General features: G+C 36.0%; 4 protein-coding genes across 6 annotated transcripts; 1 reads left to right on the top strand and 3 right to left on the bottom strand.

Moving 5' to 3' along the window:
- Nucleotides 1–27743: 27743 nt before the first annotated feature.
- LOC137809112 (uncharacterized) lies at nt 27744–28331 on the bottom strand. The gene has a single exon (XM_068610253.1). The coding sequence runs from the start codon at nt 28329–28331 to the stop codon at nt 27744–27746; it is 588 nt and encodes a 195-aa protein (XP_068466354.1).
- A 4681-nt stretch (nt 28332–33012) lies between these two features.
- LOC137810816 (putative 1-phosphatidylinositol-3-phosphate 5-kinase FAB1C) lies at nt 33013–41002 on the top strand. 2 transcript variants are annotated; one of them, XM_068612272.1, is made up of 11 exons: nt 33013–34620; nt 34936–35730; nt 35843–35996; nt 36082–36426; nt 36535–37290; nt 37364–37695; nt 37794–37917; nt 38131–38301; nt 38486–39955; nt 40051–40317; nt 40556–41002. In XM_068612272.1, exons 1-11 carry the CDS (start codon nt 34031–34033, stop codon nt 40805–40807), a joined length of 5256 nt encoding a protein of 1751 aa, XP_068468373.1. In that variant the 5' UTR covers nt 33013–34030; the 3' UTR covers nt 40808–41002. The 2 variants fall into 2 exon arrangements, with proteins under 2 accessions (XP_068468373.1, XP_068468374.1); XM_068612273.1 differs by having other exon boundaries at nt 33127–34620; nt 38498–39955.
- A 15037-nt stretch (nt 41003–56039) lies between these two features.
- LOC137810817 (uncharacterized protein At1g66480-like) lies at nt 56040–58156 on the bottom strand. The gene is made up of 2 exons (XM_068612274.1): nt 57388–58156; nt 56040–56419 (listed from the first exon to the last, which is right to left on the bottom strand). The coding sequence occupies exons 1-2, from the start codon at nt 57979–57981 to the stop codon at nt 56360–56362; spliced, it is 654 nt and encodes a 217-aa protein (XP_068468375.1). The 5' UTR covers nt 57982–58156; the 3' UTR covers nt 56040–56359.
- Nucleotides 58157–60258: 2102 nt separating this feature from the next.
- LOC137810815 (pentatricopeptide repeat-containing protein At3g12770-like) lies at nt 60259–63122 on the bottom strand. 2 transcript variants are annotated; one of them, XM_068612270.1, is made up of 2 exons: nt 62222–63116; nt 60259–62086 (listed from the first exon to the last, which is right to left on the bottom strand). In XM_068612270.1, the coding sequence occupies exons 1-2, from the start codon at nt 63042–63044 to the stop codon at nt 60582–60584; spliced, it is 2328 nt and encodes a 775-aa protein (XP_068468371.1). In that variant the 5' UTR covers nt 63045–63116; the 3' UTR covers nt 60259–60581. The 2 variants fall into 2 exon arrangements, with proteins under 2 accessions (XP_068468371.1, XP_068468372.1); XM_068612271.1 differs by having other exon boundaries at nt 60259–63122.
- Nucleotides 63123–72089: the final 8967 nt, after the last annotated feature.

Genomic DNA, 72089 nt, shown 5'->3' with positions numbered 1-72089 from the left:
TCCTCATCATGTCAGAAAGCTCAAACACAAATGTGAATGGGATCATATTTAATCGAACTAAATGTTCTCGCCGGTTGACCTCAGTTGACTTGAGTGGAGAGCTCTGCTTCTAATTTTTCTCCTCTTGCTGCTCTGAAACGTGGCTCCGTTAGGATAGAGGGGGTTTTACCTATTGATCACACTCCGACGATCAAATCAATGAGAGCATTCAAATATAGTAATTAGTTTCAGTCTAAGTCTCAAAAACAGACCTTTACCGGGGGTCTCAAGCCTCTTTTATAGTTATTCCTCTAACAACTTTCACTCACAATAATATAATCTCTACTAAAAGCATAAATAATAACAGAAAACCACTTGCTCACGTGCACCTTTCATGTTTAGATGCTAACAACAAGAAAATATTTTGTCCACGGGCACCTTTACTCGCGATGCTAACAACAGAAGAGAATCTCGTGCACCTTTATTTTTGAGTGTTCTCCACTTATTTAATAGCTTTATATATTAAACTAATAACTTTATGCATATATTTAAATAACTAACAACTCTGTGTATATTCACATAAATTATATTCTAACAACTTAATATATATCGACATATATATTTAACTAACGACTTTATATCCAAACTTAATATTTTCTGCTCTTTTATCGAGCTTACCATTAAAACTAGGTCGAGCCCATGACCTGCTTTTAGGCCCAAAGTTGAACTGACCACATCCAAATGCTTGGACCGAGGTCCCGAGCATTCCCGTCAATACAGTATTCAACAAAACTTAGAGACTGCTAGTTTGTCTGATATTGATGGGCTTCTCTATCAAGAAAAGATTGTTAAGGAGGAGCTTGATCATGCTCTTCACTGTCAATATTTGTTTTTGAAAGAAAGGGCTAAGATGTTATGGTTTAAAGATGAGGATCAAAATACTACTTTTTTCCATGCTATGGTCAAGAGGAGAAATAATTCTAGTGGAATTCATCGTCTACGGATTTATAATGAGGTTATTGAGGATCCTAAACTTATTGAGGATCATATTTTAGACTTTTATAAAAAAAATTATGTTGAGTCTATTTCTAATGTTTCAGATACAAGTAATATGGAAGATTTTATTGGTACTTATATTCCTGAGCTAGTTTCCTCTAAGGAGAATATGATGTTGATTAACTGTCCTAATTTTTTGGAAATAAAGAATGTTGTTTTTAATCTTAATGGTAATAGTGCTCCAGGTCCTGATGATTTTGGTGGTATTTTCTATCATTCTTGTTGGGAAACTATTAGGACAGATGTTTGCAATTTGTTCAACAATTTTTTAAACAAAATTGGGTTCTCCCTAGAATGAACAGTAATGTGGTATCTCTTATTCCTAAGATTCAAGGTGCTGACTCCATTCAAGATTATAGGCCAATTGTTGTTGTTAATTTCAAATTTAAGATTATTTCCAAGATACTAGCGGATAGGCTTGCACTTGTGGCTGTTAGAATCATTTCTCCTAATCAATATGGGTTTGTGCAAGGTAGACAGATTCAGGATTGCATTGGTATTGCTTTTGAAGCTATTAACATGCTTTCTAAAAAGGTTAGAGGAGATAATGTGGCTTACAAAGTTGATATTCATAAAGCCTTTGACACTCTGAGTTGTAAGTTCTTACTATTAATTTTGACACGTTTTGGTTTTCACCCCTTGTTTGTCGGTTGGATTAGTAATTCTCCGTTCAGTTATGCTTTCTATCAGAATAAATGGTAGTTTGGTGGGTTTTTTCCTTGCAGTAAATGTGTCATACAAGGTGATCCTTTGTCTCATTTACTTTTCTGTCTTTTAGAGGAAGTTCTTAGTAGAGGTATCTCTAAGCTTGTGAATGACAAGAAAATTCTACATATGGCTAGTCCGCAAGATTATCTCACCCTCTCTCATATTTTATACGTTGATGACATATTTGTTTTCTATAGGGGGATAATAAGTCTCTTAGAAATTTGAGTATTTTTCTTAAAACATATGGTGATTTTTCTGGTCAATATGTTAATAATTCTAAGATTAGTTTTTTCACCATGGATAATTTTGCAATATTTCTCGCCAAAATTCAACATATTCTTTCTTGTAGACATGGTTGTTTGCCTTTCAATTATTTAGGAGTGCCTATCTTTGTTGGTGCTCCTAGGTGTCGGTTTTTTCAACCTTTGGCTGATAAAGTCAAATTGAAGCTAGCATCTTGGAAAGGTAAATCTCTTATCATGATGGGTCGGATTCAGTTGGTCAATACGGTGATTACTAGATTTTAGCTTATAGCTTTAATATGTATAAATGGCCTGTTTCACTTCTTAAGCGAGTTGAGCAGTGGTGTCGAAAATTTATTTGGACTGGTGATATTCTGAAAAAAGGCATAGTTACCGTGAATTGGGATACGATTTTTTCTCCTCTTGATAATGGAGGTTTAAAGATTATTAATCTTTGTCGTGAAAATAATGCATATCTTCTTAAGCTTGCTTGGAACTTTGCTTATAGCAACAAGGCTTGGTATTTTCTCTTGAAAGTCAGGGTTCTTAAATCAAAATACGAGTTTAGAATGGTTTATAGATCCTCATTTCTGTGGCCTAAAATTAAGTAGTTTTATTCTACTATACTTGATTATACTTCTTGAACTGTTGGTACATGTACTTTTATTAATTTCTGGAATGATAAATGGTGGTTTTACTACTTCTTTAGAAAATATTGCAGGGTTATTTGATGGTGCTAGCATTTTGGATACAATTTCTCAGTTTTGGACAGGTTGTGATTGGAATATTCCCTTGTCTTTACAACAGATGCCTTCTTTTTTTAATCATATCATGGTTAGGGAGGAACAGGATATTCCTAATTGGATTCTAGATGAATCTGGTCGTTTCACTCTTAAATCGACTAGGATATTCCTAATTGGATTCCCTGTGGTTGGGGTAAATTCATTTGGTCTTTATCTATTCTTCCTTCCAAAACTCTAGTACTCTGGAAAGTTTTTCATGGGCGGCTTCCTAAAGGTTTGCATATATGTTCTATGTGTACGCTTTGTGCAAAGCACGAGGAATATATTCAACATTTATTTTTTGAATGTTTTAATGTTTTGCATATTTGGAGTTAGGTTCGACAGATTTTTCTTACTTCTCATTTCTCTAATAAGGATCATCTTCTTTCTTTTATTAAGAGTTATGGTAGTCCTTTGGTTAAATTGATTAAGCTTGTTATGATAACTTTTTCTATTTGGATGATATGGTGTATGAGGAATTATGCTAGATTTCAGGATAAGATTGATGTTTCTAGGATTATTTCGGTAATTAAAGATTTAACTTGTTTAGTGGGAAATTTTTCTAAAGCTTCAATGAAGAATGATATGTTAGATTTCAACGTGATTAACTTTTTTGGTATTAATACTCGTATTGGTAAAGTTCTTCGTCCTCTTCCTATTAGATGGGAGTTCCCTTCACCAGGCTGGGTTAAAATTAACACAGATGCCGCTTCTAGGGGATATCCTAATCTTGCTACTTGTGGAGGTATTTTCCATGGGAGTATGAGGAAGTTTATTGGTGTTTTCTCTATGTTTCTTGAAGTTCAAACGGCTATGGTTGCTGAGTTTTATGGAGTTATACATGCTATGGAGGAAGCTCAAAGGTTAGGGCTTACTAATGTATGGCTTGAATGTGATTCTGCCTTGGTTTGTGCTGCATTTACTTCTAAAGTTAATGTTCCATGGATGCTTCGTAATCAATGGAATTCTTATCTTAATTACTGTGAGAAAATTAGGTTTAGGGTTACTCATATTTTTCGTAAAGGGAATGTGTATGCTGATAACTTGGCTAATTTAGGATTTATTCATAGAGAATCATTTTATTGGTATAATAGGCTTCCATCTAGTCTGTTCTTATAATTCTTTATGAATAAGTATAGTCTACCTATGTATTGTTTGTGTGTTAACATATGAGTTTTGGTCTAGTCCACCCATATTTTTTTTGGTAATTTCTTTCTTTTTTATTTTTTTAATAATACTTTTTTCATGTGATGACAGATGATTGTTGTTACTTGAGGTGTCAACCTAGCTGAGATGTCAAGTTGCATAGTGATGCCTAACATGAAAGCTTTTATAAAAAAAAAGTGAGTGTGTCCTAGTGTTGGTGTGGAGTTCAACTTCAAGCGCAGCGATTGTAGCACCTTCCTTCAACGAGGATCCCAACAAAATTCAATTTCCTCTTTTCAAATTTGACTCCAAACCTTCGACACCACCATTGAAGCATTATTGTTTCAGGTTCGAGGAACTCGGGGAGGTAGTCATTGAACGATATGAAATAGTCAAAGGAAGAAGATTGAGAAGAGCAAGGGTTTCAATGGAAGAATGGAATAAAGAAAGAGGGGTGTTACACATGTGGAGATATGTGTAAATAAAACTACCACTCTATGTACCACGTAATATGTCACATAATTACCGATTAATAATAGAGACCAGATTACATACTTTTTAAATAAATTTAGGATGAAATTGATTTTTTTTAAATTATTAGATCAAATTGACTATTATACTAAATATTTATTAGAATCGTCTAATAAACTAGTTAATAAATATAAAATTGTATACAAGTTGTTCTTGCCGGTTGACCTGGTCGTCGGTTGACTTCAAAGGCAAGTGGTGGCTCCTCCTATTTTTGGTTAATTTTGTGCTTCTCTTGGATGTTGAAAAGCGGCTTCGTTGAAACAGATGGGGCCTTACCTTTACCAGGAATCTCAACTCCCTTTTATAGACTGCTTTTAGGTTACCTCATTATAACAACTCCTCTCTAACGAGAACCCTATCTCGAGTGAAAGTGGGCTTGATGGGAAAGCATTTTGTTACATTGTTAAACAATCTTAAAGTAACAACCGCAAAGAATCTTCCTTCTTGGAGTGCACCATCTTAACAGCATGGCCGCCAGGGTACCAACCCATGTACCAGCATTATGGGGCCCATCTGTCACTGTAGACGCTCTGGTCCTTTACGTATTGTGCATGCAGTTCCCCTGAAACCCTAGCGCTCTTGGGTCTTGGCGTCTTCAGGGGATATTTGTTTGTGTTAGACCCAAATGTACTATACACACCACATGCACTTTCTTGCTGACTAGACCTTTCATATATACGGGTTTCAACACACGCATCTTAGGAAACCCATTTACGTGATCCATTATCTCGATCAGACCATCGAGCCGACCTGCTCCACACAGATATCGATGTCAATGTCTGGTCCAGTACACAAGCATATAACAATATCAATTGTATTATATAAATAAATTTTTTGTTCTAATAAATGTCTTGTAGTGCTTCTATTTTTTTCTTAAATTGTATATACTTTTTTATTTCTTCAAGTTATTTTATTTAAATTAATTGATCAAATAAATATTAATTAATAATATTTATTTATCTTCAAAATTTTAATTTTAAATTTTTTCTATTGAAATTATTGTTACATTGAGATTTTTTTTATAATTTTTATTATGTATAATTTTAGTATATCATCATGTAATAAAATATTAATTAGTTCAATTTTTAATGTTAGTCAATTTATAGTATGTAAAAATTAAAATAATTCAACAAATATTAAAATAATATAATATTTAAAATAAATATTTAATATTCAATAATCTTAATTGTTGAAACGGCTTACAACCTCTAATTAGAAAGTCCAAAACAATGTATATACTAAATATAATAAAAATATGTATTAAATATAAAAGATACTCCGGTGAGAAAATTAAATAAATTATAAAAAATAATTAAAATAACTTCTAACTTTTTTTTAAAAAAAAATTACTTTTAGGTATATTATAAAACCCTTTTAAATTATTTGAATTATTATATAAATTAATCAAATAAATTTCTAACTTATCTGAATCCCATATAGATTAGAAATTAGAACAAATCGCATTTATAGGTGATTTTATGAGATTGAGATAGACTTGAAGTCTACTTTCTAATACTTATTAATATTTAAAATAAAATTAAGCTTTATAATTAAGATTTATATTTTTTATAAAAAATTAGATGATATATATATATATATATATATATATATAAATGAAGAGTACTGTTTATTATTCGTAATAATATACAAAGAGTAAAATTTAAAAAAATCAAAAATAGGATATCTATTTTCTTATTTATAGATTATAACATTAGGATTGTAATGGGTGGTTAACAAAAATAAACATAGCTTTTTAGAAAACCTTTTTTCTATTTTAATTTATGTTCTCTATAATTATTAGTTTTTTAATTTTGAAAAAACAAACGTGAACATATATAGTGAAGAGCGTGGCTTATTTATCTGAAAACATAATACTAGAATATATAAATAAAAATGGAAAAAATATTTTTTACAACTATGTATTAGGTCGTTTAAACAAAAATGGTATAAATAGAAATGTGATGATATTTTTGTAAATATTTAGTACACATTACACTGGTTGGAGTCCAACCGGTGTAATATACCATGTTCACACTTAAATTTTTTAAAAACTTTTTTTTTGTTGTGAACATGGTATATTACACTGATTGGGATATCCAACCTCAATCGATGTAATATATGCTGCCTAGACTTAAATATTTAAAATTATTTTTTTCTACGTAATGTATATTGCATTGGTTGTCATGCTCACACTTAAATCTATTTTTTAAAAAAATGTTGTGAGCATGGTATATTACAGTAGTTAAACCCAACCGGTGTAATATACACAGACTTAAATCTATTTAAAAAAAAATTGTTGTGAGCATGGTATATTACAGTAGTTGAACCCAACCGGTGTAATATACACAGACTATAACAATAAAAAAAAAATTAAATGTAACACCGATGTAATATGGGATTACATATAACATTAGTTGTTTAACCTGTGTTATATGTAATTGACATTTTACAACGTCCACATCTACATCAGATGTAAAATGTTTTTTTTTTCATAAATGTGAGTATAATTTATATTTAATTTACACCCTCTCTCTCTTCCTTTAATTTCTTCATTAGAGTTATATATATATATATATATATATATAATAAAAGAGCGGGTAAAAACATCCTATTTCAATAACATTTTTCATTCTCAAAATCATGAAAATTTGTTTAAGAGATTTTCTATAGAAAAAAAAAATTGTTTAAGAGATTTCAATAGCTTCTTATTTTTCACTACTTCGCACTTGGTGTAAAAAACACAGTAAAGATTATAGCCACTAATTTAAAAAATGTCTTTATTATTTTTATATAGTATTTGGTTTTGCTATTGTAAATATTAAAAAGTGATAAAAAGAGTTAAACTTGATGCTGACGAATAAACAGTAAACAATGAAACTGCGAGCGAGCAAAGTTTACAAAACAAACAAAAACAAACAAACCAATTAATCAACTAAAGGTAGTATGATTGAAGATGATGCAATTATAAGTATTATAGTTATAATTATAATTATAGTAACTAGACCTAGCTAACGCAATAAGCATGCCCACATAGGGCCAATAGCAAGAGAGAGAGAGGAATAAAAATAAACAACTAGACTGTTATATTTTAGGCTTTAGTAACATCTGAAAAGGAATCATAACTTATTTATTTATTTTGAATAAACTACCATTTAATGATTGAATATCTGACCTGTTATTAATTTAATACATAGAAGAATCAACAAGAATTTTTTTTCCTAATTATGTCTTATTATTAAATTTTGTGAAACTATTTTATTATTGAAATATATTTTAAGGACAATAGAGATTATTTTATTATTAAGCTATGGAATTAATTTGATTTTTTTTCATATTTTGAGACTAAAATGAAATTATCATTTTTTATTTTTTTAATATAGAGAGTTTCTTTCAAGCTAAAGTAATAATATCTTCATATATTAAATTTTATTTCAAGAGTTCTCCCAGTCCAATATATTATTATTTTAATATGCATATCCTAATCAAATATGAAATTGTTTATTTTAAAAATAAAATATTTTTTGAATAAATAAATATATTTTTTAAATATGAAAAAAAACTATATTATTATATTTAATTAGGTTGATGAAATGGATATTTAGAAGTGATTGTAACACATGGATTGATGAAATGGAGATTTGGAAGTGATTGTATTGTAACATTTGAGATAATAAGGAGGATTTCGTTTTGAATAGATGTTTTTAATGACAAATGATGACAAGGTAGAATTTATATAATCATGTTCTACCATTGTAGTGTTGTATATGTATGGAAATTATATAAAATTATGTATTTATATTGTTGAATAAAATGAATGTTTTTTTTCAATTGAATTGACACAAAAATATTTTAAGATGTATTTTGTTTTAAGATGTAATAATATCGTTTAGTGATATACAAGTAGTGATTTATAATATTTTAACAAAATATTATTGTTCGAATGTTTATTTGATTGTTCAAACGATAGAGTTTCTCGATCAAACCATCAAACCATGATTGATAGGTTGAGTGAGGAAAATGGCACATTGATGTTTTTATCTTCGAAGAGTGTGAATGTTCAAACACATGTCTAGACATTTGAGTGAGAAAAAGAAAAAAAATAAATTCTCTTTCCTTTATTGTTATATTGCTCAAACAAGATAATAACGCTCAATTAACATATCATATGTGATAGTAAACTTAAATATGTGTTAGTATTACTTTCTGGTAGGATTTGCTTAATACGTGTATTCTAGAATATGTTATAGTCCTTTTATGCTTGGATTAGGCAAATGATGAGTGTGGAAATGTTTCCATTTTTTAATGAATATATGTAGAATTATACATGTTTCATTATATACATTATGTGTATATGTATTTATATTTGTAAATTTTGGTTTATTGAATTTAAGTTAGCTTACCTTCTGTGTTATGTATTTATGACAATTATTATAATTGTACTATTAAGATATAAACGAAACTCTTTGTGAATAAAAACCAATTTAATTTTAAGAGTTTTTATATAATTCATAATTATGATCATAAAAAATAATATCATGTTTTTGTTCATCTAATCAAGCTACTTTGTGAATAAGGAAACATGAGTCTGGATGACTAAATCAAGACGAACATAAAAGAAAGATTATTAAACCATAAAGGCAATCAACTAGACATATACAAAATATAGAAGTGTTAAATGAAAAACAAGTCTAAAAGAAGATTATACTTTACAAAGATCAAATGTTGCTTAAGCTTAGAAAAAACCTACACCAAATCATAAAATAAATCTTGTTATTCAATGAGTAAACAAAGTAAACAACATGAAAATCATATGACAAGAACAAATGAAGTAAACAAAGTGTATATGTGGCTTTCACAAGACATAATTTGAATTGTGAGATCATTTATTCTTCATGAATATTAACTAATGCATTCTAAAGATAATATTGACACAATGAACCAACTTTTTTGAGTTTTCATGTTGCATTGTCAATCCTATAAAGAAACTTATAGAGAGAAATTTGTCCTTTTCCTAACATGTTTCGTGCCACATAATAAGGTGTTAAAGTAAAGATACACCTACTCTAAAAAGTACTAACATAAGAACAAAAGAACTAGCATGCAAGCTCTGATCCTTAAGTGGTTGTCTATAAATAAAAGTATTTTATGTAGAAAAAAACTAACGTCACACACACAAATATGAATTGAATTTGCTATATGAAAAATAATTTAGTGCTAAAATATAAGGTCATATATTAGAAGACATTTAAGAGAAAAATAAAATTATAAAATTATTTTCTTGTACAAGAAGTGCTTATATGCATATAATCTTTTTAAGAATTTTGAGTTACATTATGTACTAAAGTAGGAACGAGGTAGGATACTCATACTTTACATAAAGTAGATAAAATGATAATAAAATAATTTTATATACTTTAATAAATCAGAAGTGACAATATAAATAAACTTATAATAAATTTGATTATGGAACCTTCAATATTTAATATTTATAAGTGTTCTCGCTGGTTGATCTTGGACTAATTGAATGGGCAAGTTCCTATTCTGATTTGTCTCCAATTGGTGCTCTGAGATGCTGCTCCACTGAGACAGATGGGCTCTACCTGTTGATCACACTCCAAAGATCAAGTCAATGAGAGCATTCAAAAATATCAAATAAACTTTAGTCTCAAGTATTCAGAAACAGTGTACCTTTACTAGGGGTCTCAAACCCCTTTTGTAGATATATGTACAGGACAGGAATGCTCGGGACCTCGGTCCAAGCATTTGACTATGGTCAGCTCAGCTTTGGACCCAAAAGCGAGTCATGGGTTTGACCCAATTTTAATGGTAAAAGAGCAAAAAATATTAAGTTTGGTTATAAGGCATGTGTTAGTTAAGTATATATGTGAATATAAAGTTGTTAGTTAAATATATATGTGAATATAAAAGTTGTTAGTTGAATATATATTAATAAATATATAAATTATTAATTAAATGTAAGTCAAAGGTGTTGGGAATAAAATAGTTAGCACCCGAGACAGATGGTGCACATGTAAAACAAAATGTTTTCCTATTATTAACACCCTAAGATAAGAGGTGCACGTGGTTTTCCTATTATGATTAAATGCTTTCTATTTGAGATTATATTCTCGCAAGTGAAAGTTGTTGAAGGGATATATGTAAAAGGGGTTTGAGTCCCCCAGTAAAGGTATGTTGTTTCTGAGTACTAGAGACTGAAACTGATTATTATTTTGTATGCTCTCACTGACTTGATCGTCGGAGTTTGATCAACAAGTAGAGCCCCCTATGTCTCAATAGAGCGTTGTTCCAGTGCACCAAGAGGAGGCAGATTAGAAGCGGAGCTTGCCCATCCAGTCAACCTGAAAGTCAACCAGCAAGAACAATATCCCTTCAACGGTTTTCTCTAATCTCAAGAGAGCAAAATTTCAACGGGGAGAAAATAATCTCAACAGAAAAACATATTGCTTACGTGCACCTTTATTCTCGGGTGCTTAACAACAATAAAATATTTTGTTCACATGCACCTTTATTCTCGGATGCTAGCTACTTTATTCTCAACAACTTTTATTGTTATTTAATTAACGTATGTATCACAAGCAATCATAATATTCTTTCTATTTTAATTATCTTTTCTAAGTTATCTTTCAGCATCTGGGTCGAGTTCATGGCCCACCCTTTGGGCTCATACTTGCCCAAAAACTGAGTTGACCTAAACGCTTAGAACAAGGTCCCGAGCACTCCTAGCCAATACAGAAGCCCCCTGGCTCGAGCCAAGCTTAGCTAGGCGAAGAGTCTTTCCAGCATTGGCAACTGAGGTGACGTTTTCCCTAGTGGGTAGGAGAGGCGCAGTTACCGAAGCATTTCCTGAAGAGACATCTCACCACACTAAATCTGAGACATCCATGTGGCACACGCATCAACAGTCAGGAAGCACTGCTGCTTCATCTCCTTCTTTCAAACAATTAAAAACCTATTTCTTCCTCACTTACTTGTTACGCAATCTCTCTTCTCTCCAGAACTTTCGTGCTCTCAAAACCTCTATTACACCATAACTTCTTTTGTACTTCTTCTCTTATCAAACTATTACCCTCCATCATCATACTGGTATTTTCCTCCACTAATCTTTATTGCTAGATATTTATTCATCTTACCGATTACATTGCCTGAATTGTGATTTCGTCTTCTTTGCTTGTCCCGAGTTGTGTTTGTATCTTGTTTGTGTTTATGCTTTCGTTCTATCTATTTTTGCAATGGATTACGATTCAATGTATCCCTAGGCCAAAAAAGAGCTTATAAAAGAGGTCTCTTATTACACCACCTACTTATGTCTTAGAGAGTTAGGAGAAAACGAGTGTTCCATGAGTAAAAGATACGAGGGTAATGTCAAAATCGTAGAGTGTAGGGAGGGTGAGCCCATTTGCTGCGATGAGTCATCAGACTCTAGTGGTCCATATGGGCGTCCTTAAACGGTGCCCCTAGAAGAGGTTTGCTTACCCTCTTTCAATCTTCATATAAAAAATTTAAAGGAAAATTTTGTTAAAGTTCGAGCTTCAATAGGAGATCAGACCCTACTAAACAAATTTCCCCTTTACTAGAACCCTGAACCTAAATTCCAGAGTGCTCGGCGCCTGGAAGATTTTTCGCCAAAAGATCAAGGAATCTGTGAGTTCCTGACGAACTTGGAGTTTTTTTAGACACCTTCTACTTGTTGACCAAAGAGTACATCCCCGATGCTCTGAAAGCTTACACTCCACATTTCCTACCCTTGGTGAAAATAACTCTGCTACCGTTATTAACCATTTACTTGTTTTCTTTGTAAAAAGGATGTTACCTAACATTAGCATGGCAAAGCTAGTCGAGCTAGCTAAGAAGATGAGGGTGGCTGCTAGCATGCCCAAGGAATCTTTGAAGAAGAAAAGGAAAGCCCCAACTTTGATCACTCAAACCCCCACCGGAAAGGATGAGGAGACCACCTTTGGGCTCGTCTTCAAGAGGAAGAGGAAAAAAACTATTCCCCTCATTGAGCACTCTCGCTCAAGACATCGCTCACTTAGATGGCCATGCTCCATCCCAAGACGTAATCGTCATCCAAGAATGTGCAGTTGAGAGCTCTAAGGGGAAGAGTTTGTAGGATTCGGACTTCGACATCCCAACATATGGTGAAACGACCTTACTACCCAGCGAGAACAAAGATAGGCTCATGGCTCGCGACGAAAATCATCTGCTTTGTGACGCCATGAAGCAATTTGGCTAAGCCTTTGCCGTGGGTTGCTTGGTCATTCCTATGGAGGACCAGAGAATCCAAGAGACTGTGGAGCTTCACAAAGAGATAAAATGCCTTCAATCTGAGCTCAAACATTCAAATGATTTACATCAAGAACCTGAATGACTTCGAGCTAAGAAAACTAAAGAGGCAACAGACCGAGCTCAAGAGGAAGCAAGCCTAGCCGAAGAAAGGAACAAACTCTTGGTTGAAGTTGACAAGCTAAAGGGGGAAATGACCTACAAAGATGAGAACCTTACCAGGGCAACAAATTCTTTGAACATGCATTAGAACTCCATCCTACTCTCGACTTCTCAGAACTCGGCCCGGGTAAAACTGTGGTCGATGGCCAATTAAGGGATGATTAATTTAAACTTTCTATGCCCATGTTAAATTCTCTTAACATCTTGACAATTTGAACACTGTTCATATTTATTAGCTCTAGTGATCTTTCTTTTGTATATTGATTTTGGGATCTTTAGAAACGCATGCCTCACTACTTAGCTTCATTCTTTTTATCTTAACACAAATCATATAACGAGTTTTTGTTAGCTTAAGCGTAAAAGTAAAAACTTACTTACCTTGATAAAACAAAGTCTACCTTTAAGTAAGTGACACTTTCACAGGTAGGGCAAACTTTTGTTTCAACTTGATTTCACAAACAACCTCCATATTGGGATATTTTTTGTATGGTTATTGCATTGATTTCATGATGCCTCACCTCGTAGAGTGCCTACTCAAGTAGCTGCCTCTATCTCAGGCTCGACCATCATCTCCATACATATCAAGCATGGGTCACCATTACAAGGCGTCCATACTCGCACGACCCTTTTCATTCTACGCAAAGTCACTTCAACGTGTGCCAAACCAAATAACTTAACAAATAAATTTATCTCACAGGGCGCCTATGCTTGGGTAGTCGTATTTACACTGAGCTAAGTTGTCTTACCATGTTCTTCATAAAAAAAAATCATCTTCACAGAGCGCCTATACTCGGACGAATATATTCATTCCGAGCTAGGTCAACTTACCATGTACCAAATGTTAGAATTATAGGGCTAAAACAATAAGGGGTTATGAAAGATTTTCGCAAACGTTGAAGGTAGAGTGAAAGACAATAGAGAATTAATCAATTAGAAAACTGTTAGCTAATTAGAAAACTATTTTTAATATGTTACAGTAGTTTATAAAAAAAGAGTTAAAGTAGTTTAAAGAGTGTAAGGATAGAGAGATTCACACAAAATGTTTATACTAGTTCACTCTTAACCAATAGCTACATCCAGTCCTCAAAAACCATTGAGAATTCACTATGCAATCAACCCTAGATTACAAGCTACACACACCAAGAGTGATGATCTTAAACCCCTCACGAACACACTGTTGAAAATGAAGCTTTGATGCCTCCAAATTGAAGAAAGCTTGATGTCTGTGCTGCTGTGTTTGGTGCTTAGTTCTAGGTAGTTTAGAATTTGTAAAATTCATTCTTAATCCAAATCACAGCTGAATCAATCTGGTTTTGAAAATGAAAAGTGTTTTTCTAAGCTAAGTGAAAAACAATCGATTAATTCTCGGTTTAGTCGGTTGTTTTACACCATGCTTGTTTGGAGGGTTTTCAAACTGCTTTTGACTTGTTTGACTAACTGACAAAACCAATTCAACCGGTCAAAATGACATTTCAACCGGTTGATTTTTGAATTTCTTAACAGTTTTTCAAAAACCTATTAAATATGTTTTTATTTGATTTGAAACTGTTTTGGCTTGTGTTTAACTGCCTAAAACGGCTAGTTTGAAAAGCTATAAAGTTGGGTTACCCTCCATATTTGAAAATACAGAAAGAGAGATTAAGAAACTATTTTGAGAGAGATTTGATTCCAGCTTTGCAAGATTGCCTAAGGTTGTGCTATTGGTTCAAGAAGTGAATTAGGAGCTCTATGATTTCCTGTACACTAGGTGTAATCTCTTCCTTCTATTCTCTTAACTATTTTTCATTTTGTATACTTGTAAAACAGTAAATTTGTAAGGTAAGAGGTTGTTCTGATTGTGTTTGTGTGAAAAGGCAAAGAGGGTGTGTGTTCTTGTGTGGTCAAGATCACCTCTTTGTGGTGTTCTGTGGTTGTAATTCGTTGTTGATTGCTTAGTGAAATACCCAATGGTTTTCTAGGGACTGGATGTAGCTCTGGTAAGGAGTGAACCAGTATAAATTGATTGTGTGATCTTCTCTCTCTCTCACTCATTACAAACTGTTTGATGTGGTTTTTGTCTCTACTGCTATAAACAACCGGTTAAATCGAAATTTCAACCGATTGTTTTTCTGCAAACAGTTTTAACAACTTTGATTTCTTGGCTTCCCTAATTGCTCTTTCTGTAATTCTTCATAAATCTTCATTCTTAGCTAGCATTTGCGAAAATATTTTGTTAAACAATTCACCTCCTCTTATTTAGGCCATTAATTCTTACACACACACACCACTCATTTGCAAAAACCACACCAAGAATGTTGATCTTGATCCTGTCAAGAACACACAACACTTCTTGGCAACACAAGTACATAAATACAATTATCAAGGAAGAAGGGAATAAAATACACTTGGGTAAATCACTATCAAAGTTCAGAATACAAGACCTAATCTTATTCCACACTTGAGATGATCCAAAAGCTCTTTGAAAACTTGAAAATCGTTTTTGATTGATCTCTCTTACTTAGTTAATGCATAGGAGCGTAAAACAACCTTTTTATCTTTCAATAAAATGGTTAAAACAATTAAAACAAAAACAACAAAAGTTGTTGGAATCATTTCAAACAAAAAAACCACTGAACAAAATTTTGTTAAGGTTTTCAGAAAAACAATCGATTGATTTATTGAAACAATCGATTGATTTTTGTTTGACAACAAAGGCAAAGGCAAAGCTTTTCCAAATCATTTTAAAATCCACTAAGTGTCAAACAACCTGTTGAATCAAAATTTCAACCTGTTGAAATTTGTTTGACGACAAAGGCAAAGATAAAACTTTTTGAAATCATTTTAAAATCCACTAAGTGTCAAACAACCTGTTGATTCGAAATTTCAACCTGTTAAATTTCACTTCCTTTTAGAAAACCCATCTTTTCAAAATGTTAAAGATTCAAATGAACTTGGATCATCTTAAGGAGTGAATTAACAAGTTTCAAACAACTAGACACACACAACAACAAGGTCTTCAAGCTTTCCACTTAGATTTAGAGTCATCAAAGCATCATGTTCAACACCAAATCTAACAAACTCACCACTACAGGGCTCCTGCACTCAGATGACCTGACTCACTCAGGGCTAGGACATCTTACCATGTGCGGATGACTCTATTCATAACAAACCAATTCCCAGAGTGTCTATACTTGGGTAGTTGCTCTTACACTGAGTTAGGTCATCTTACCTCGCATCAAATCAAACAATTTATGCATAACACATCAATTTGCAGAGCGCCTATACTCGAGTAGTCGTTCTTACGCCGAGTTAGGTCGTCTTACCTTACCAAATAACTCATCTATACTAATTTATGCGCATGACACCTATACTCGGGTTGTCGTACTTACACTAAGCTAGGTCGTCTTACCTGTCACTAAATCAAGTGAACAATTGGACAAACTAATCTCACAGGACGCTTATGCTCGAGTAAACGTACTTACGTCGAGCTAGGTCGACTTACCGTGTTCTACCTCAAGTAAATGAACGGACAAATTAATCTCATAGGGCGCCTATGCTCGGGTAAATGTACTTACGCCGAGCTAGGTCGACTTGTTGTGTGCTACATCAAGTAAATCAACAAACAAACTAATGCACCAACAAATTTATCACCAGATGACCTCATTAAAAAACCCCTTCGAGGGAAAAAAAACATCATCATATTGCTCAAAAGGAAAACATCAAAACGAAATATCTTAACTGAAATAAAACTTAAGATTTGCCACGTTCCACGTTCGTGGGATGGCTCCCCCCTCCAAGGTTTCCAGCTTATACGCTCCATTCTCGAGCACCTCGACTATGCAAAACAGGCAGTCCACTTTGGAGATAACTTATTTTCCAACTGGTAGAGGTGGGCCTTTCACATCACTAAGTCGACAACCTTGAATTGCCCAGGTTTCGTCTTGGTCTTTTGCTTTAACTCCACCCTTCTCTTTAAAGCTTTCAAGTTAATACGGGCATGTTCACGCACTTCGTCCAACAAATCCAGGTTTACCTTCCTTCCTTTGTTGAATTCCTCAAAAACAAAGCTTTGGAACCTAGGAGAATTCTCTTGTATCTCCACTGGTATCATGGCATCTGACCCATATACCAAACTGAAAGGCGTCTCTTTGGTTGTTGATTGCGGAGTGGTATGATAGGCCCACAGAATTATGGGAACTTCTTCTGACCAAGTTTCCTTTGGCTTTTCTAGCCTTCTCTTCAACCCTCTCAATAAGATTCTGTTAGCTGACTCAGCCTGACCATTCGTCTTAGGGTGTTCTACCGAAGGCGAACATCTGCTTTATTTCAAGCTCCAAGCACAACTTACCCAACTGCTGGCTGGAAAATTGGGTTTCGTTTTCGGGCACTGGGCGTCTCAGAATCCCAAAATGACACATATTGTTCTTCCACACAAAATGTTGTACCTTGTGAGCAGTTATTTGTGCAACTAGCTCAGTGATGAGCATATATTTATTCACACTTAATAGCCTTAATCATAGATTATTGGACTATAATAATTAATAAATCCATTGTTTTAATTAATATTCTTATAATTGGGTTTATTTAGGCCTTAACTATTATTATTGTTAATTTTGTGTTTTTAGGGTAAATGATCTGAAGCATCTACCTTTGTGAATGGGCCAAATATGCAAAAGTCCAAGTTGCTTCTTTGAATCAAAACAGAAAACAAATTCTGTTGGAGAAGAAAGAGAAAATAAAAGCTACAAGATTCCAGAAACAGAATTGGAAGCAAATCTTCTGCAAAATAAAAAGAATTATGGAAAGTGAAAACTGTTTACAAAATCTAAACTGCAATATTTTCCCAAGATCCTTGGAGCAGAAAAGCCTTATAAAAGGACACAAGCATCAAGTAGAAAGGGGGAGAGCTTCATAGGGTTTTCTTAGTTTCTTTTCTTATTTGTAATTCTTTTGCCTCCGCATGGAAAGCTAAACCTTTTGGTTGATTCCTTTGTGATTCCCCATTGAGTTCTGAGGTTTTGATCAATAAAAGTTTCTATTTTTAATTCTCTATAGCAGTTGTTTTTATTGTCTAATCTCCTGGAAAACTAGTTTTTGTGAGAGGTTGTACTTGAACGCATGATTGAGAGTTTTCCTTATCTTAAACTTTGGTTTCTTAGTTAGTTCGTATTGTTCTAATTAATTTCTTGGGCGCATGATTCAAGAGAGAGGAGATAAGCATTCCCATGGAGTATACGCATGGAACAAAGTGGGTATTGATTAAATCGGTAGACGCATGCTTTACTGGTGAGCTTCAGTTGAATTAGGTTTGGCGCATGTTCAATCTAGTTTAGCTCTGCTGAGGATTGAGAAAAGAATAATCTTTAGAGAGCTCGTGAAGAATTCATTGGTGGAAGAACTTGGGAGTCAATCTGCATTCTTTACTGATTCAAATCATCATTTATATTTTCTTGCTAAACGATCGTAACCCCTGTTTCTTTACCATTATTGCTAATTTTCATTGTTTGCAGATAGGTTTTGAATTCTATTCACTGAAATTACTATTGGATTCGTTGGGAGACGACTTGGGGACATTTGTCCACAATTATACTATCATCTCTCTAGTGTTAGACAAGTCTACGCTAGAATCATATTAATTTGATAGCAAAACGACAACTATCAAATTTGGCGCCGTTGCCGGGGATTCCAATTTGATTTTGGTTATCAGGTTTTTCTTCTTATCTATATATATATATATATATATATATATTTTATTTTATTTTTCCTAATTTTATGTTTTTGCATATTTAAATTTTGTTTTCTTCTTATTAGTTTTTATTTATTTAGTATACCCTAAAAAAAAATTAAAACTAAAAAATCTAATATTCAACTTTTTATTCTTATTTTTTTTTATAAACGAAAAAATAAAAAAAAAACGAAAAATTAAAAATATATAATATTCAGAACATTTTTTTTTATTTTATTTTATCTCTTATATCTCCTATCTTTATTTTGTTTTGATTTGTTTTATATTTTCTTTCTTTATATCTTGTATCTTTATTTTGTTTTGATTTGTTTTTATTTTATTTCCTTATATCTTTTATCTTTATTTTGTTTGTTTTTATTTGATTTGATTTTTATCTCCTATATCTTTTATCTTTATTTTGTTTGTTTTTATTTTCTTTATCTATGTATCTTCTGTTTTTAGTTACTTTTTTTGTCATTCTTTATTTATTTATGTTTCTGTTTTATTTTTATTATTGATCTTTTTATTTTCCCTATTTATTCATTTTTACATCTTTTTTCCCTTGTCATTTTTTTTAAGCATTGTGTAGCAATTACATTAGTTTTTTTTAGAATCTTGCATTTAGGGTAGACACTTCAGTTGCTACTCCTTGTTTTTTTTTAAAAAAAAAAAATTGAAAGCAATTCAGGGAAGACTCTGGCTAGGAAAGACTTGGTATTTAAGTTTGTCTATTTGTGACTCACCTCTCTTTCCTGGGAGTTGACTTGGGTTGTTTCCTTTTTTTTTTTTTAAAAAAAAAAAGAGATTTTGCTCTGAGAGGTCTAATAGAATATTCAATTAAAATACATGTCTAGTACAACCTCGTCTTCTAGTTCATCACCAACTACTGTCGGAAGCCCTAACTCTGGAATTATGGACGAACGGACCCTCAGAGAACTTGCTGCTCCAGATGTTTCCTTCCAAACTATGTGTATCCAATACCCAGATGAGCAATGTGAGCTTAAATCTGGTTTGATACACTTGCTGCCTAAATTTCATGGCCTTGCAGGTGAAGACCCGCATAAACATCTTAAGGAGTTTCACACAGTGTGCACCACCATGAGGCCAGCTGAGGTCACAGAGGAGCACATCAAGCTTAAAGCATTCCCTTTTTCACTCCAAGATGCAGCTAAAGATTGGCTATATTATTTGCCGGCAGGATCAGTGACTAATTGGGAAGGGTTGAAAAGAGTGTTCCTTGAAAAATTCTTTCCAGCATCCAGAGTCACATCAATAAGGAAGGAAATATGCGGGATCAGGCAACAAGATAGAGAAAGTCTCTATGAATACTGGGAGAGATTCAAGAGGCTATGTACAAGTTGTCCATACCATCAGATTCACGAACAACTTCTAATACAATATTTTTACGAGGGTCTGATAGCTATTGATAGACAAATGATAGATGCTGCCAGTGGAGGAGCTCTAGTTGACAAGACGCCAGCCGCTGCAAGACAATTGATTGAGATCATGGCTTCTAACAATCAACAATTCCAAACACGTAGCAACTCTGCAGCACCTGTTCGTGGAGTTCATGAGATGACAACCAATTATGCAGCTGATCATGCTCAGATGAAGGCACAACTAGACGATCTCACATCCATGATGAAGCAACTAACTATGCCTCAAATGGTTGCAAGGGTATGTGGAATTTGCACCGCTAACCACGCCACTAATGCTTGCCCCACTCTTCAAGAAGTTGAAGGAGGAAACAATGTTGAATGTCCTCAAGCTTATGCTGCAAACATCTTTAATAGTGGTAGACAGTCTACTAATTTTCCTTTCAATAATAGACTATCTAACCCACCTCAACAACCATTCAACCATGATTTGTCCACTAATAAGTATAATCCAGGTTTGAGGAATCATCCGAATCTTAGATGGGGTAACTCACAACAACAACAACCATCCCCACCACCAAATTTTGTATTAGAAAAAGGTGGATCTTCTCTAGAGGATGTAATAAAGCATATGGCTGAAGTTAATACGCAATTCCAACAGAGAACAGAGGCAAGCATTCATAACTTGGAAAATCAGGTGGGTCAATTAGCCACTCGTATGAATGAGATGAATTCCAAAGGGTCTGATAAGCTTCCCTCCCAAACGGCCATCAATCCACATAATGTCAGTGCCATCACTCTGAGAAGTGGTACTCAGTTACAAGCACCTGTGCAAAAACCCACCAAAGTAGACGATCAACTGGGATCGTCTAACACCTCCAACATTACTACTCCTCCAGAAAATGATGAGCAAAGGAGGGTCAAGACAAGGAATAATGACATGGATGCTCCTCTTAGACCGTCTCATGAAGTTGATATACAAGGAGAAAATGCTAGTCTCGATAAACCATCTATTCCTCTTCCTTTTCCACAAAGAGTTGTTCAGACGAGCAGAAAAATGGAAAAAACTGACAAGGAGATTCTCGAGACATTCAGAAAGGTTGAGGTGAACATTCCTCTGCTAGACGCTATTAAACAGATTCCTAAATATGCAAAGTTTTTGAAGGATCTATGCACACATAAAAGGCGTCTTAAAGGGAACGAAAAGGTAAACATGGGAAGGAATGTTTCTGCTCTCATTGAAAAGCCTGCAGTAACAATTCCTGAAAAATGCAAAGACCCAGGCACTTTCACCATTCCTTGCGTAATAGGCAATAACCTATTTGAAAATGCGATGCTTGACTTGGGAGCATCTATAAATGTTATGCCTTTATCTGTGTTTACTTCTTTGTCTATTGGTCCTCTTAAACCCACAGGCATAGTCATTCAGCTCGCTAATAGAAGCACAGTCCAACCTGCAGGGCTTATTGAAGACGTCCTTATTCAAGTAAATAAACTTGTTTTTCCTGCAGATTTCTACATTTTGGGCATGGGTGGAGAAGATTCAAATTCTGGTTCAACAACCATCATCTTGGGCAGACCTTTCTTGAAGACAGCCCGCACCAAGATTGATGTTCATGCAGGCACACTGACTATGGAGTTTGGAGACAATTTAGTCCAGTTCAATATCCTAGACGCTATGAAACACCCAATTGAAGATCACTCTGTGTATCATCTTGACATTTTAGATGATATTGTGGATGATAATGTGTTTGATTTTCTAGGTTTTGTAACTGATGTAGATGTTGTTGATTCACACTTAGCAACATCAGATGATATCAACCATGATGAATTGCAGGTTGCGAAAGTTTCTCTCAGCACTAGACCAGTACCGTCCATCATCCAACCGCCATCACTTGAACTGAAGCCACTTCTGGATCATCTTAAGTATGCCTATTTGGAAAAAGGGGAGCAACTTCCAGTGATTATTTCTACTTCTCTAACTGATGAACAAGAGCAGAAACTGTTGCAGGTGATTAGAGAGCACAAAAAAGCCATTGGTTGGACGTTGGCAGACATTCCAGGTATCAGCCCTTCTATTTGTATGCATAGAATTCTACTAGAAGAAGAGACAAAACCTGTGAGACAACCTCAACGCAGGCTTAATCCCCAGATTCTTGATGTGGTGAAGAAGGAGGTCACTAAGCTGCTACAAGCTGGTATCATATACCCTATCTCTGACAGCACATGGGTGAGTCCGATTCAGGTTGTTCCCAAGAAATCTGGGATAACAGTGATAAAGAACGAGCATAATGAACTTATTCCTACTAGAGTGCAGAACAGCTGGAGAGTTTGTATTGACTACAGACGCTTGAATCAAGCCACTCGGAAGGACCACTTTCCCCTTCCTTTCATTGATCAAATGTTGGAACGTCTAGCAGGTAAAACACATTATTGTTTCTTGGATGGTTTCTCTGGATATTTTCAGATATGTATTGCACCAGAGGACCAACATAAGACCACTTTTACTTGCCCATTTGAAACCTTTGCATATAGAAGGATGCCATTTTGCCTATGTAATGCTCCGGGAACGTTTCAACGATGCATGATGAGCATATTTTCTGATTTAATTGAGCATTGCATAGAGATTTTTATGGATGATTTTAGCCTGTATGGTTCTTCTTTTGATGATTGTTTGGCTAACCTGGTCAAAATACTTGACAAATGGTCAAAGTACTTGACAAATGCATTGAGAATGACTTAGTATTAAGTTATGAGAAATGTCATTTTATGGTTACACAGGGTACAGTGTTGGGTCACATTATCTCTGAGAAAGGTATTCAAGTAGATCCTGCTAAACTGAATGTTATCTCACAACTACCTTATCCCTCTTCTGTGAGGGAGGTTAGGTCTTTTCTTGGTCATGCAGGATTCTATAGACGGTTCATCAAGAATTTTAGCAAAATAGCATTACCTTTATCTAACTTGCTACAAAAGGATGTATTGTTTGATTTTGGAGAAAGATGCAGAGAGGCATTTGATGCCCTTAAAGCAGCACTTGTGACACCTCCAATTATAAAAACCCCTGATTGGACACTCCCTTTTGAGATCATGTGTGATGCCTCAAATTATGCACTTGGAGCTGTCCTTGCACAAAGAGTATATTGTTTGTCACATGTGATCTATTATGCCTCTAGAACGTTAGACGCTGCTCAGTCTAACTACACCACCACGGAAAAGGAGTTGTTGGTTGTTGTCTTTTCCTTAGATAAGTTCAGATCATATCTCCTAGGATCCAAGGTGGTTGTTTTTACTGATCATGCTGCCCTGAAATATCTCTTAAAGAAGACTGACTCAAAACCAAGGTTGATTAGGTGGATGTTGTTGCTCCAAGAATTTGACTTGGAGATTAAAGATAGGAGTGGGGCATGTAATCATGTTGCAGATCACCTTAGTCGAATTGAGAAGGAACAAGATGCAGAGCCCATCCATGATGATTTCCCAGATGAGCATCTTCTTCTTATAACAGAATCAGCAAACGGTCCAACCAGAGCATCTAATGCATATTCTAGATTATCTAGCACATTTGAACTTATACCTTGGTACGCTGACATAGTGAACTACCTTGTTGCTTCTGTTTTTCCACTATTGGCAACTAAGGCACAGAGAGACAAACTCAAGAGTGATGCCAAATACTATGTCTGGGATGACCCATACTTATGGCGTTTCTGCAGTGATCAGATCATACGCAGATGCATTCCTGACCAGGAGATCCCATCTGTGCTAAATTTTTGTCATGCTTCATCTGTCGGAGGACACTTGGCTGCACAACGTACTGCAAGAAAGGTACTGGATTGTGGTTTCTTTTGGCCAACCATTTTTAAAGATGCATGGACCGTCTCATCCACATGCGAGAAGTGTCAAAGAGCAGGCAATGCCATCTCCCAAAGACAACAAATGCCCCAACAACCCATGCTATTTTGTGAAGTCTTTGATGTGTGGGGTATTGATTTCATGGGTCCCTTCCCTATTTCTTTTGGATTCACTTATATCCTTCTTGCTGTGGACTATGTCTCCAAATGGGTGGAGGCAATAGCCACAAGAACTAATGATTCCCATGTTGTTGCAGCTTTTATTCGATCTAACATCTTCTGCAGATTTGGGATTCCTAAAGCCATCATCAGTGACCAAGGCACACATTTTTGCAACAGGATACTTGATGTCCTATTTCGGAAATATGGGGTGATCCATAGAGCGTCCACACCATATCATCCACAAACAAATGGTCAAGCTGAGGTCTCTAATAGAGAAATAAAACGCATTTTGGAGAAGATGGTTAAGCCAACAAGGAAGGACTGGAGTAAACATTTAGACGATGCTCTTTGGGCCCATCGTACAGCCTATAAAGCACCTATTGGGATGTCTCCCTTTAGGGTTGTCTTTGGAAAAGCTTGCCATCTACCTGTGGAGATCGAGCACAGAGCTTACTGGGCAATAAGGACATGCAACATGGATTATGACAAGGCAGGAGAACAGAGAAAACTTCAGTTGCAAGAGTTGGACGAGATCCGTTTGGAGGCATATGAGAACTCCAAATTCTACAAGGAAAGGACCAAGCATCTACATGACCACTTCATCACTGGAAAGGAGTTTGTTGTCGGCCAGCGTGTTTTAATGTTCAACTCCAGATTAAAACTCATGCCTGGAAAGTTGCGTTCAAAATGGATTGGACCGTTTTTGGTCACCCATGTCCACCCTCATGGTGTTGTAGAATTGCAGAGTCTGACATCTACCAATACATTTAAGGTGAATGGACACCGTCTAAAGCTCTTTCATGAGATTCCTCAAGACGAGACGGTGGAAGAGATTACCTTGCAGCACCCGAATTACCCTCAAGCTTGAGGAGGGAGTATTTCTTCCCTTACTTTTATCATACACATATATTAATTGTTTTTACATTGAGGACAATGTATGATTTAAGTGTGGGGGGAGAATTGTAGTTAGGATTTGTTTTACTGTTTTATTTTTATTTTTATTTTCTTTTATTCATTATTTATTTTTATTTTTTTTATCTAAAGAAAAAATTATTTTGAAAAGTGATCTAGGGAAGACTCTGGCTAGGAAAGACTTGGTATTTAAGTTTGTCCATTTGTGACTCACCTCTCTTTCCTGGGAGTTTTACTTGGTTTGCTTTCAAATAAAAATTTCCTTAGTATTTTTTTTTGTTTTCTTTTAGCAAACATTTAGAGCATCTAATACAAGCATTATGCATGTTTCTAGATAAATTTTGAGTTTCTTGATCCTTGTTGTGTGGATTTCTTAGAAAAGTTTTGAAAAATAAGTTGGTTATGAGAAATTTAGAGTTGAATCTTTTGTGATAAACTATCCCAGGTGAGATTTTGAGCTTCATTGACAGATTGTCTAATATTCTTTTTAGTGTGTTTTCACTTGTGTCTGCTTATACTCTAGAACTTAGCTTGATTCTTTGTTTTACAACTGTGATTTACGTGCATGAACTGATATGATAGAGGCATTCTTTTGTTTAAATTAACCTACTAGCCATATTAGCCTACCTTTATGATAATCCATTTGTTAGCCCCTTGAGCCTATAACCTTTTTCTTATTTTTAACCCTCATTACAAGCCTCAAAACAAGAAAAACCATGTTTGTCCCTACCTTAGAAGATAAAGGATCTTTGAAATCATTTGGGAATAGGTTTTTGAATAAGTGTGGGGGTGTATGTCATTTTCATAGTTTACCTCTTCAGTTTAAAAAAAAAGGGATAGAAAAAAAGAATACAACAAGAAAAAGAAAAGCAAAGCAAAATAAACAAAATAAGAGTAGATCTTCTAATACATTGGATTGACTATCTACTATATGAAAAAAAATTATATCTTGAAATAAAAAGAGGAGTCATAATACTTACACTTGTTTTTAGACTTATCCTTCATTGCTCCTTTGTTTTTCTATGGTTTTTAAGCCTATTTTCCCACTTTTACCTACCTTTACCTTAGTCCCATTACATCCCTTATAAAGTCCTCTTGATCTTTGATTGCATATTTTTCAATGGTTGTGAATATTAGAGTCCTGCTAAGCATATGGTAGTGTTTGTCTGCATGGGTGCTGAGTGTAAATACAAACCTAAACACTTGAGAGTTAGAGAGCATTTGGTGAGAAGTTTATCAAAATTTTGATTCACCTTTGAATTCGATTACCTACTTGTAGTTCAATTCATAGGATTCCATTCACGCTGGTTTTGATTCCTTGATTGTCTTGAAAATGTATCATGCTAATATAGTTGTTCTGGTTTGTTGCATTTTAGTTTTCATTATTTTCCCTTTTAGCTTTCTAAATATTTGTAGAGTGTTTTGCCCAGGAGTGCAAAAAGGATAAGTGTGGGGGTATTTGATGAGCATATATTTATTCACACTTAATAGCCTTAATCATAGATTATTGGACTATAATAATTAATAAATCCATTGTTTTAATTAATATTCTTATAATTGGGTTTATTTAGGCCTTAACTATTATTATTGTTAATTTTGTGTTTTTAGGGTAAATGATCTGAAGCATCTACCTTTGTGAATGGGCCAAATATAATTTTGTCGTTTTGCTATCAAATTAATATGATTCTAGCGTAGACTTGTCTAACACTAGAGAGATGATAGTATAATTGTGGACAAATGTCCCCAAGTCGTCTCCCAACGAATCCAATAGTAATTTCAGTGAATAGAATTCAAAACCTATCTGCAAACAATGAAAATTAGCAATAATGGTAAAGAAACAGGGGTTACGATCGTTTAGCAAGAAAATATAAATGATGATTTGAATCAGTAAAGAATGCAGATTGACTCCCAAGTTCTTCCACCAATGAATTCTTCACGGGCTCTCTAAAGATTATTCTTTTCTCAATCCTCAGCAGAGCTAAACTAGATTGAACATGCGCCAAACCTAATTCAACTGAAGCTCACCAGTAAAGCATGCGTCTACCGATTTAATCAATACCCACTTTGTTCCATGCGTATACTCCATGGGAATGCTTATCTCCTCTCTCTTGAATCATGCGCCCAAGAAATTAATTAGAACAATACGAACTAACTAAGAAACCAAAGTTTAAGATAAGGAAGACTCTCAATCATGCGTTCAAGTACAACCTCTTACAAAAACTAGTTTTCCAGGAGATTAGATAATAAAAACAACTGTTATAGAGAATTAAAAATAGAAACTTTTATTGATCAAAACCTCAGAACTCAATGGGGAATCACAAAGGAATCAACCAAAAGGTTTAGCTTTCCATGCGGAGGCAAAAGAATTACAAATAAGAAAAGAAACTAAGAAAACCCTATGAAGCTCTCCCCCTTTCTACTTGATGCTTGTGTCCTTTTATAAGGCTTTTCTGCTCCAAAGATCTTGGGAAAATATTGCAGTTTAGATTTTGTAAACAGTTTTCACTTTCCATAATTCTTTTTATTTTGCAGAAGATTTGCTTCCAATTCTGTTTCTGGAATCTTGTAGCTTTTATTTTCTCTTTCTTCTCCAACAGAATTTGTTTTCTGTTTTGATTCAAAGAAGCAACTTGGACTTTTGCATATTTGGCCCATTCACAAAGGTAAATGCTTCAGATCATTTACCCTAAAAACACAAAATTAACAATAATAGTTAAGGCCTAAATAAACCCAATTATAAGAATATTAATTAAAACAATGGATTTATTAATTATTATAGTCCAATAATCTATGATTAAGGCTATTAAGTGTGAATAAATATATGCTCATCACTCAGCTTCAATCCATTTGGTGAAGTATTCAATGGCCACAATGAGATACTTCATCTGACGTATCGCCAACGGGAAAGGGCCTAAAATGTCTATTCCCCATCTATGGAAATGCCACAAGCTATAAATTGACCGCAACTCCTCGGTTGCTGCGTGCCACCAATTAGCGTGCTTCTGACATTGCACACAGTGTTGTGCATATTTTACGCAATCCTCCTTCATGATCGGCCAATAATACCCAACTCGGATGACCTTCAATGAGAGAGCTCGTCCTCCTATGTGACTATCGCAAATGCCTTCATGGACCTCGACCATTATGCAGACACACTGATCTCCACATACACATGTGAGGATTGGGTGGGTATAACCGTGACGAAAAAGATTTCCATCTATCAAGGTATACTGCCTTGCATTCCTCTTAACAATTTTGGCCTTCATGGGCTCTACAGGAAGTAACCCATCAACGAGGTAACGCTTGTAAGGTGTTATCCAAGTCTCTGTGGTGTTAACCCGTAAAACTTCAAGAAACTCATTCCCCAATAACCCGTAGGTGGTTATTCTTAGGACTTTCAGGGTTTCTTGAATCATCAATCGATGTTTTCTCCCTTTTCCTGAGCTGACCCCTAAGACCTCCACATGTCGACTTCGGTCGATCCTCCTTGAACTGTCCTGGGTGACTTTAATGTCTCCTGAATCACTAACCTCTGCCGACCTCCCTTCCCTAAACTAGCTAGCTTAGACAACATGTCTGCTTGGGAGTTTTGCTCTCTAGGAACATGAACAAGATCAAACATAGAGAAAGCTGGTCTCAAGATCTACACGTACCTGAGGTATGAAGCTAGCTATGGGTCTTTGGCCTAATACTCGTCTATGACTTGCCCGGTGATAAGCAATGAGTCACTATTTACTAGCAAGCTTCGAGCTCTCAACTCCTTGGCTAGCAACATCTTAGCTATCAAGGTCTCGTACTCGGCTTGATTGTTACTTGCTTTAAATGCAAACCTGAGGGCTTGCTCGATTAAAAGCCCTATCGGCCCTTCCAAGATGACCCCAACTCCACTCCCTTGTTGATTGGAGGATCTATCTACTGAAAGGACCCAACGGAAGTCATTTGGATCGGGTTGGGAGTCCTCAAACGAAAGTTCTACCATGAAATCGGCGTATACCTGACCCTTAATCGGCCCCCGTGGTTTATACTGTATGTCAAAATCGAATAACTCCACTGCCGAACGGACCATCCAACCTACTATATCAGGCTTTTGAAGGACCTTGTGAAGGGGCAGATCGGTCATCACAATCACGGTGAAACTCTGAAAGTAGTGGCGAAGTCGTCGAGATGTAAACACCACGGCTAAGGCGACTTTCTCGATGGATGGATACCGAGTTTCAGTCCCTATAGTACCTTACTCACAAAATAGACTGGCTTTTAGACCTTATCCTGATCTTGTAAAATGACTGAGTAGATTGCCTGATCCGTAATCACAAAATAAAGACGAATAAGGGTACATGGGATTGGCTTACCAAGAACAGGGGGACTGGCCAAGTACTCTTTCAACTTGGTGAAAGCTTCCTTGCATTCACTAGTCCACACAAAACAATTGTTCTTCTTAAGACATTGGAACTAGTGGTACCCCTTGTCTCCACTGGCCGACAAGAAACGAGAGATGGCGGTCATGTGCCCGGTGAGCTGTTGTACCTCCCTCGTATTGGTTGGGCTCCTCATCCCTATGATTGTTGTGCATTTGTCGGGGTTCGCCTCAATGTCCCTTTCAGTTAATAGAAAGCCAAGGAATTTCCTTGCTTCTACCTCGAACACACACTTATCTAGATTAAGCTTTAAGTTGTACTTTGTTATTGTTGTGAGTAGCTCTTCCAAATCAACAACATGTTGATCCTTCCTTTCCGACATGACGATCATGTCATCTACATACACCTGCACGTTTCGCTCGAGCATTGGGGCGGGGATCCGATCCATCAGCCTTTGATAGGTTGTGCTAGCATTTTTAAGGCCAAAAGGCATGACCTTGTAGCAGTAATTGGCGACCTCGGTCATAAAGGTTGTCTTACTCTCGTCCTTCGGGTGCATACCACTCTGGTTATACCCCGAGAACGCATCCAAAAAGCTTAATAACCGACAACCTGAGGCATTGTCAACCAAGGAGTCTATGCTCAGTAGTGGGTAAGAATCCTTGGGATAAGCCTTGTTCAAATAAGTAAAGTTGACACACATCCTCCACTTCTCATTGGCCTTCTTTATCAACATAACATTTCCTAACCTGTTTAGAGAAGGTCGCCCCAAAAGCAAGTTGTAAGCAAAAGACACATTAACAACGATGTACATGATGGTAATCGTCCTGGCCGCACTTTCATCGGAGAAGGTTGTTCTTAGCTCAACGTACCCTCGTACTTCTACCTGATCTCCAACAAAGTCGACCAAACACCCATCGTATGGCCTCAATTGGTCTGGGGATAACTGCAAGTTGGTGAACGTTCCCCCAAACATCACATCAGCTGAGATCCTCTGATCAACCAAGACTTTGTGCACCTTTCGCGCTACAGTGACAACATATATCATCACCGGATCATCCTCGTGAGGAACCACGTCTTCCAGGTCGGAACTCGTGAAATAGAGAGTAGGCTCCAGAGGATGATCAAGTCTCTTCGTATCCAAGGACATCACTACTCGCGCGTATCGTTTATGTTTGGAGCCGAACTTCCTCCTTCAGAAAATCCTCCCGAGATGGTGTTCAGCTCTCCGTGGACCAGTGTCTCATGTGTGTTGGTCCCTAATAACAACCTCTCCCCTTGATTCTTCTTGGTTAAACTCGAGATACTCCTAAAAGAACCCTTCCTTGACTAGGCTAGCCAGTTGATGACCCAAGACTATGCATCGTTCGACGTTGTGCCCAAATGCTCTGTGGAACTCGCACCAAGTATCTCTTCGCGATCCCAAACTCCGATCCGTCTTCTGGGGAAAATTTAGCTTGTCTGCTACCCCTGACATACTTAGGAGCTCTTTATAGGATACTCAGAATTTGGGCCAAGTTGTTGACTCTTCCCTAACCTTCACATTGAGTTCATCTTTCTTGGCTACGTATGGTACGTACCTCGAGTTCGTTTTCTCCTCGACAGAGGTTTCGTTTACCCGTAGGGGTCGATCTTGGTTGCTCTCCTTAGGCCTAGATTACCATGAGCGCGAGCTGCCGTTCTTCCTGAGTACGACCTCTAGGCGTTAGCTCGTTCACGTACCTCGGAAAATGTCTCCATTGGATTCCTGATTAACGAATCACTGAACGATCCTGCTGCCATCCCTTGTTCAAAGGTGGCGATCATCATCTCCTCATCATGTGTTTGAAGTATTACCGTGAACGCGCATAACTTATTCAAATAATTTTTTATTGCCTCTCCCTTCCTTTGTCTGACACTGAAATGTCGTACAACCTCAAAGGTTTGACCTTGTTGACCGAGAACTGTTCTCTAAACATCCTAAAGAACTGAGGGAAAAAGGTGATTTGACCATCCGGGATCCCACTAAACCATTGTAGAGTTGTGCCTGTAAAAGTGCCCATGAACATCTTACATCGAATGACATCTGATCCTCTAAAGATGATCATTTGAGCATTGAATGCTGTGAGATGATTTTCAGGGTCCTCTACTCCCGTGAAAAAGGCAATTTTAGGTGTGATATAGTGAGGTGGCATGGGCTCATCCATAATTTCTTGCGAGAATGGCTTGGGATTATCTCTCGATAACGAGTTCAGAGATTGTTCCCTGGTGGAACATCGGTCTTGCCGATGCAGGCTCTCCCGCAATTCCTCATTGGTTTTGCGCAACTCCTCATTTGTTTGCGCGTGTTCCTCTATAGCTATTTGAGAGGCCTCGATTTCTGCCATCAGACAATCTTGCAGGAGCTCTTGCTTAGCTCGAGCTCCTGCTCGGCATTGGCTTCTTCTTGGATTCGCTTTTGCTCTCTTTGATATTCTTCGTTTGCGTCTTGGAAGGCCCTCATGACCTCCATTAGTTACTGTACGCGGGGGCATCGCTTCCTTCGGATCCCAGCAGGCCTTGCCTTGTGTTTCTCATCATGTTAGAAGGCTCAATCGCAAATGTGGATAAGATCAAGTTTTATTAGGCCCCACTGGGATCCAATTGGTGCTCTGAGATGCTGTTCCACTGGGATAAAGGGGGCTATACTTGTTGATCACATTCCGACGATCAAGTCGGTGAGAGCATTCAAAAATATCAAATCAGTTTCAGTCTCAAGTATTTAGAAACAATGTATCTTTACTAGGAGTCTCAAACCCCTTTTATAAATATCCCTTCAATGGTTTTCTCCAATCTCAATAGAGCGAGATTTGAACAAGGAGAATATAATCTCAACATAAAAACATATAATCGTAACAGAAAAACATATTGCTTACGTGCACCTTTATTCTCGGGTGTTTAACAACAATAAAACATTTTGTTCACATGTACCTTTATTCTAGGGTGCTAACTACTTTATTCTCAACAACTTTTATTGGTATTTAATTAGCATATGTATCACAAACAATTAGAATATTCCTTCTATATTAATTATCTTTTCAAGCTGTCTTCCAACATCTGGACTGAGTTCATGGCCCACCCTTTAGACCCATACTTATCCAAAAATCGAGTTGATCTAAACGTTTGGACCGAGGTCCCAAATTCTCTTACCAATACAATAAGGGAGAACTCAACCTATGTCATGATAAATAATAACAAAATGTTTTACATTAATTTCTATAATTCACACACAAGTTGACGTGTGATTTTCTTAAATTTTTTTAACGTATATTTGTACATATTTTATCAAATCATTAGAGATTTTTTTGAATATTTTTAATAGATGATTTATTGTGAATAATTTTCAAAGTAATTTTTAAACGTGTGATTTTCTTAAACATTTTTGTAAAATATATTTGTACATATTTTTTCAAATCATTAGAGATCTTTCTGAATATTTTTAATAAATGATTTATCGTGAATAATTTTCAAAGTAATTTTTAAACTCTATTTAACTTTTTTAGAGTTGATATTTTATTTTCATGTATTTAATATAAGAAAAATATGATATTTTACCTTTAAGAAAACGTTTGGAAGTTCTTAGAAGATGAAATGGAAAAAAAATATTATATTATTAAAAGACAGTAAATTTAAGAAATGAAAAAGAAAATTTATTTAAAACTTAACGGACTACATATATTTAAAGCTGAATTTGTTTATTAGAAAGTAAACATCGTGAGAGTTTGCGTGTTGTTTTTGAGAAATCAACAAATGAATGACATTAACTTTTCAATATTTTTATTGACTGAAACATTAATTATTCATTATAATAATAATAATTGTTGTAAGGTAATAAAATAATAATAAGGTGGTGGGAAGAGAGGTTGAAGGGAAAAGAAAAGAAAAGAAAGGAAAGCAGTGAGGGAGAGAAGGATGGGTAAGAGGGAAGTGGCGTTGTTGTTTGAGATGCGAGCCTATTCCGGTAGAAAGGGAACCTTCTCCGTACTTCTTCTCTTTCTCCTTTTGATTCTAATTCTTCCCATCATTTAAAGTTTTCTTCTTCCTTCTCACTTTCTCTTCTCTCCTTCTTCTTCTTTAGGGTTTCTGTTCTAAGACTTCGCCTTTCAGTTCTAAACACACAGATAAACTCGTTTCCAATTAAGGGTCTTGCTGCTTTTCATGGGGGGTAAATGCTTGAATCGGTTCCTCAGTGCATTTTGGGTGATTTAGGGATCGGTTAGCTTTGTTGGGTCTCATTAGCATTTCAAAGTTTCGTGCTTTTCCTGTTTTCCTGGGTTTGGAGACAGATTCTCGTACTTGGTTTGTGGTATTTGAAATAGAAACATCGTTGCTCCGTGGGTCTTGTGGTTCTTTTGGTAGGATTTTTATATTTCGGTGTAAATATTGTTTGATTGGTGAATCCTAGATTCTCGTCGTTATAGTGTTGCCTCCTCCTTTGATATTATTTGATTCCCTGGAGGATTTGCAAAATTAAAACAGCAAAAAAAAGAAGTTATTTTTAATTTGATTTTAAAAAAATACAGTCACCCCCCTAATTTTATCGTGGGTTTACCAATACTCCTCACTTGATTTTTTAATTTTAGACAATTTTAGTGATCAGTATTCCGGTGCCAAAAGGATTTTGCTTTTTGTTTTTTTTTTGGTCTTGTGAAAGAAAATCCCTATACTGAAGGGGAAAGTAGAGTTCTGTTGTTTTTGTTTTGAGGCAGTGGTTGAGTTCTTTGTTGGGTCATTCATCTTATATGGGAATACCTGATAGCTCACTATTAGATCTAGAAAAAGTAAGGTCTTGGGTTTCTTGGGGAGAAAGTGATTTGTGTTATTTGTCTGAGAAATTTGATATGCACCATAGCGGAAGCAAAATGTGTTGTGTGTGCAATAGGAATTTCACTGAGATGACTCAGCAGCACAGATACAATTGCAAAAGCTGTGGCCGTTGGTTCTGTGGGAAATGCATCGGGGTTTGTGATCTCCCAAATCTTGAATCTGAGAACATGGGATTCAAGGAAACTATTCGTTCCTGCAAGTTTTGTTTAGATGCCTATAGGAGGATGTGTTACGAGGGCCAGAGGAAGTGTAGTGAGAAAGTGCACCCTTCTGTCTCTCCTCAAGAGAGTCCAAGACAAAGTCCTGAGCCACCTTCTCCATGCTTTAGTGTTGAAAGTGATAAGATCAGTTCTCCTCTGAATGCTGAATTGAATCTGGGATCTCACTTTGAACGCTGTTTTCATGACCATGATTATGGGTATTATCCTTGTTCTGAAGTCAACAAGAGTTTGACTTCATCTGGTACTCACCCTTCGTCGCTATCTACTCATCCGTCTACCTTCAGGTAATCATATATTTCTATCTTTATTACAGAAAGTTATAAGTTTTGGTTTTACATTATTTGGAAGTTCATTTATAAGTTATTATTTATCTGATATCTCAACATAATGATGTTTCATGATCTATGACTATTGCAATTAAACATTTGATTGACATTTTAATTGATGAATAAGATATATGTTCTCACATATATGGTTTCTTGTCCTTGAATTTAAGAACAAATGATCTCTTACGTTTGAAACTCCAAATGACTTGCACAATTTAAGTAGCCCTTCACCATTATTCCTATGTGTTTGATATGTGTTGTGTATAAATGTAGGAGTGACGAAGAGGGGATGGAGGATTCTGGGAAGGACTTTCTCAGCCAATCACGTACATATTGTGATAATTATTCAGATATAGATTCAAGTAGCTTTAGTGCTAGACATGACACTTACAACTATAATTCTGTGGGGTCAAGTCCTTCAGATAGCCCTTCTAGGATTGGTTTTACTTCTAGTTGGGCTGGGCTTCCTGTACGGAAAGATCAGGAGAAAAGCCCCGTCCCTCAGAATGATGGTCCCTTTAGTCAACAAAGTATGGCTGTTTTAAGAAAGCCTGAACAAGGGACCGAGGATGCATATACTACTGCTTATTTTTCAGATGACTTGTCTATTTTCCGGAAGAATGAGACTTTGCAGAGGCCATTGGATTTTGAAAACAATAATGATATATGGTTTCCCCCACCACCTGATGATGAAAATGATGATGCAGAAGGAAATTTCTTTGCATATGATGATGAGGATGATGATATTGGTGACTCAGGGGCCATGTTCTCATCCAGTAGCAGTCTATCTAATATGTTTCCTGGAAAGGAGAAACATAATGATGGAAACAAGGAACCTTTAAGAGCTGTCATTGAAGGGCATTTTAGAGCTCTTGTTTCGCAGCTTTTACAAGGAGAGGGAATTAATGTTGGTAAGGAAAATGATTCTGAGGACTGGCTTGACATAGTTGCAACGGTAGCTTGGCAGGCTGCTAACTTTGTGAGGCCAGATACGAGCAAAGGTGGCAGTATGGATCCTGGTGATTATGTAAAGGTCAAATGTATAGCCTCTGGAAGCCCAAGTGAGAGGTAATTTTTTTATGAATTTGCCTACATACCTTATATATCGAGGCCTTGTTCCTTGGTGCTTCTATGGGATTCTCCAATCAACATTAAATTATGATTTTTTTTTGTTTTGCAGCACCCTTATCAAAGGTGTAGTTTGTACAAAAAATATTAAGCACAAGCGCATGACCTCTCAATACAAAAATCCTAGACTACTCCTTTTAGGAGGAGCTCTGGAATATCAGAAAGTTCCAAATCAATTGGCTTCCTTTGATACATTGTTACAGCAGGTGCCTTCATGACTCATGAGTTTTGTGTCTTCCAGTTATGGCTTTTTATATTTGGAAAAAAGTTCTGATTTGTAAATGCTGGCAGGAAAATGATCATTTGAAGATGATCATTTCAAAAATTGAGGCTCTTCGACCAAATGTTTTGCTTGTAGAAAAAACTGTAGCTTCGTGTGCCCAGGAATATTTGCTTGCGAAGGAAATCTCCTTGGTGTTAAATGTCAAAAAGCCTTTGATGGAGCGTATAGCTCGATGCACTGGTGCTCTTATCACTCCATCAGTGGATAATTTATCTAAAGCACGACTGGGACACTGTGAGTTGTTCCGGTTAGACAGACTGGTGGAAGATCATGAGACTGCTAATCAGTTAAACAAGAAGCCATCCAAAACATTAATGTTTTTTGAAGGTTGTCCACGGCGATTGGGTTGCACGGTATTCCTTTTATTTTCTTCCATGCTTTCTTTTACATGTTTCTTTTTACGTATGATGTGGATATGAATGTGCTATGGTGTCTGTTTCTGATTTTGATTTTCATTACAGGTCTTGCTGAAGGGCACATGTCGGGAAGAACTAAAGAAAATTAAGCATGTTGTGCAATTTGCAGTTTTTGCGGCCTACCACTTATCTCTTGAGACCTCATTCCTTGCTGATGAGGGTGCTTCCCTACCTAAAATGATAGTAAAATACTCTACTGACATGCCTGAGAGTGCAACTGCTGACACTGATATTTCTATGATACCTAACACCTTTTCTACAACCATGCCCCAATCAGAGCCTGACGAGGCTTCTAGAGTAAAGGACATTGTTGGCATTGGTTTAAAGCTTGAAAATTTGGGATCTGTGCCGGAGCATCTTGATGATCTTAGTTGCCATTCATATCCAGATACCATGGCAGATTATAGATCTGAGAGTGTACTCTCTGATTCATGCTATAATAATTTAACTTCTAATTTGACTGTAGATTCTGATTATATACATCCGAGCAATGAATCAGACGGGGACACTATTTTTAGTACAAGAGAACTTTTGCAATCAGGTTTGCTTGAAACCATGGTTCAAGAGGAGAGGGAGTGTGGTGAAGTTGTCGACTCAACAAAAGACAAGACTAACGAGGATGAGCTTTCTGGTGAATACTTTTCTGCCACTGATGGTCATCAGAGCATATTGGTATACTTTTCAAGTCATTGTGTTTCAAAAGGAACTGTATGTGAACGTACCAGGTTGCTGCGCATAAAATTTTATGGCTCTTTCGATAAGCCTCTTGGAAGATATCTTCGTGATGATTTGTTTGATCAGGTGTGTAGATTTTATTTGTGTTTGCGGGTACTAGTTAAGTCTGAAGTGAAATGACATGAACTGCTTTTTCCAGGCATGCTGCTGTCAGTCTTGTAAAGAGCCTGCAGAGGCTCATGTCCTTTGTTTTACTCACCAGCAAGGAAATCTCACAATCAATGTTAAGCGCCTTCCCTCTGTGAAGTTACCAGGGGAAAGAGACGGCAAGATCTGGATGTGGCACCGGTGTCTGAGGTGTCCATTTGAGGATGGAGTTCCACCAGCAACTCGGAGAGTTGTCATGTCAGATGCGGCTTGGGGATTATCTTTTGGAAAGTTCTTGGAGCTTAGCTTTTCAAACCATGCAACTGCAAATCGAGTTGCAACCTGTGGACATTCTTTGCAGAGGGATTGCCTTCGTTATTATGGGTAAGTCATCTAACCAAGGAATCACCAATCAATTATTTTATGTAATTTATGTTGGTTACCAATACTTGAAAGGTGACAAACAACTTGATGTATAACAGGTTTGGGAGCATGGTTGCTTTCTTCCGGTATTCTCCTATTGATATTCTTTCTGTCCATCTACCTCCATCTGTGTTGGAATTTGGCCACATCCGAGAGGAGTGGATTGGAAAGGAGGCTGAAGAGGTGATATATGAAAGCAACTGTTAATATTTGCTTTGGTATTTTAAATGTAGTTCTGAATATATATATATATATATATTTATATATGTGTGTCTGTGTGTGTGCGCTCTCATGTGTGTGTATATATGGATGTTTATTATAGAGTAGCTTTAAATTTTAGTTTATCTGCTCCATTGCATAAAAATTTAACTTCACCTTCCTTGTTCTTTTTTGCAGCTTTTTATTAAAGTGGAAACGTTGTATGGGGAGATATCCAATGTGCTTGGACGTCTGGAAACAAAGATTGTATCTCCTAGTCCTGGAAGTGAATCATCAGATACATGTGACATTCAAAACCACATACTGGATCTGAAAGATATGCTTCGAAGAGAAAGAACTGATTATCATGTGAGCAAACTAATTTTATATATTCTGTCCATCTTATGCATCATTGTTGTCTAATGGTACTTGGTCTTGTGGAACCTCGTTAGGTGCAAGTGTTTGTATGTTCATTCTTATATTTTTCTTTTGAATATCATTGTATGTATTTTCCTTTAATTTTCTCCCTCTTTTCTCATGCATTTGTATGTAGTGTTTGCTACAGTCAGGCATAGTGACCCCACAACCTGGGAAGATGGCGTTAGACATTCTGGAGCTAAATCGCTTGAGGCGATCTCTTCTTATTGGTTCACATGTTTGGGATCACCGACTATATTCATTGGACTCTCTCATTAAAAGAAGTTTTAGCTCCAAGGTTAAACAGGAAAATGAACTTTGTGCAGATTTTAAGGAATTAACAGTCGATTCATTTCACAAGGATCAGAATATTGACTGTGGACCGGAGCAAAATAGTACCCGTCTTTCAAAGTTGCATGAGTCTCACAAAAGTCACATGCTTGCAGAACCAGATGACACAGTTGAACCTTGTGCTTCAGGATCATTAACATGTTATATTGAGGGAGAGAAAGTACATTCAGATGGTGAACTTAACAAAACATTTTCCGAGTGTTTCTCACCAAATGAGTCCAATCTTTCTGAGAAAATAGACTCTGCATGGACTGGAACTGATCAACCTCAAGCCAATGCTGTCCCTGCTGGAAGTATTCAGCCGTGTAATCAACATGATAGCCCTCCGTTAAGACGGTTGACACAGCCAATGAGAGTTCATTCTTTTGATTCAGCAGTAAGAGTCCAAGAAAGAATCAGAAAAGTCTTGCCCTCATCTTTACATTTATCAACACTTAGATCCTTTCATGCTTCTGGAGATTACGGTAATATGGTCAGAGACCCTGTCTCTAACATATTGCAATCTTACGTTCAAATGTTGCCATGGGAGACACAGAAACTAAATCTGATCCTGAGCTCCACTCCAACATTCATATCCTCTGTGTCTGGCATAGCTGAAGGGGCTCGATTGCTGCTTTCCCAAACTTATCACGGTGATAGAGTTATTGCTGTCTATGACAATGATTACTCTAGCGTAATATCCTATGCCCTTAGTTCCAAGGAATATGAAGATTGGGTGTCTGGAAAGTCAGATCTGCCTGAGAGTAGCTGGATTGCTCGTGAGAGAAGCAAAGAAGATTTAGCTACTTCCAGCTTTTCGGCATGGGGTACTCTGGACTTGGATTATATCAATTATGGTAGTAGTTATGGGCCTGAAGATGTTCCATCTTCTGCTGGCTCTCTTCTCCGGGACTCCAAAAAGTCCGTACACTTGCAAATTTCCTTTGGTGATGATTCTGTGGGAGCTGGAGGTAAAGTGAACTTTTCTGTCACTTGTTATTTTGCTAAGCAGTTTGAATCACTTAGAAAAAAGTGCTGCCCTAGTGAGGTTGATTTTGTGCGATCCATGAGCCGTTGCCGGAGATGGAGTGCACAAGGAGGGAAAAGTAATGTATATTTTGCCAAGTCATTGGATGAGAGGTTTATTATTAAACAAGTGACGAAGACAGAACTTGAGTCCTTTGTAGAATTTGCACCTCAGTATTTCAAATACCTGATGGATGCCCTGAACTCCGGGGGCCCAACTTGCCTAGCCAAAATTCTTGGTATTTATCAGGTGAGAGAACTTATTATTAGGCATTGTATACAAGTAGTACCACACCAGTGAATGGATGTAAAATTTATTGTTTATGTTTCTTGTTTCGGTGGCAGGTCACTGTCAAATATCCAAAAGGTGGCAAGGAAACAAAAATAGATCTGATGGTAATGGAGAATCTGTTTTACAAGAGGAATATATCCAGGGTATACGATCTCAAGGGCTCAGAAAGATCTAGGTATAATCCAGACACAACTGGTACAAACAAAGTGATGCTGGACATGAATTTGTTAGAATCCTTGAGAACAAAACCAATATTTCTTGGGAGTAGGGCCAAGAGAAAACTGGAAAGAGCTGTATGGAATGACACATCCTTTTTGGCGGTAAGCTTTATTTTGGCTTCCAAACAGCCCTTGAATGGTTAAAAGTTTCATATAGCATTTTAAAATGTATTTATATAGGATTAAAAGCTGTAGCATATAGCATGTGGGGTTGCCTTGAACCATGCATGCAACATGCAATGATTTAACCAGTAATTTCTTGGTTTTACTTTACCTAGCCATTGCCCTTATTCAAGTGTAGCAAGGTTTATTACTCACTGTACATTCTTGTGTGGTTCAGTCTGTTGATGTTATGGACTACTCTTTGCTGGTTGGGGTGGATGATGAGCGGAAGGAGTTGGTTTTGGGGATCATTGATTTCATGAGACAATACACATGGGACAAACATTTGGAGACATGGGTGAAGGCTTCTGGGATTCTTGGGGGTCCAAGGAATGCTGCCCCCACAATAGTTTCTCCTAAACAATACAAGAAAAGATTCAGGAAGGCCATGACCACCTACTTTCTCACCTTACCTCTTGAAAATGTATAATTACATATTCTTTTCCCAACAACACACGTGTCAAATGTACATGTTAGCCAAGTATCCATATTGGATACTTCTCCGAGGTTTTGGAATACTTCCTTGCTGTAATTTGCCTTTTCTCCCTCAATCTATTGTTCTAAATCACAGTATTACAATAATTTTGATAAATGAATGTTTTAGTACGTTCATTATGATCACCAATTACTTGCTTTCTTTGCCTCTTTAGTTTGCCTTCAGATCAAAACGGACGAGGGTTACTAGTTCTGTTATTGAAAATAGTTCTGCATATTATATTGGGAATATTAAAAAGTTTAAATTTTGTAGTTAATTGAGTTATCTTAATAACCATCTTTTCACCCCTGTGAAGGGTCGCAGGTGTACACAAATGTTTTTAAGTAAAGTAGGAAACTCTTCCATCACTTGTGCTATTGATGTTTGAACAAACTGGTCTACAAAGATGTGTTTATTTTTAAATTTGAATAACTAAGATCATTAGGTTTTTGAAGTAAATTGATAATGGATTTACTTTTAACCAATAATAATATTAATAAATATTGTAACAGTTAAAAAATTTGACATGTTTTGGTTTCGCTCAAATTGTTTTTCATGTTTTCATTCATTGCCGCCTATGCTACACGTTAGTGGAGAATATTACTATTTTCTACTAATTTATTCGGATTTATTTTTATTTTATTTTGTTAAACTTGTAAAAATTTAGTTGATAATAAAGGTATATTCAAAATTCAAAGATTGTATTAAATTCGTCTAATTTGAAATAATTGACCTGATAAAGCAAGAACATGTTAAAAGAATTCAATAATAAATTTTTATAAATAAAATAAAGATTCATTTTGAGGTTTGTGTGCGTGCGTGCGTGGATTTGGGCGTTCTTTGAATGTTTGATATATATACCATTCTGCTTACGGAAGCTTTGACGTTTACGAGAATAGTTGTTCAATTTTATTTTATATTTTTTCACATGCTTCAATCAGAAAGTTAGATGAAATTGCTTCGTAAAAGAGATAATCGACTTTTCTACATGTGCAGGCGTAAACCCTCACTACAAATTGTAGTCTACAATAACTTCTACCTGAAGTCGTACATTTTGGACTACACTTTTTTTATATCATAAACCTCTTAGCTAATGAATAAACTAGCATGTTATAAATTCTTAAAACGAATTACGAGCGGCTTCAAAACCAAGCATAACTTGAAAAAGAAATTAAACAAATAGCAATAGAACAAACACAATGATTTTAGACTAATACCAATCTTCAAGTGCAACATCAATAACTTTTTCAGCAACAATAAACTAACCTAGTCAAGGAAAGTTGGCTCGCTCATTTTACTTCCATGACAAACACAAAACTTGAGTTCTAATTCAAGAATATTCGATCATGGCCTTGGATTGGGACAACAATTCCTTTACCCCAAAGTTTCTCCATCAAAAAAACAAAATTGGAATTGTTCGATTACAACGAAAAAGTATGTTTCTTTGTTCGTAAATAGTGAAAGACATAAGAAATATTCAAGAGATTTAATCTTTTTAGTTTTTTTTTTCAAAAACAAAAAATATTTTTGTCACTGTTAAGAAGTGGGCTTTAAACCTAACTCAACCCCATAAAACCGGCTCAATGAGGTGAGGATTGCACCCACTTATATACCGATGGCGGGTGGCCTGATAAACCCAACAAATACTCACTAGTGTAGGCTCGGATACCATGTTAAGAAGTGGGCTTTAAGCCTAACTCAACCCCATAAAACCGGCTCAATGAGGTGAGGATTGCAACCACTTATATACTATGAAAGACTCTAATCTCTAGTCGACGTGAGATTTCCAACAGTCACATCATTAATTTCCTTCTAAAGTTCCTCATTTCTTTGGAATGAATCAGGGTATGTTAGGAAACCTCTAAAAAGTGTTGTTGAAGGAACCTTTTCCATATTCAAATGCTAAAACATAAAAGGAAGGAAGGGTCGTCTCTTGGATAATTTTCCTATAAATTAATTTTTTCTTAACAAATAAATATTATATAATATATAACAAATAAGTGAAAACAATGTTGGTTTTAAACGTATCACATAAAAATCTCACAATGTGACGTCTTTGACTCCAAAAGATGGAAGAATCACAGTATTTGCTCCCAATCTAAAATTCCACCCAAATAAGGTTATGTCACATGTCTATATTACATAATATCAGAAATATTAAATAACCTGCCTCCACAATTGGCTCTAGCTTTATAACAACAAAATTTTCACCTAATTGCAGCAAATTTATTGTAATGAAAGCAAATACTTCAAAATTCTATAAAAAAACAACGGAGAACAAAATTTTCAAAAAGCTTATCCTAGTGTAGTATAGGACTAATCTCGGTGAAATCCCTAAAGACGCATATTGTATATTTTCGTTGCTTCATATTCTCCTTAAATAAATCAACATTAAAGGAAGATTTGAATGGAAAAATTGCATCAAACATAAACATGAAGACAATGAACAATAAATGAAGACAAAAAACAGACTATGTGAAAAACGAAAGATCAAAATTGAAAATAACTGGAATTGAGGAAAATGACTCTACGAAAACTTTAAAAATTGGACTTGAAAACTAATGACAATAAAAAATTGGGATTAAAATTAAAAGAAAAAAAAATTGCAGCAAAGGAAGAAAAAAAAAATAGAGCATGTTTTAGACAATGAAATTAAAACTATGCTAGACTATTAAAGCAATGTGTATAAGAAAATGATAAAAAATGGTAAGAAGAAGACATGTTTCGTATTTTCTTATGTGTATATAGAGAGAGTTTCTCTCTCCCAAATTACCATCTAATTATGTAGGATACTAATAATGAGATTCTATAATTATTAAATTAATTGCATATAATTGGGTACAATATCGTCAAATATTGCATATAATAATTGCATATAATTTGATAATTATTATTTCCTTAATAATCCTCTCAAGTTGGTAGGTGAAGATCAAGAACCCCCAACTTGTGTCGTAGCGTCAAAAATCGTTCCTTGCCCAATGCCTTCGTAAAAATATCTGCGAGCTGATACTGTGTCGGTACATATGAAGGACTGATTATCTCAGCTTGTAATTTTTCTCGCACAATGTGGCAGTCTATCTCAATGTGTTTTGTGCGTTCATGAAATACTGGGTTTGCTGCTATATGTAATGTTGCTTGATTGTCACAGAAAAGTTGAGCTGGCAAGTTACATGACACCTTTAAATCCTGCAACAAATATCGCAACCAAACTATCTCCAAACAAGTATTGACCATTGTGCGGTATTCTGCTTCCGCTGATGATCTTGATACGTTTGTCTGTTTTTTTGACTTCCATGAGATAATAGAGGAACCAAGAAAAATGCAATACCCAGATACTGATCTCCGAGTTGTCTGACAACCTCCCCAGTCTGAGTCGCAATAAGTTGTCAATGTCAGATTGTTTTCGAATTGCGGCATCCCAATGAGGTTTCCGTGGATCCTGTATATATTGACTTAGGGTCCGAACCGAAAATGCTATGTCAGGCCGAGTAAGTATATCAGTCGTCCCACGAGTCGCCTGTATTTGACTGGATCCTTTAATAACTCTCCATCGTCTGGTGTGAGTTTTAGGTATTGTTCCATTGGAAATTTGTCTGGACGAGCACCTGTGAGTCCCGTATCCTGCAAAATATCAAGCGCATATTTTCTTTGGGACATGTAAATACCAACTTTGGAACGGGAAAATTCAATCCCTAGAAAATATTTTAGGTCTCCAAGATCTTTAATGCGAAATTGTTGTAATAAACAATCTTTAACACGCTGAATTTCTGTCAAATCATTTCCTGTCAAAAGAATATCATCCACATAAATCAAAAGGGCAGTAAATGATGAGTTATACTGTCTTGTGAATAGAGAGTAATCTGTCTTGGACTGTTGAAATCCTACGAATTTAATCTGTCTTGGACTATTGAGACCATAAAGGGATTTGTTGAGTCGACATACAATTATCTCCCCCTGCCGATGATGCCCAGGTGGCAAGTCCATGTAAATAATTTCATGCAATGTGCCATGTAAGAAGGCATTTTGCACATCTAGCTGGTGAGTAAACCAATTTCTGGCTGCTGCAATGGTGAGGAGACACCTCAAAATTGTTAATTTTGCTGTTGGTGAAAAAGTTTCAGAATAGTCGACACCTTCAATCTGAGTGTACCCCTTTGCGACAAGGCGCACCTTATATCTGTCGACGCTACCATCTGAGTTGTACTTTATTTTATAGACCCATTTGCATCCGATGGGTTTCTGCCCAGCGGGTAACAGTGTCAAGGTCCACGTTTGATTTAGCTGCAAGGCGGAAAGCTCTTCGTCCATTGCTTTTTGCCAATTTGGATCAAGGATAGCTTGAGCATCAGTGTGAGGTTCTTTGGTGGCTGTGATGTTAGCAAGATATGCACTATGTGTAGAAGAAAATCGTGAATTAGAAAGAAAATGATGCATAAGATACCTGGTTCCATTCGGTCGGTCTTGGGCAGTGGTCGAATGATTGGCTTGGGATCCCGTTACGTAGTCTTGAAGCCAGGAAGGTTGGGTTGATGTGCGACTGGATCGTCGAACAGGAAGGTCGGTTGGAGAAGGTTTGGTAATGGGTGCTAAACTTCTTGGCATGGGAGAAGAAGGTTGGTCTACTGGAGGTTCAGGTGTACTATGACGAGTAGGAGAAGAAGGTTGGTTTGATGGAGGTTCAGGTGCATTGTGACGAGTAGGAGAAGAGAGTTGGTTTGATGGAGGTTCAGGTGTATTGTGACGAGTAGGAGAAGAAGGTTGGTTTGATGGAGGTTCAGGTGCATTGTGATGAGTAAGAGAAGAAGGTTGATCGAGTGAATGTTGGACAGGAGTGGGTAAGTCAATGTCAATAGTGGGCAAAATACCTTGTAATGGAGGTGAGGATCGTGTCTGTGACTGTTGGCAGAATGGGAAAACACTTTCATGGAAGATGACATCTCGACTTGTAAAAAAAGTGCCTGCATCTATATCAAATAATTTGTATGCTTTTTGACTGTGAGGATAACCAATGAAGATGCATTGTCGGGCGTGCGGATCAAATTTTTGCTTAGGTGAAACAACAGTTGCGTAACAAAGGCAACCAAAAGTTTTTAGGTGAGAAAGTAAAGGTGGTTGATTATATAGTAGCTCAAAAGGTGATTTGTTTTTTAGTAAAGGTGATGGCAAGCGATTAATGATATATGTGGCGGTTAAAACGCATTCTCCCCAAAATTCTAATGGTAAATTAGACTGAAATAGAAGGGCTAGTGCTGTGTTTAAAACATGTCTATGTTTGCGTTCTACTACTCCATTTTGTTGAGGAGTGTAGACGCAAGTGAATTGACATTCAATACCTTTTTTGAGAAAAAAAATCATACATTGAAATAAATTCCAGTCCGTTGTCAACGCGGATGGTTTTAATAGATGCCTGAAATTGATTTTGTGCAAATGTAATGAATGACTCTAAAAGAGATGTTGGGTTTCAGATTTGTGATTCATAAGAAATAGCCAAGTACATCTAGTATAGTCATCGACTATAGTGAGAAAAAAACGTTTTCCAAAATGAGTAGATTAAATGGAGAATGAGATTTTATTGTGCTTAAAGGAAAGGGTAGCCTTGTCTGTTTAGCTTTGGGACAAATACTACAATGATTATGAATGGGAATGAAATTTTTACTGATAGGGATAGGTAGTAAGGAAGATACAAGTTGTAGACACGCCGGAGAAGGATGTCCAAGGCGCTTGTGCCATAAATCAGGATCGGTCGATATTTGAGATGCGTGGGCTTGGTTTGGAAGAGGGGACATGTAGTATAAGCCTGCGTGTTGTTTACCCGAGCCAATCATCCTCCCCGTAACCAAGTCCTGTAAAACGCAATCATGTGGAGTAAAAACGACACAACAATTTAGTGGACTGGTTATCTTACTAATGGACATGAGATTTAAGTTAAAAGAAGGAACACAAAGAACATCTTTGAGAGTGATTTTGTCATTGAATTTAATTGTGCCTGTAGATGAGATGGGCGCAGTTGAGCCTGTGGGCAGATTAACATTTGAAATAAATGATGATGAAGTTTGTGTGAAAAATTGTGAATCAGATGCAATGTGATCGGTTGCTCCGTTATCCAAAATCCATGGTTTCGTAAAAGCAGAATTAGAAGAGGAGTTATGGGCAAGCAGACCTGCAGAGCTAACAAACGTGTCACTTTTACCGTTATTGTTATTGTTGAGCGAGTAAATAGCCCTTGCCAATTGCCGAATTTGCTCGGCACTGAAGCGTTGTACGAGGTTTCTATCAGACTCGTTACTGGTGCCTTCTTTGCTAGACATGACTTTTTATTTAAGGGATAAAAATGGAGAGGCTGTCAGGACACCAAGATCGGTGCTCTGATACCATATAAGAGATGTTTCTTATTCTCTTATGTGTATATTACATCACTTCATGTATAGGAAATATATAGGTAGTTTCTCTCTCCCAAATTACAATCTAATTATGAACGGATACTAATCATGAGATTCTATAATTATTAAATTAATTGCATATAATTGGGTACAATATCGTCAAATATTGCATATAATTTGATAATTATTATTTCCTTAATAATGTGCGAACATAAAAGTGAATTAAAACTACAATCTAATTCTAAAGTAAAAGTAAAAAAAATAGATGAATTTATGTATCAAAAAGACTAAATGTAACCATTAGATTGTCTGATAGACAATCGTCTATCAGACCGTCTAATAATTGTACCGGTGTAAAATTGAGTATATAATGAAAATATAAAATACATTAATGTAAAAGTATAAAAATAAATGGAAGAAACTATAAACAACATAAATTGAAAAGAAACAACAATTTCTTAAAGCATGAAACAAGAGAACTGTAACAAACTGTCTATTGAACTAAAACTGGAAATAGAACATGATTGAAATCGAAATTGCAATTGAAATGTAAACACAAAATTATAAATGCAGAAATTTAAAAAATTGCATTAAAGAGAAGAAAGTTTCGTTCGAGAAATGCGATATAGTAAACATAAACCATGGTTAAAACATCTTTAACATTGAATACAAGAAACTTGAATCTGGATTACTGGTTTAATGAACATAACCAATCAGTTTGCATATTAAAAAAAAACATTCTCAATCAATGATATAAATCTAAAATGATTTCAAAGGAGAAAACAACTTGAAGAAAGCTTCGTCTAACACGATTTTGCATTCGTTGTTACCCATTTCTAGAATTCAATTATCTTTCAATTGTAAAGTTGCAGAAGCAAAAACGGTAAAGAATTTGAATGGACATAAATTGAATTGCATGTAAAAACAGAAAACGAACTAATCTACCATCTACTCCTAAGTAAAGGTAAATGTACGCAAACTTAAGTAAATGATTGTGTCTTAATTATGTCTAAAGTTCCTTATTTATTAGGTTCTAAAACTACAAATGGATGGGCCTAAATTGAAACAAAACTTGGGACAAAAAAATTCATTACAAAGATATCCTACATTAGACTGTCTTCCAGTTCCTAGACCATTTAACACTTCCTCTGTTCAGTAGATTTGTATGATTTGTTCCTTTTAGTTCAACTCTTCAATCTTCATAATTCAAATGTCTAAAATGAAGCTTCATAAGTTAGAAATCTACTGCAACAAAGATTAGCTCGAAAGGTTATCATCACTGAATCAATTGATCAGATGGTTTATAAGAAATTTGAAGCTTCAATTGGCTCTAGAAAGAGGGAGGGGGTGAATGGAGACTACACTCAATTCGTGGAGTATGAATAATTAAAACTATTGTCTAAATAAAGAGAAGAAGACAAAGATTTATACTAGTTCACCCAACACCAAGGGCTTCGTCTAATCCCCTCAAGCAACCCCCTCAGGAGCCTTTCACTATCACAAGTATTCTACACTTCTTCAGGTTACACAAATATTCTACACCTCTTCAGGTTACACAAGTATTCTCAACCTCTTCATGTTCACCCAATATTCTAAACCTAGGTTCACCCAATATTTTAAACCTCTACAGGTTCACTGAGTACTCTCAACCTCTCCAAAAAACCAATCTTAATCTCCCTCTAAGATCAAGATCTCTTTACAATGAGAAGAAATCTCTATTGAGAGAACAATAAAATCTCACAGGGTATGCTTCATAGAAGTGCAGGATTTACAATGGTTAGCTCTTTACCCAATTCTCACATGTTGCTCTTCACTAGCAGGATACGAAATTCTATAAGCGCAATCCCAGACACAACTACAAAAAGTTGTCCTATACACTTGAATGTTTTGTATATCGCTTGTATGTTCTTTACTGTTGTGCTTTTCACCCTTGAGGTCTTTATATAAATTTATGAATGTCAACATTGTTAGAATTAATGGCTTAAACAAGAGGGGGGAAGGGGGGGGGGGGTGAATTGTTTTCCAAAAGATTTTCGCAAAGATTGAATAAGAATGAACTTTATCAATAATCATAGATTAAAAATCAAGGAAGCCAATCAAACAATATAAAAGAAACTGTTTGCAGAATTTCAATTGGTTGAAACTTCGTTTTAATCGGTTGTTAATGGCAGCAACAAAAATATAATTAAATCAAACAGTTTATGAGGAGTGAGAGATAGATAAATTACTCAGCCAAATTATATTGTTTCACTCAACCTTGAGCTACATCCAGTTCCCAGAACAACCACTGGGTTCCACTAGTAACCAATCACAGATTACAATACACACAATCACAAATAAGTGATCTTGATACCACAAGAACCACTCACCCTCTTTGCCTTACACACAACCTTAGTTAGAACACCCTTTGACTTTACAGGTTTTCACACACTTCATAAGTTTACAAAAGAAGAAATACAAGAATCATGAAAGGAACATATTACACCTGGATTTACAGGAATCACAAAGCTCATAAGATCAAACCTTGAACCAGTGCACAACTATTTAGCAATCTTGCAAAACTTGATTTGAATCTCTCTTCAAAAACAATTTCAATCTCACTGTAAAATGTGTTAACTTGTTGTTTTTGAAAACAAAAGAGAAGCCATACTTATACTCTTAAATCTAGCCGTTCTAGGCAGTCAATCATGAGCCGAAACAGTTTTGATCCATCTGAAAACAAATCCAACAGGTTTTTGAAAAGCTGTTATGAAATGTGACAATCAACCCGTTGAAAATTTGTTTTAACTAGTTGAATTGGTTAGACAGTTATTTAACCAAGTCAAAAACAGTTTTAAAACCTTCAAACAAGCTAAGTGACAAACAATCGATTATTTCGTGGTTTCAACCGATTATTTTTCTCTTTGCTTAGAAAAATACCTTTCTCTTTTAAAATAGATTGAGCTAGCTTGTGCAAGGGACTAGGAATGATCTTTACAAGAGTTCTAAACAACTTAGACTAAACTTAAACCAAAAGCAGCACAACTTCAACCTTCATCATAGATTTGAAACATCAAAGCTCAGCTTCAAGGTTCTTCATTCTTCATAGTAGTTAGAAACTTGATAAGGAAATAATAGCTTTGATTATTCTTTACGTGTAAGGAATTCCAAATAATTTCTTTATCTTCTTCCAATATGAACATTGATGCTTTAATATTCTTTACTTCAATATCAACTCAGATATGCCACGTTGTTCTTCATCTCCAATGCGCTAGACGCTTGATATAAAAATTTATGTTTTAATGCAATATGCACTTCTTTAATCTTTATAAACATTTTAAAATGTTTCTTTAACTGTATTTGATTTGATGAAGCTAGAATCAATTATGTACTTGGATATTCTCTTTCCCATTCTGTTTATTATCTTCCATGTGATAAATGCACAATATGGAAATACTGGCTTTGATGAAATCTGTGCGTCTTTAACATGTATTTGCTCTTCAAATAATTTATTCATATGTATGAACTTTATCCGTTGAGGTTTGAATATCTCTGGACTTGAATCTTTCTATTTCTGCACTGTTCATCTTATTCTTTGTATCAAATACTCAAATAGGAAAGTTATGATATTCGTCTTTAATACGTGTTGTCACTTGTTTGCACTTTGGAACATCCTTCTCTTTAGAAAATATTCGTTCGCTTCTCCTTTATATTGCTTTACTCTTGATTTGTGCAAATCTCGCTTCTTCGCTTCATTGTTTTTTCATTATACACTAAAAATGGAAACTTCAACTTTCAGCTTTACTCGCGTCTTTAAGTCCTTTTGGTAATATCTGGGAATAAAATAAGTATTAGTGAATATTATAATTTATAATTTAATTAGTGGATATCACTGAAAAAATATCTTATAATATTTGTGATTTATTGAGACTTTCTTTTCTCAATTTTTTCAACTTTAATGAACTTTCAAATTCTTCCCAAGTTAATATTAAAACAGAACATTGTGGCATAATTATATTTAAACTGGATATTATTCCACTAAACATATATTTTTAAAAACTCTTTGATATAGAAAATATTCATGCTCTATTTTTTGAAATCTTTACATTACAAAAACTTTTCAATACAAATTTTAAGAATAAGGAAACCCTAGTTGCGCGACAACGTCACTCCACACAACTCCGTCTTTGCCCATCGAGTTGTCAATGGCGATGACACGGGTCCCGCGATGACAGAGCGCAACTCGACCTTCTCCTTTCCGGCGACGGTAGAATGCAACTCGATCTTCTCTCTTCTAACGATGGACAACACGGGAACGACGTCTTCTTCAGCGACGAAAGAGTGTGACTCGGGAACCTCTTTTCTGGTGATGGTGGATCTCAAGGCTGCATATAGCAATCTTAGAGAGTATGCGAAAAGAAGGAACTTTTGGATTGGAGAGTCAAGTAAACACAACACACATGAAGGAAGAAAATAAATAAGGTCAAATCTCTCCCAAATTAGCAATGTTGTTTCTGATAATGGTATTGATAACTGTAATCGACTGTTTTGGTTGAAACATGACAATTTAGAAATTATCAGACTTTGAGAATTGGGTAAATAGATTGGGGTTACCTAGAAGGGGATGAGAAAAAGATTTTTGTCAGGTTAGAAGAACTCGAAGACAAAGACAAAAAAAAAACTTGAAGGGGTTGGGGAGGGAGGTTTCTGTGACTTACGATCATCGCATCCATGAATTCTAGAGGGTTGGGGAACCTTGTAAAGTGGAGGTATCTAAATGAGCTTATTAAAGTGGAAGGGATTAATATGCTTTGTATTCAAGAAACATTGTTATCTAAAATCAGAAAACAAAATGCTATCAGTTATGGGGGGACAATGACATCGAGTTAGTTCATAGTGAAGAATCAAATGGTTTTGATGGGATTCTTACTGTTTGGCATAACGGTTTTTTGAATGTTCTAGGCACATCTCTAACAAGCAATTTGTGATTATTTTTGGTAAATTCTTGGATAAGAATATCCCTGTCGTCATTGTTAATATGTATTTGTCATGCAATATCAAGGATAAAATTAGTTTATAGGAGGAGTTATCCAAGTTAAGAGATAACGATGCTTGTAAATCTTGGTGTATCCTTGGTGATTTTAATGCCCTCACGAAGAAGGAAAAGCGTAGGGGAGTTAGTTATGGAAGAAGTGAAAGTAGGGAGATATCCGATTTCAATAGTTTCAATAAGAGGATGGAGTTGTTAGATATTCCTTGTATAGGGAGAAAGTACACTTCATACAGACTAAATGGCAAGGCAAAGACATTAGTGCAAATAACACTTTCTACAACGATATATTAGGTCAATTAAATGAGAACCAGTGTAAAAAAAAATGCGGTGACATTTTTGTAACTATTTAGCACATATTGTTGAACCTATTGGAGTCTAAGTTCAAGAGGGAGGGTGATTTGGACTTAGGCTAATTTTCGCAAATATCACAATATACAATCTCAACAGAAAAATAACAGATTATTTTATGAAATAACTGGTTGAAATTTCCTTAACAAAGTACTACTATAAGAAAAATAATAGATTGTTTATGTTCTCGCCGGTTGACTCTCCCGTTGGTTGACTAGGTTGAACGCCTCCTCCTGGAATACTCTTTCGGGAATTAGGCTCACGTATCCTTCTCGATGCTAGAATAAGGCTCCGTTGGTACAGAGGACGCCCTACCTGTTGATTACACTCCGACGATCAAGTCAGATAGGGTTCACCAAAAGTATCAATTTAGTTTAGTGTGTAAAAAACAACATACCTTCATCTGGGGTCTTAGGCCCCTTTTATAACGGTACATGCAACATGCAACCATTCTCCCTGGAGATAAGCAAATCTTAACTGAAAAAATAATCATGTTAGCTTTCGTTTCTAATAGAAAACCACATGCAACAAGCACTGACACTCCTTCGGTGTTATCCGTTGACCCACTTTCCATTATCAATGCATCTCCCTATTTACTTAGGGTCACTAGAAACTAGTCACGTGCAACAAACATACAACAGAAAAATATTGCCACGTAATAATATCAATTACACAATAATATCAAATATAAATATACGCAATAATAACAATTATACATAATAATAATAAATATTATATTCACCGCTCCAAATATATCTATAAGCACGTGTATATCGATTTATTTACGTAACGACCCTCCTGCGTACTTTGGGCCCATCCTTGAAAAAGGCCACTTACGCAAATTTCACCCCGGCCCAACAATCGAGTTGTCCCCTACCCTACCCAAGCATCGAGCTATCACAACATTGCTATCGAGGACCGAGCTATGACCAACACAATTTATAAAAACAACAGATTAATATTTTCCCTTAAGCAAAACCAAAACCTATTTCAAAATATTCACATAAAAGAATTTTTATCATTTTTTTCTTGAAAAACTACAGATCATGATTTCAATCCTAGATACCCAAATTTAACAGATTAAATCTCAAAAGAACATATTGAAATTGAGATTCAAGTTCCAGTCAAGAAAATTTAACAAATTGCCTTTCTTGTTAACAAATTAAAATTTTGATAACATAATCAACAAATGAAAAACAATTGATTGATTCGTAAAACATTAGATTAATAATTTCACACTAGATTGCACAATTATGCATAAAATGAAAGCAATGAGTAAGAAAGGTTTAAAGCACTCAAAGATTTATACTGGTTCACTCGAAACTGAGCTACATCCAGTGCCATCTCACACTAAGATGGATTTTACTAAATCACAAGAATCTTTTACAAAATATTTATCAAGAACAACTTTTGAACCCTACCAGAACTACAAATACACTCTGTAAGACACTATTACAACAATGATATGCTTCAAGAAACACTATCTTAGAAGTAAATCAATACAGCCTTACAAAACATAAGTAATATGAAATGAATACACTTGCAGACTTAGAAGACACAAATAAAGACCTCCAAACTGCAACACTTTGATGAATCCTTTAATCTCAAGCTAGTGATGAAAATGACTGCACAAAGAACTCACAAAGACTCAAAACTCTAAAAAAAAAATCACTCAGAAGTTTCTCAAGCTTTGAAAACCGTATGTATTTGTGCAGTGAAGATTAATGTAATTCAGAATACAAAACCTCTTTTTATTAGCTTAAAACATAAATAAAATTTTAAAATTAGTTTTAAGTCTGTTAAGAAAACAACAAGTTAAATGTGAAAATAACAGGTTGATTATTCTAAAAAAAACTTAGTTAGTTTGAAACAAATTTTAATAAAAAAAATAGTTAAAACTGAAAATTTGGAAACAAAACTAACTCAAAACAACTTCTAAAAGAAAACACATCATAAAAATTTTGATGGATTGTTTCTTCAAATAACCAATTGAAAAATTGTACTTTTTTTCAATTGTACTTTTTAGAAAAAAAGAAAATTTAAACCAATTGAAACAAGTTTTAACCAATTGAAAAAGTTAGAGTGTTTCTGAAACAAAAGTTTTAACAAGTTGTCAGCACTTTTAATTGATTCAAACACTTTTTAGTTATTTAAAATAGTTTAACCTTTTTGAAAAAAAAAAATTTTGTACTTTGAGTCTTCATCATATGCTTGAGATAGAAAATAAATCAAAGTACTATACTAAGCTACCTACACTCTCATAAGGTAGCAAATATTGTCTTCAATACTCATGACTTCATCACACATATTTAGTTAAATAGTTTGAGATATCCAATACATATTACACCGGAGTTTAGGGTATTGGATATAATATTTAATAGTAACAAGAAGCTTGAAACTAGGTACTTGTGTAATTATCTGTATGAGAATTCTGTCATTCACTGTATGAGAATTCAAAATATTCCTAGTGGTACCATCTCTGCTTACTCTTTCTTCTTTCCATCTACAAAGTTTGCGGAAAAGAGAGAGAGAGAGAATAAGGAGGGAGAAGAGAAAAATTTCTGATTTTTGTTAACCTTGAAAACAAATTAGTAAACAGAAAATAGAAAACAAAAAACATAAAACAATGAACTTAACACCGTTTGAGTAAATCCGTCTTTAAACATTTAAAAAATAATAAAAAATAAATTCTTACATAAACTAAAATTAACTTTGTATGTTAATGTATAAATGTTCTCTTATGTTAGGTTTTTTTAAGAAATATTTTTCTAACTCAAGTTAATGTTAATTTATAAATAAGTTTATTTATGTATTTATTTATGGGTTTTAAATTCTTACAAAGAAATTCAATGAACCAAGAGGATTGGATTCATTGAAACCTGTTCTAGGAGTTACACATCTCTCAAATTGAAGATTCTGAAACTAATTTAAAACTTTAATAAGAGAGTAGAAAAAAAAATACACAAAAAGACAATGGAAAATTAACACTTTAAAACTGACCCAACCACATAATTTAGAGAAAATTGATAGTAAATAAATTATTGAATTGGTCATATCGTACGTAAAAGAAAAACTGTTTATATATTTAAGCAACTATTATTTTAACAACCTAACTAATTCATATATATCTAACCTAATTGACTCACAAAGTTAATAGAATTTTGAGTTGGGCAGTTGCAATAGCCAGTTGCTAAAAACACTTTTAGTTTTTTAAACAATATTAAATTTAATCAATTAAAAGATTACCCACCTCCCCTGCATCCAAATTTCTGTCTTTTATTTAAGATTCACCTTTACTTGACTTCTGATTAAGAAGTCATCTACCAGTAATTTACCATTTCCCCCCTTGTTCTTCTTTTGATACTAGTTATAATTGGAGCTTAACAATATGGTAATTGTAAACATCTGGGAGAAGTGTAAGAGAAAATTAGAAAGTTAACATCAATTCATCAATTCATAACGTATCATCTCTACGTGAGGAGATCATAGATACCCCAAAATATGTACACATCATCGTTTTAGGAGCAATGCTATGTATACAAAATACATGGTTTTAGAAGTAGCCACAGGTCAAACAGGTGGTGCACAACATCACCAATTAATTTTGACTAATATTCATCTGTTCTATAAACTAATACACAAACACCTATAAAAGTTTAACCAGTTGAGATTGTATGCATTGTATAAATAACATGACTCTTATTTAACTATGTGTAACAAAAGCTCCTTCGGTTGGTGAGTGGTTAATTATGAAACCACAGCTACTTGAGTCCCTCCTTCGTTCATTGCCATAAAGCTCACCCTCTTCTGCAAGAGTTTCAAGCAAACAAATTAGTCTCTACAAATCCATTTTGAGACAATATTGTAAAAGATAGTTACACACACATTCATACAAGTATACTTAAATAATATATCTCAACCCTATTATTTTTTTCAAGTCAATATGCACTATGCAAACTACGTGCAACCATATCCTATGCAGAACCAACAAATTCGAATGCACACAACATTCAGATGTCATACACCTCTTGTTCGGTTGTTGCATGTTATTAAAAAGTAAAATACTCTAAGAATTATTTTGGTCAAATTAAGAGAATCAAAATACTTTAAAGGAATTTTTTTTTTTATATATTATAGTATTTGGGTACAATGGTACAATTTTATTTTCTTTTTTTATTTTTTTATATCACATCATCCATAATTTTTGTACTTTATAAACTTATCTCATTTTTCAATTCCTACAATTTTAAAATAAAATATTTTTTAAGCGTTCTTCCAGCCCCATTTATTCTTGGGATCCTTCCTGGTCATTCATTTTTGGAGAAATTATCAACTAAAAAAGTTTTTAGGGCAAAAGTTTTGATAAAACTCTTTCAAGAAACCTTAAGACGGTTGAAATATTCCGTTTAAATATACCATCTCTGGAAAATTCAAACACCATTAGCCTATTTTACTTAGAGAACCTAATAAGTTAAATGTCTCATCTTCTTCAATTTACTTTATTATGAAATTCTATCAAAGTAAAGTCAAAGTTTTTTTCCTTTGCAAATATGGACAATGAGGAATATTGTGAAATAAAAAAAAATTGAAAATTCCACAATTTTCATACATCATAGTTGTTTAATGCAGCGAAAATTCCAATGATATCTTTAGACGGGTTTAGAAAAGTAAGTTTGTACAAATCCAAAATGATTCAAATAATTAACAATAAAAAAAATAAGGAGTTAACAAAATTAAACAATGGAGAACATGGCATGAGAACAAATATCACATACCTTTGTACTCTCCTTAACTGTGTCACCCTTGCACTGCTTTTGTTGATCGAACAGCATCATCTTTTCACCATTTTCCTCGGTTTCTCTGCTGCCATTGGCCATATATAGTTTCACGATCCTCTCAGCTGCCTCGGCTTGATCTTTGCTACCTTGGATCAACTTCTCCACCTCAGCTTTTGGAAGCCTCATTTTCAACCTCACCCCACCATTATTATTCTCCTTGTTGTTGCCTTGTTCACCATCACTCATGTTGCTTTGCTTCATGATTGAAAGATCAGAAGCAGATCTCCTAGTAAGCACTAGGTTCTCTAGGCGATCTTTGGCACTCATGTTAATGCCAGAACGAACCCTTCTTGGCTTTATCTCCTTGGGAAGTTCCACAAGAAAATAGAGCCTCTTTGGATGCAACTCCTTGTGAGCTTCCAAAGGCTTTGCTCTCACCCCATAGTGCTTAACTGCCTCAGAGTCTAGCAAAACAAGACCTGGGTGATCCTTAAGCACTTCCTCAACTTTCACTGGGGTCTTCAACTTGAATGTCTCACCATCAATTTTCATGACCTTTGTGGTCTTCTTTGCACCAAAGGTGTTACCCATTGTAGTACCCCAATTAAACAGATTTGTCTTTGGCTTTTAGTTTTGTGAGGTTGAGGCACTTTAAAGTACAGAAATTGACAATGAAACAAATTTTCTTCCCGGTAATCCTCACAAACAACCAAAGGGCTAACTATGAAGGGTTCAAGACAAAGACATGGTTTTATAGTTGGTCCTGATTTTATGATCCATGGTCAAAAAAGTAGGCATGTTTTAAAAAGGAGACAAATTTTTGACGGATGGGCCAACACCCAAAATATTAAATTACGTAGCCTATCACTTTCAAGAGAACATAAAATATAATACAACCAACGACTCTATTGGTTTATCAAAAGGCTTATGTTCAATTTTGTCAACAACCATGCTTTAGTCTTCACACCAGACCCCAGTTGCCCAAGTTATAAAACGCTCCCACAAGTTAGACTTTCTGCATTTTTTTAAGGTAATTGTTTGGTTTCGGATATCTTCAAACGGTAATCGCGGCGTGGATTGAAGGATTCATCAAATTTCAAAGGCATGGTGGCAATTGTTGCATGTGAAGAAGAGATTTATTTTGACTTTAGTTTGTTTGCACATGTGGAACTAGCACTTCATTTCATCATCCAGGGATTGTTTTCTACGACCATAATTGAAGATTCATTCCAGTTCAAACCAAACGTTTTAACATATACCCCAGAAAAAAAACGTTAATGCTTAGTAATTCTTATATCCAACTTTCATTAAATTAACGGTGGAATTTGTTTTGGCTTTGTTTTACTTTTGTGAAAGGGAAGAAAAGTGGGAGTACTTGCTATAAAAAATAAATAGAATAAATATTTGGGATTTGAATGTACACACTAAAGGACAAAACTGGAGTCCATGCAGATATGGGGCTCATCAAATTGGTAAAGCTTGTCCTTTCCATAATGAGATTGGACCAAATGGTAAATTTGTTGATTATGCGTAAGAATGTCTTTCGTGGTCGTCGGGTACGAAACCCTTGCTTGATCAAATCCAAACATCCAGAAGCCCTTCAAATGAAAGGGTATCAGTCGTATAAGGTGTGTTATTTTCAAAATTCTTTGTGATTTTTTCTAGTTTGATGTCTTTTACACAATTAAGTGATATTTCTTGATAGAATTTTAGTTCATATACTATATCATTACATATTTCTATATCAAATGTCATTTTTATATAAATTTTTTAAATTTTAGAAACAATTTTTTTATGATGTAGAAATTGATAGATTCCAATTTCGAATATTTTTTTTCCATTACTTATTTGTATATTTGTTGATTTTGGTTAAAAGTCAAATCTTCGCCTTTAATTTATTCAACTTTTAAAAAAGTTTATTAATAGATAAAGTAAAGTTTTAAAAAATCAAATCGCTTTTTTTATATGGAACCTATTTTTTTTTATTTTTTTTTTGCAAAAACAACATTATCAATTGAATAAAAAACACAGAAAACAATTTCAAAATAAAGTCGTTTAAACAAAAAGAAACCACGTCCTATGACAAAAAGGCAATCTTAATTCAAAGCTAAAAGAAAAAGATTAAATATAAAATTATATTAGGCATTTAGGTGTCAAAAAACGTGTAAAAGTAACGAATTTACAAAAGAAAAAACACAAACATGGTTTAAAAACGGAGCGTTTTTTTTAAAGTGTCTTATTATCTTTTCCATAATTTATTTATTTGATTTATATATTTAATCTGAAAAAATAAATCACAATATCATTGATATACTTTATAAACTATTCTTTAAAAAATTTATTTATTGGCAGTATTGTATGTTTATTTATTCGTCCAAGCAATGTTTTCATCTTCTCTTAAAGAAATTTTTATTTATCTAATAAATTGACAGAATTATGTATTTGATCCCTAAAATTTTAGGTAGATTCATATATGTTATTATTAAAATGTATATTAACCTTTATATATTATGATTAAAATAAATTGCATTCAATAATAATAGTGTATAAAAGGACCTATCTAAAACATTACAAATGTAAAAACCAAACATTATTTTAGAGTACTTTAAAAGATAACATTAAAAAAATAATTTGAAACTGTCCAACACTTAAAAACTAAATTGACAAGTCTTTCTTAATAAACTATACCAATGTCCCAAAAAACTCATTTAAAATTCAAGCCTTTCCTTTAATCTTTTTATTTAAAAGCTACACTACCATTGTCCTCCCTAGTTTCATATGTTCATACAAAGTGCATAAAAACAGAGTTTTTATATGTAAACTTCAAATAATGAAATATTTATATTCAAATAGAGGCGACTTCAGGAGTTTACCAAATCTCATAAGAGCTCTAATGTTCTTGCCATGATTAATTTATTGAGACGATTGTCAAGTTCACCAACTCCCATGTTACTTACACAACTACCAAAGTGTGGAATTTCTAAAGTGATTCCAACCACGACAATGACATTTTGAAAAAAAAAAATGAATTGCAACACACCGCACTAACACAATTGACTGGTTGGTAAAGTTAAACTATGAAATAACTATATTTCTCTTATTGCAAGCATGTCATGAACTTAGTCATGTTCATTTAAGTCCTCATTAAAGTAGCTTTTGCTACTTGCTCAAAGCTTTTCAGCAAGTCCTCATTACCAGTAATCATTACATGAGCATTTCCCATTAACAAAGTGATGGAAACGATTAGCATCCCTGACAATAATTTCCCTCTGAACTATTTTTGATATGTATTTGGTAACAGTATGACAGTCAACACATACACGAAGGTTTTTGGTGATCCTAATCAAGCTTCCATATGGAGTGCTTAAAAGACCAAATGCAATGGCTAGTCTCTCACTGTGTCCCCAGAGTAACTTAACCTTCATTGGCTCATTTACATCACGAAGAACACAACTAGTATCAGGAATGTAACCTTCTGCCTCCACCTCAAGTCTCAAATTTTCTAATAATTGATATATATCTGACCAACGAGGATGTGAATCATCTCTAGCAAAAAATGTGTATACCCGATTCCCTACTTCTATCAAACTATAGCCAGGTACCTTTTTCAGGCCCTGCATCCTCATGAGGCCTCGTATGTAATTCACTGATTCCCATCTTCTTGCTTCGGCATAAATATTTGATAACATGACATAAATTCCAGAGTTCAAGTAATCCAAGGAAATTAATCTATCTGCTATCTGTATCCCCATGTTAATATTCTTATGGGTTCTGCAACCACTGAGCAAAGCTTCAAGCACATCAGTGCTCGGTTGGAAGGGCATTTGTTTCACCAATGCATCTGCTTCCTTGAGGCGGCCTGCTCGACTAAGGAGATCCACAAGACAAGCATAGTGTTTTTCCTGAGGCTTAATATTATGATCCCTTTCTATACAGTCGAACAAAGCCTTACCCTCTTCAACTAGGCCTGAGTGACTGCAAGCTGTTAGCAAAGAAACAAATGTTGTTTGATTTGGTTTGAGCCTTTCCTCTATCATTCTACCATATACACCTAGAGCATAATGCCCAAGACCATGCATTCCATAACCCATAATCATAGTGTTACATAGTATAACATCTTTTAAATGGAATCCCTTATTGAATAACTTCTCAGCAGAGCGAATTTTACCACACTTGGCATACATATCAAGCAACGCTGACATATTAACTGCATCAAATGCATAGCCATGCCGGATCAAATGAGCATGGACACTCCTTCCTTTATTGAGAGATCCTAGGTGGGCACAACAGTGCACAAGGCTAACAAGAGTGACAGAATTGGCGAGCACTTTTTCTTCTTGCATTTGACAAAATAATTTAAGGGCATCCTCTGCATAGCCATTTTGAGATAAACCCACCAGCATGGCAGTCCATGTAATTACATTCTTTTTTTCCATTCTTCCGAAAACAGTAGTTGCTAGCTTTATGGCACCACATTTAGAATACATGTCAACAATTGAAGTGGACAAAACTATGTTCGATTCAATTCCTTTTCTAATAATACAAGAATGGAGGATTCTTCCATTTTTCAAGTCAGATGTTTGAGAACATCCTCGCATAAGGCTCACCAAGGTTCCAGAATCAAACCCAGAACCACTTTGGACTAGTCTACGAAAGAGTGCAAAAGATTCAGGTATCAAACCATTTTGAACATATCCTGAAATCATAGCATTCCACGAAATCAAACTTCTATTGAACATGCCATTGAAAACCAAAGCAGCATTGTCTGTGTCACCTAAATTGCTATACATATCAACCAACGAAGTAAGCACAAATACGTCATTCCCCATACCTAAAGCAATGACACAACCATGAGCAGAGGTTCCTAGTTTTTTAAGTCCACACTCTCCACACGCCTTGAGTAAGCTCACCATTGTCACTGGACTCGGCTTTAACCCACCTCCAATCATCGCAAGGAACATTTTAATTGCCTCATTGAAGAGTCCCTCCTGTACATAACCACCAATCATAGAATTCCAGCATACAATATCTTTTTCCGGCATCCCATCAAAGACTTTTCGCGCATCATCAAAATAACCACACTTCACAAAAAAATTAACAATCGAACTACCAACAAACGGATGCAAATGAAACCCCCTTTGAAACACTGTCATAACTATTTCCATACCAATTTCATCATCCAACAAGCTGGTGCATGCCTTGAGAGCAAACATGCACGTGTAACTATTGATTTCTATATCACCAGAACCCATCATTTTGAACAACTTGGGAACCTCCATGTGTTGCTGGTTCCTCAGGAACCCAGCCATCATGGCATTGCAAACAGCGGTACCCCGTAGAGAACATTGATCAAACACCTTGCGGGCAGGGAAAAGAAAACCCAAATCAGAGTAGATTCTGATGAGTTTTGCGGCCAGGTAGTTTTCAGTGGATACCCAATTCTTAATAATCTGTGCATGGATGGACTTGACATGGATAAGGGTGTTTGAGAATTGATGCAAGAGTGAGTAGAAAATTGAAAGAGGTTGGTTGAATGGGGCATGATGAAGAGAAACAAGTGTTGGTGGTGGTGCAGAGTTGCAAATACACCTGCACCTGCAGGGGATCCTGATCTTCGCAAATGTGTATCTGAGGTGGAAATATGATAAAGGCATCAACCACAACTATAGACGAGGAACAAAAGTTCAGTCAGTGTTCTAGTTACGTGCTCTGTTAAACCACCTAGGTCACTTCAATTCGGTTTCATATGATATAACCGTTATTATTATATACTAAGAATTTAAATATTTTAGTCAAAAAGTATTTTTGAGTCAAATACAAGTATATATCACCAATTTTTTATTTCTAATACTATGCATCAACATTTAAATATAATCAATTTTCAAAAGAAAAAAAAAATTGCTTTCATGAAAACATGACTAAACCTGATGGATCAAATAAAAAATTATATTGGTATAATCTTATCCATATTTTAAATAGACAAAGAAAATCTTATTTGTTTAAAAAAGCTAAATCAATTAGGTGGGAAAGTTAATTACAATACGTTACAGTTATTAGATGTCTAAGTTTGTATATGATAAGTTCGCACACGTGATAAAAGAAAATAATAAAATACTTAATTTTAAAATTTAAGTTATATGAATGAAATTCATTTCAATTTTTGATATATAAATTCTAAAACATTTATATGCTTTAATAAAATAATTGCTAGTTTTTAATTTTAAAAAAAATTTAACATATAGATCCATAAACTTATCAATATAGCCATCCAAGGTCCTTTAGTGTCGCTAGTTAAATGGGTCTAACCAAAATTCACTATTTAATTTAGGTTACTGTTTTTTTAGTCTAGTCCAGTCCATTTTATGAATTCTTCGGTCCATCAAAACAAACTTATTTTATCAATTCTACAAATTGTTCTGATTTTTAATTCTTGCACTACATTATCTACATAAAAACTTACTCTTCTAAGAAGTCAAATGGAATTGAATTTTTTTTTTAATACAATAAAATCAACATGACTTCCAAAACCATTCAATGTACATAAATTCAAATGTTTTCCAATGTTGGTCGAAATGGTAGGAGTTTCTTGGTCAAAACTCTAGATTCTTATTGCATATTATACACATTTCTAATAAATCACTTTCAATTATATTAAAGGTAGAAGAAATCATTTAAAATTTATTTTCAAATGTCTTTCAAATAAGAAACACATAATTTTTTTAAGAAATTATGGAAAAAAGTGTTGAGACCATGGACGATTTTTCTATAGATTTGTTAAGTATCTTACGGTTTTATCAACTCTAGACATTTTATGAATCATGTTTTTATGTTTTGATGATAACAAAAATCGCTTCAATGGCTTACTTGTATATTGAAAGATCTAAATAAGGTTTCTACAACTGTAATATTCGTTAGACAATCATCTTCCAGTGATGGGTTAGACAGTCATTGTCTAATGGTCTATTAGGCAGTCTGTTGATCATGATATTAAATGTGAAGTTTATGTTCTCATGTTTTGATGATAACTAACTAATTGAATGGTTTGTTTTTATCATGTCTGATCTAACAACGTTTTGAAGTTGCAATATAGAGTAGACTATTCGAGCATCTACAATTCTATTCACATTAGACGATTTGAAAAATGTGTTGAAAGAGTAACAAGTTTTGACCACAACTGTTAAATGAAATATTATGAAATCATATATTTACTAAAAACGTGCTCAATCAAAAAGTTATTATGCCTAACAACACAAAGATTTGAATCAGTGCAGATACTATTTTTTTGTATATATTTTAAAATCCATCTTTTCCTAAATAGTTTTATTCAAATAAGTGTTATGAATATCTTCTTGATATACTGAAAATATCTCCAAATATTATTTAAATAAAAACAATTTGAATAAATTAAAAATCTCAAAATACTCTATTTTAGTATCACGCGTTATCTAGAATAAAATGATTTTCTGATTATGTTTTGATTTGTTCATACTTACCCATATTACAAATACTTTTGAATTAGTTTATTGAACAAATTTGAAGTGAAAACAAATAAGAAGATTGCAAATCTAGACTTTTTGTATTGAGCGTAAGCGCCTAATCTAGTCTTTTGAGTTGAGTATGAAACCATTGTAATACTTCACTACCCATGTAATCTTTCTTTGTACTTTTTTTAGAGTGTTTCTTGTTTCTTTAAGTGTTCTTAATCTTAGGAAGGGTAAGAAGGTGTAATCTGGAGAGGTATGAATACTCGTTGTAAACTAGAGAGGACAGAATACTCGTGTAACCAGTTGGTTAGTGGAAGTTCTTAAGCAGTTTATCAAGGAAAATGGAAGTAGCCCGGGTTTAAGTGAACTACGATAAATTCTTGTGTCCTGATCTCTCTTTAGTCTTGTTGTTGCTCATGCTTTGTTATTTATTCTATTCTTCTGATTAGACAATCTTCCTAGAAAATTATGCTAGATAATCTGATTTGTTCTTATTAGATGGCGGATAATCTATATTTATTCATTGCGAAAAGATTCTGATCCTGTCGGTTGACCTAGGCGCAAGAGCGTTGCCTCGTCACGATCTCCCTCACCAGCTTGACACCATGTGTCCTTCAAGTCCACACCACAGATAGCCTCTCTGAGAACCTGAAAAACACAAGGTGGCGCCTCTGCGGCCGGTGGCGCTCCGACGCTCAAGTCAGTGACAAGAACACCCAAAAACTGAGAGAAAACTATACTCTGTAGAACCGTACTAAAGTGCACTCAACCCAGAATAATGAGCCGTAATGAAAACGTACCTCTGCAAATTCTGTTAAATTTACCTTTATAGCTAGGTTTTTTCTCTCTCCAGGCAGTTACGCTTTGGACGCGTGGCTCGCATCCAACCCTGCACGTGTCACCATCTGGGTTGGGGTAGCAGGTAGCACCCAGCCCTACACGTGTCATCATCTGAGCTAGGATAACTCGAGCGTCATTTCCATATTGCATCCAACCCTACACGTGTCATCATCTGGGTTGGGGTAACAGGTAGCATCCAACCCTACACGTGTCGTCATCTAGGTTGGGGTAACTTGAGCGTTATTTCTGTGTAATAACCAGTCGCGCGGCTAAGTCTCCTACTCAAGGAGTAATCTAGCACGTAATATGCTCTGGAACACCACCTGACAAGGGGAGTATCGGATGCAGTAAAATCTCTGTGATATCGCTTGTCGCAAGTGGCACCTTCCTTATTGCTACGCCATGCCTGTTCTAGCTGAGGAAACCTTGCCACCAACGAATTTCCACTCTGGGAATCTTGTCGCTGATGGGCAAGTTGTTCCCTTCAACCCACACGACCTTCACGCCCTATGCTGGCGCAACAATTGTCTTACTGAACTTACACGCTTGAACTCACTCTTCTGAGCCTCCTGCAGCTTTAACTAAGCTTACTGGGAGATTCGGCAATGTCAGACCACCGGATCTTCCATTATCTACCGTGTCGATGACACACAACCCCGACGACAACCGATCATGTTTACTATAGAACGTCGGATCCACGAATCAGCGACTATGCTCACTTCTGAACTGTTCATCTTTCTCTTGTCCACGTGTTCTGCTGAGCACGCCCCATATAGTCACGTGCTAGACACGTCATCATACCCGATGACCTGGTCGGTACACAAGCCCCCCAGTCTTGAGCTGCGACTTGTTCAGCGAAAAGACTAAAGGGTTGAATTTTCGGCGACCTACGTGGCCGTGCGCGTTGGCGCTCATACTGTTCACTGATTTGACATTTCACCAACCCCTTCGATCATTCGACACGTGGACTCATCAACGACCATTATTCGTTGACGTTTGCGCTTCTCGCAACGTTCGAAACTCTTAAACACTTCGCACCACTTTACTGTTTCATTATCTTCTTCCTCACTCCAAGCTCTCGAAACGCTTTAGCGAAAACTTCGACTCCTTCAAACATCCTTTACTGAACGCTCTTTCGATCATCAAAAGGTAACCCTTTTCTCACTCCCACTGATATTTGCTGCATTTTAAACGGTTTGCATCATCCATTAACTGTCTGGAGCATACGTTGTGGGATGTTTTTCCAAGCTTCGCTTTTTTCTGCGCTTAGGGTTTCTAACCCTTTCTCTGCGAGCCCCCCTTATCCTCTATGCCTTCTTCTTTTTTGTTGGGTCCCTCTGCTTCAAACTCTTATCTCTTCCCTTTTCATTCTCTTTGCAGCTTTTCTGATGGCTCGCTCCAAAGTTACACCAAACCCTCCGACGAAAACTTGTAGGGCCAACCCTTCCTCCTCCTGCAACCCACCAAGGGATCCTAACGTCCCTTCGAGCCAGGTCGCGAGGCCTGCGTCTTCTCGACCCAGCCAACCGCAGCCAAACCCACCTCACACCAGCGCGGTTGTGAGGCCCCTCCCAAACTACAAGCAACTGTACCCTTGGGCCTCTTCAACTTTGTTGGGTGAGACCTCCTCCATCAATACCGACGTCGACGCCATCCGCCTCAAGAGAGGTGATCCAGCTCACCTTTCTTTCAGCAAAGAACACGACGACAAGGTGTCCGTTCGCCCCTGCCCTCCCGGAGAACCCATTTGCACTGACAACCAGGGAAGCGACGGCGAGCCCTTCTGCTTTGTCTACACCACAATGTTCAAGAAAGTCAAGCTCTGATTCCCTTTCACTCGCTTCGAGAGGGAGCTTCTGACAGAGCTTGACATAGCCCCCGCCCAGCTTCACCCCAACAGCTGGGCGTTCGTTAGGGCGTACCAAATCATTTGTGCGCACTTGGGGCATCTGGCTTCGGTGGATGTTTTCCTTTACCTGTTCGAGGCCAAGAACTCGGGTGATCGCCTATGGGTCAGCCTCAATGGGGTTGCTGGGAGGTCCATCCTCTCCATCTTCCAGCAATCTTATAAAGATTGGAAAGGGAAATTCGTGCGCGTCTGCTGCAGCGATCAAGACCCCACCCTCCTCGACGGGCTCCCCTTGTATTGGGTGAACAAGGGGAAGAAAGAGGCTAGCTTCAGGAGGGATAGGGGGCCAGAGAAAATGGGGGAGCTCGACAAAGACTTATGCAAATTCTGGAAAGGAGTCGCCTCCTCCAACGTGACGCTGATCACCTCCTCCATCATCGCCTTTGAGTTCCAAGAAGGCTAACTTGACGTTCATATAGGTTCGTCTTTAAGTCCTACCTCCGAGTCCCCTTAGCTTGAATTCGCATCACCCTGTTTTTTTACTTTGATGTCGCTGTTCTGATTCGCGCATAGTCTTAACTTATTCCATGCATTGACTTACACTGCTCATCTTCCTGCGCATACTGGTTTGTAATTGTTGGCCTCTTTGTGCAGATATGATGCTGGGAAAAGGAAGGATGGCTGAGCTACGCTCCACAGCCAAGCTCCACAATCTAGCGCCGCTGCTCAAGGCAATCCTCCACCAGTTGGCCCGTCTAACGCTGCTGCTCTTCCCGCCCCTGAGCGGAAGAAATTACTACCCAAGAGGGCCAAGAGGAAGGCCCCCAGGGTTGTATCAGATGATGAAGCTGATGAGAGCACCGAGGACGGGCTGTTCTGCAAAAGAAAAAGGGGAGTTGCAACTGAACAACCAGCAGCTGAGGTCGCCCCTCCTGACTACGTCGAGAACCCCCCCAGCGCCTCCACGCCCTTCGAGTCCGTTGGGGACGTTCTTGCTTCAAACGCCTCGGCTGCTGAGGTTGCACCTGAACAGCTTCCTCTCAAGCTGCAACAGAACTCCCCGCCTCACCACCACGCCTCGAGGCTCCTCTCGCCATCCAACCTTGCGAGGGTGGTGGTGAGCACCAACCTTCAGCTCCTCCAACAACTCCAAGCCTTCCAGCTCCTCTCCAGGAAGCCTTGAAGTCTTTCACCATGCGCCTACACGCCATGGTCGACGAGTGTCTTCCCCAAATCGTCGGTGAAGGGCTAAAAGACACCTTGGACAAGTCTGAGCTCGATAACCGCGTCCATCAGGAAGTGGCGAGCACTGCGAGAGTTGAAGCTGAGAAGATCAAATGCGATATGATGATGCAGGGCTTGGAGTTCTCGCGGGTTGAAAACGCTCTCAACGAAGAGCTCCGAAGCTTGCGCAAAGACAAAGCTGAATTGCGCCGAAAATTGCACGACAAGCTTCAGGACGCCGTCGAGTTGGAGAGCAAGCTCGTCCCTATGAGGGAGAAAATTGCAACGCTGGAGGAGGCTCGAAAGATTGACACCGAAAAAATGGCCAAGCTGGAGAAAAGGTCAACTGAGAGGGAGACCCTTTTGGGGAAGGTCGAACAAGATCGGGACAAGGCTTCCAAAGAACTAAGCGAAACTGCTGCCGAGCTTGCCCGAGTTCGCGAAGAAAACAACGGGTTCAAGAAGAAGGTCGACGAGCTCGAGCTTGAAATTACCCAGGCTCGTGAAGAGAACAGTGGGTTCAAGACGAAGATCGACGAGCTTCAGCTTGAAGCTGCCCAAGTTCTTACTTCCGGCTTTGGAGCGGCCTTGGAGCAGTTCGCTTGCAAGTTTCCCGACCTTGACCTCTCAGAGTTTTCGGTGTACAACGAAGTGGTGGATGGCAAGATCATGCCTCCGACTTAACTGCTGCTCCCATCCGCCACTTCAAATTTACCGCCTTTGAAATTCTTGTACCTTTGAAACTCTTGTACTTAATTTTGACTTGTATGTAATAACTTTTATTCTGCTCAAACTGTTTGACATACATATGTATATATATATGGTCTTCTAACTTATTTTTTGCACGATCACCTGGCATGACTGGCTGGTTTTTACTCAACCCAATGCACTTCGCACAAATAGGTACTTAATTCTCTAGAAATCACCTTAACTTAAACAAACGGTTAGTCTGTAGCAATAACGTTTAACTTACTTGGCAGTAAGGGTGTAGGTCGATCTTAGTATCTGAAATCTCGATCGCCTGATCTGCCAAAGGACAGGCGTATTTCTACGTTATCACCCAAAACTTTGCTGATCTGGCTCTCGCCGTGTGATCCCCTTTCTATTTCGATCTCAAAGTCATGGGCTTTTGGCGACGCCATTTTCCTTTAACTGAAAACGTCCCCTGCGGGACAACCTCATGATTTCATCCTTGCTCCTCTGGAAGGAGAGCTGCCTTTCAGATCTCCCTCTACCTTCCCCGAGACTTCAACCTGCGATAACTTAAATCATTGCCCCCTCATCTGGGGGTAGAGCCGCCTTTCGGATCCTTCTCTACCTCCCTGAGTTTTATAACAATGATTTAGGTGGTAAGGTGTCCTCTGCGAACCTCCCCCAACCACCCTTTAATCTCTTTTTTAACTGGTCTTACTAGGTGATGGAGATCAAGCTCAAGTGGACATGGAGGCCAATCATCAAGATCAAGAAGAGGTAGAGGCGCAAATAGAAGACGCCCATGGAGGTCAAAGCCCACCTCAAAGGCTTACAAGAAGCATGTTCAAAGCTTTAGGAGCTAGGGGACAATTATTTTCTCTTTTTGTAATTTCTTTGGTTGAAGGTGCTTAGAGGGAAACATTAGAAACCTCTATTGTTATAGCATCTTTTAGGCTTTAGTTAGGAGCTTTAGGAGGGGGGGGGGGTGCATTAGTAGATAGGTGTAGGAGTAGAATAGGAGGTGCCAAAGTGAAGGAAGAGGTCACACCTTCCTCATGCATTGTTTTTGGCGCCGATTCTAGAAGCTTTTTAGGAGGGAGATTTTGAATTTGTGTAGCTTGCATTTCAGCACCTTAGGCTATAAATAGAGGTGCTCCCTTTGTATTTTTCAGATTGGAATTTAGAGTAAAGAAACTATACTCAAATTTTGAGTGAGCATTGGAGAGCTTTTGAGCCTTCTTCTCTAGTCTTATCTTGAAGGATCCATGGTGTCCTCAAGTGGCGGTAGCATACTCATCTAGGAGCAACCATCCTTCTAGTTGCGTGATCATCCAACCTTACATCCATCTTCATGAGCATTCTTTTCTCCTTCCTTCCTTCTCTTTCAATTGTTCATGTTTAAACTTGTTTCCTTGAAATTCTGTCTTGTGTTCTTGAGTTTATGGTTCGGCTGTTCTTATTTTCCAGCAATCCTTTTCAGTTCTTTGCCTTTTAATTCATTTTGTTCGGTTCATTTTGATTCTTATTCAATTCTGTTCGGTGCTTTTGAGTTTTACCTCTTTTTGTTGGTTCAATTTGACAATATGAGGAACTTCCATGTGAGTTTGGATTTGGTGCTAGTTTTGGTGAGTTCTTGACTTAGAACATTGATCCAATTCTAAGAAAAAGTGCCTAACAATTGTCCAACTCAAGTTGATTCCTAAGAATGTCAAGAATCATTCTCTTCTTTGCTATTGGAATCACATCATGTGGTATCAAGAGTTTAGGTGTGTTCTTGTTTAATTGTTGAGTTGTGTAGCACTTTAATTTCAAGAGCTCTTTAATTTCTTGCAATTTAAGGTTCTGTTTTAGGCTTATTTGAGTATTGCTTGCTGTTTTAATTTTTGTGCCTATCATATGTTTGAGTATTTTCTTTTTTGAATCCATACAAGTTTTGTCTTAGTCTTTTTTTTCCATAATTGTCATCACTTCTAGTAGTACTTTTATTGCTTTTGATTGTTTCTTGCTTTAGTGTCATATAATTTTCTGAATTTGATATTGATCCTTTGTGCATTTTCTGTTTTAGATTGAGTTCATACTTGTATTCTAGACCTATACAAGTTCCTATACATCATTTTCCATTATGTCTTTGCTAGTTCATAATTCTTTTTTTCATTCTTATTAGGATTCCTCTGTTTTTCTGAAAAGTGCTTACTGTTTTTCCTTATTGTAATTGATTTACTCACTGGAAAATTCTTAAATTCTGGATTTGTGTTATTCAAAGTGTTATAAAAGCATAGAAAAAAGAATTACTCAAAAATTCAAAGTACACAAAAAATGATAAATAAAATAAAAAAAAGTGTACAATTCTGCCGAAAAGAATACGGTAATCTGGCAGCGATTTTGAAAAATTTATCTCAATTAATTGGCTTACTGTTTCTAAGTGATTCCAGTGCCATTATTGAGTTAACATCTTGAAGTTTCTGTGGTTTAAATTTCATAATCCAGTTCGCTCTATATCATTCCAGTTAAATCAGTGAACATCAAGCACAGTTTGCATAAAAAAATATTTTCTAGTAGCTAATTTTTGTTTTCTTCATCTACTCTAGTGCTTTTCTTTAAGTATTCTT

This window comes from Phaseolus vulgaris, chromosome 2 (assembly GCF_000499845.2).
Source record: "Phaseolus vulgaris cultivar G19833 chromosome 2, P. vulgaris v2.0, whole genome shotgun sequence".
NCBI classification, from domain to species: Eukaryota; Viridiplantae; Streptophyta; class Magnoliopsida; order Fabales; family Fabaceae; genus Phaseolus; species Phaseolus vulgaris.
The sequence above is the reverse complement of the archived record's forward strand: the minus strand, read 5'-3'. Positions and strand labels throughout refer to the sequence as shown.

What these genes read in the sequence shown, in the direction of transcription:
- LOC137810815 (XM_068612271.1), bottom strand. Translation starts at nt 63,044, where the DNA reads ATGCCTTTATCATATTTCCACCTCAGATACACATTTGCGAAGATCAGG.
- LOC137809112 (XM_068610253.1), bottom strand. Translation starts at nt 28,331, where the DNA reads ATGATTCAAGAAACCCTGAAAGTCCTAAGAATAACCACCTACGGGTTA.
- LOC137810817 (XM_068612274.1), bottom strand. Translation starts at nt 57,981, where the DNA reads ATGGGTAACACCTTTGGTGCAAAGAAGACCACAAAGGTCATGAAAATT. An exon ending in CAGTTAAGGAGAGTACAAAG is followed by an intron (nt 56,420 to 57,387) that starts GTATGTGATATT and finishes AAACTCTTGCAG; the next exon opens with AAGAGGGTGAGCTTTATGGC.
- LOC137810816 (XM_068612272.1), top strand. Translation starts at nt 34,031, where the DNA reads ATGGGAATACCTGATAGCTCACTATTAGATCTAGAAAAAGTAAGGTCT. An exon ending in TTGATACATTGTTACAGCAG is followed by an intron (nt 35,997 to 36,081) that starts GTGCCTTCATGA and finishes AAATGCTGGCAG; the next exon opens with GAAAATGATCATTTGAAGAT. An exon ending in ATGACACATCCTTTTTGGCG is followed by an intron (nt 40,318 to 40,555) that starts GTAAGCTTTATT and finishes TGTGTGGTTCAG; the next exon opens with TCTGTTGATGTTATGGACTA.